Genomic DNA, 72089 nt, shown 5'->3' on the forward strand with positions numbered 1-72089 from the left:
TATTGATCCTGGGTCCATACTCCCAGAGGGATAAAGATTAGGAAAGCTTCCAATGGAGGGGATGGGATGTAGATCATTATTAAATCAATCTTTAAAATGATACAAAAATAATTATGTCTATTATAAAGACCTCTCCATATAGAAATGTCCAAGTTTACATGGCACCACTAATAAATTCTATTAAAGTTTCAAGGAATAAATAATATTAATTCTGTACAGGTTCTTTCAGATAATTGAAAAGAAGGAAATAGCAGATTTTTAAAAAAATACTTTTAAATCTTTTTTATTATTTATCTTCATTTATTGGATAGACACAGCCAGAAATTGAGAGAGAAGGGGGTGATAAAAAGGGAGAGAGACAGAGAGACACCTGCAACATTACTTCACCACTTGTGAAGCTTTCCCCCTGCAGGTGGGGGCCAGAGACTCAAACCTGGTTCCTTGCGCACTGTTAACATGTGCGCTCAACCAAGTGCGCCACCAACCAGCCTGGAAATAGTAGCTTTTTATCCTGTAAGTCCACTATTGCTGTAATACCAAAAACCAAATAAAGACATAGCAAACTAATAAAACTACACATCAATATTCATACAAACATAGATATAAAAATTTCAAACTGAATTTCAGAAAATCAAATCCAAGCTCATATGAAAGGTATCATACTTCATAACCAGGTGAGGTTTGTTTCAAGATTGCAAATTCAAAATAACCTGCAAAGGCAACCAGTGTAATTCATCATACTAACAAACTGGTGTGTGTGGGGGATCACCTATACATAGTTTGAACTAACATTTGACAAACTTCAGCATCCATTTTTTTACTAAAAAAAATAAATAAATAAAACGGGAGTCTCAAAAAAGCTAACCAGTGTTACTCACCAAGGTTATTGCTGGGGCTCAGTGCTGGCACTATGAATTCACTGCTCCTGGTGGCCTTTTTTTTTTTTTTTTTTTTTTTTTACCATTTTATTGGATAAAACTGAGAGATTTGAAAAGGGAGGGGAAGACAGGGAGAAAGACATATGCAGATCTGCTTTATGCCTTTGAAGGGACAGCCCATCCCCAACCCAGGTGCTCCAACCAGGATCCTTGAGCTTCGTACTATGTGTGCTTAACCTGATGCACCACCACCAGCCCCCTCTAGTAAGCTTTTGTATTCCATTAGTTTCCTTATATAATCATACATTCCACAAATAAAGACAGTTGATTCTCTTTAAAAATAGATGCTTCTTTAAAAAAAATAGATGCTTTTTACTCTTGCTTTGTTGTTCTGGCTAAGCCTTCTGTATAGTGGGAAGTTTTCTTCTTCCTAGTATTGTGGAGAAAACATTCACCATTAAATAAGTCAATTTCAGGTTTTTCCTTAGATCTCGTCAATACATCTCAATTTTATAGAGGGAAGAAAATACAAACTTTGTGTCTTATTCAAGAATTTATAGACATTTTGGAAAAGCTGGGGTGCAAACTACCATATTACGTAATCATAAAGGTCTGTGGTTTTCAGATTTCATTTTGCTGTAAGATCATTTTTTTTATTTATAAAAAGGAAACACTAACAAAACCATAGGATAAGAGGGGTACGACTCTACACGGTTCCCACCACCAGAACTCCGTATCCTGTCCCCTCCCCTGATAGCTTTCCTATTCTTATCCCTCTGGGAGTATGGACCCAAGGTCATTGTGGGATGCAGAAGGTGGAAGGTCTGGCTTCTGTAATTGCTTCCCCGCTGAACATGGGCATTGGCAGGCTGATCCATACTCCCCTGTCTCTCTCTTTCCCTAGTAGGGTGGGGCTCTGGGGAAGCAGAGCTCAAGGACACATTGGTGGGGTTGACTGTCCAGGGAAGTCTGGTTGGCATCCTGCTAGCATCTAGAACCTAGTGGCTGAAAAGAGAGTTAACATACAAGGCCAAACAAATTGTTGATCAGTCATGAACTTAAAGGCTGGAACAGTGCAGATGAAGAGTTGGGGTGGGGGGTCTCTGTTTGGTAGATAGCTAGTAGGCATATTTTAGTTATATTCCAAAGGGCCTATGGCTATACTAGTTTTTTTTTCTTTTCTTTTATTTCCCTGAGCCTGAAATCTGATGATGTCATGGCTGGAAAAGGAACAGAAAGCTGGATCAGGGAAGAGTAGGTCCCTAATATAGGAAAGGGGTATAAATATTGTTGACTGAACCCCATCTATTTGATTTGTCCTGGAGCCCATATTCAGCTTAGGAGCCTATGTTACCTCTGCATCCCTAATAGATCCAAGCTCACATTCTGTGGTCATGAGTATGAACATTCCATGCTTCCCCAATATCAGGACCAATCTTCCTCAGGTGTAGCATAGAGTATGTAGTCCATCCTCCCTTCAGAGGATGGAACATTCTCTACCGTTGTTGATCTAAGTTAAGGGCAAGGTCCTATAGGGAGCCCACAAAGGGGTCTGTTTTGTTGTTCCTAAGATCATCTTTTGCCTCCATGTCACCTAAGCTGTTTTCAGAAAAACAAAATTTTGTTTTTCTATTCTTTATGAATTAGAATCAAGCTCATCAATACTATTACAGTCAATGTTGAATATTTAAGTAAATTTCTAAGTGCATAAGATATGTAGTCGATATTTTATGATAGCTAATTTGGAGGTTTAGGAGCTTTTTAAATTTTACTTATACATTGTGCAAGTGTAATGCTGATGATACATACAGCCCTATGCTCTAATTTTCAATTGCTCCCTCTAAAAATCTCATACTATATATAACTATATATACTATAACAGCAATTGTTTTCTGAATGCTTATTATGTAGTAGGTAAACTGCCCAATATAACCCTGGCTGTTTCATTTACTCCTCATAACGACCTTAAGAAGTTATTTCTCCTGCCACCTACTCACCCAGGACATCCAAGAAGAATATGAATAATAAAATACATGCACTTCACTAAAAGGTGATCATTTTCAAACAAAAAGATGGCTTTCATCATGAAGGAGGCAGATCCTCCGTAGAATGGAAACTACTACAAAGATACAATCTTTCCTGACAAGGTATGGCATTTTCTTAAACAAGCAAACAAACAAAACACCTCACATTGTCTTCTCACTATAGTAGTAATTTCCATTTTACTGTTCTTCTGTTTCCTTTATGAGGCAGACATGCATGGAATTCTATTTAGCTCCCAAAATTATAAGCTTAGTATATTTGAATATGAGGTAGAGATGAAGATCAGAAAACAAGCCATTTGTGATAATAAGTTGTTTATTTTGTGATTCAGATTAATCCTTTCCCCTCACTTTTCATATTATAAGGAATATGTGCCACTGTGATAACTAAGAAGGGTGAGAGGATTAATTAAAACTATAATTATCTGATAAGACTAGCATGCTGTCTAACTTAATTTAGAGGGACTTCATCTACTTTTAACTAGAAACACTAGACAGAAAAAGACATGTGAATAATGAAATAAAAGTTAACCCTCCAAGCCCTGATTTTGCTAAATATTTACTAAGTGGCCTACAGTACCATTCAAATAAAGAGCCATAGTGTGCTTTTTAATTTTTATTTGTAAGAGTCCTGAGAACAAGGAACAAATTTAACTTTTACACTTAGAAAAAAAAATTACTGACTTTCTAAGGTTTGTTCATAAAGAAAAAATGGTTCTGTACACTTACTCTCCAATGTTAATGCTTACCACCATAATGCTTACAAGTCTATAAATTTAAGGTTAATTTTAATAATTCTGGCTTGTTGCATCTAGTTAGAGAGACCAGAAAGCATTAGGTAGGAAAAAGCAAGAGACTAACTGAAATTACCTAAATAAAAAACTCTATGAGGAGACTTTTTAAATTTTTTTAAAGCCTTTAAAATAAAACTTAAAAATTACAATAATTTTGGTAGAAAAATTAGCACCTATAAACAAAAGTTGGCGTTACATAATTATCAAGAAATGCATTACAATAGCATTGTTTTACATATATTAGAATGATTTACCACATACTAAATGTTTATTTTTATCAATCATAAAATCTCTTTATTAAAATAATTTAATGTAGTTTAGCACTTAGGCAACATCCTGTTCCCAATATATGACAGGAACACAATTTTGATGATAGGTGGTACATCTTTTAGAGACCTACTAAGTCTTTTGTTAAGTAGTTCTATAATTATATTTAATAATAAGCATTTATAAGAATTCAAGATAAAACAGTAACTCTAGCCCCTTACTCGATATGTATGCTTGGCATCAAAAATTTTATGAACAAAAACATTAAATTCCTGTGGAATAAAAACCAGCTCTTACTAAAGTAAATGTCCATCTACATTTTTTTTATTCTTCTTCCCCTGGCATGTTATTTCTACCCTTCATTTTAAGTGTTCTCTCTTTTGTTGGTGGTGTATTTCGATGACTTAAAAGTCCATTACACATAGCATAATTGTCTATTTCAATGCAGTTGGTAAGTAAGCTTCAAGTAGCAAAATACCAATGTATTTTAACACTTTGACCACTAAGGTAGAGGCTCCATCTTTAAAACAAGTTAAGCCAAAACTGCTTCAAAAGTAGTCCTATTACACACAATATTAAACTATTGTTGTCTCTTTGGTTAGAGGGTCAGTTTTTTTTTTTTAAAGGACACAGTAAAATTTCCAAAATACATTACTCTGGAAACATAATTGAGTTGAAAAATCTTTCTACTCCTTATAGCTGATATAAAAATCTCATACCCAATCACTGATCTTTAAAACAGTGTAGGAGAACGAGAATTATGGATTACATAGTACCCAAACTCCTGTGAGACATGACCGGGAAAATGGACATTCGAACACATGTCTTCTGAATTCAATCTATTAGTAGCATGGTACAAATGAGAGGACTAGGAAATTCTAATGTTGTCACAGGTTCTTCTGAAGAGTAATTCTGCTGTATTTATTGGAAATAGTAGCACTGGCTCTCTCAATCACCTGGAAGCAACATGTCCCAACATAAAGACCTTCACTCTAAACCCCATTCAACAATCAGTGGGAAGTCTGTATCTGGCTCAGTAAAGATCTAACAACAAATAAATAGGGATAGAAATGGAAAATGAATATGAACTCCAACAGAGTAAAACTCTGCATGAACTAGGTCTAAGAGGTAAAAATCCACTTGTAAATAAAAAGTCAAAATCAAGTTAAGATACATCTCAAAATTTTTGGTTTCTAGCCTCCCTTCTCCCCCCCAAAAAGAGACTCCTTCATTCTTGCAAACTAGCTCTGTGGTATGATATGACCTACTTTTAATTTGCAATACTTTTATTAAAAACCATCCCTCAATAAGGATGTTTACTATTAAAAGTCTTCAATGTTTACATTAAATACTGTATTAAAATATATCAATATTTACAATTGGAAAAATGTACACTCTAATCAGTCATCTCAGTACTACTTCTTCAATTTCATCTTCTATAGAATCAACTGCTTTTACAGCTGCTTTGTTGTTTGCTTGTTTTAATCGGTGTCTGTTCGGATTAATACTTCTTCCTTCGCGGAGGAAAAAGTCATTGTCTTCATCAAGTTCTCTACCCTGGCTGATGTTCTCCCCAGGGGAGATATTTAAAAGATCTGAGTCTCCTTTGCTGGAAGTCAGAGAATTTGGGTCACTGCTTTTAGAGGAAACCGTGTTGCTGCCACTAGCACCGAACAGCTGTTCCATCAGATTAGCTTTTTTCTCTTTTCTTGCAATTAAATCTACACTGTCTTTACTGAGTTTGTCTATACTGTTTCTTTGGAAATCCAAAAGAGCACTCTTTTGGCTAAATGCACTTGACTTCCTTGGTGTTTTAGCAAATGAAGGCACATAGCTGCCAAATGCGAGCTCATCTGGGGGGGCTGGGCTTCTCACATTTCTTAGATTCTGACCATCTCCTCCTTTTGTAGTTAAAAGGCTGATGTCTTGCAAATGGTGCCCATTAAATAATTTCTCTGGACATTCCGAGAATGTGTATGTTTTAGGGCTCCTTTCTGGGTAGTGTAATTTTGATTCCAAATCAGGTAATAGTGGCAGAGAAGGACACTTTAGACTGCGAGACTCTTGGAGTTCCCTGTCGATTTCATGCAGTTTTGCAAGTAGCATTTCTCTCTTCTGTCTCTCCTCTTCCTCTTCTTCAAGATTTTGAATCTGATACAGATCCATTTGGCATTTTCTAGTTCCCGGTGCTGACGTTTCTCCTTTCTCCAATAAAAATGCCTTTTCTTTTTGCTTTTTAGCTGGCTCTCTTTCCAATTCTGTATAAAATGAAATTTTAAAAGTAGAATTTTATAGCCATTAATGTTTTTGAACAGGAAAATTCAACTCTCATCTTTTATAAAGAAACAGCTTACCTAATAAGGGGATTACAGTGACAAGACACCATAAATTTTATTTGTATAATAGTTTAGGATTCAAGGAAGTTGAAGAAAAATACACTCAATGAGTACTGTATGTAAATATATAAATTAATATAATATAAATATTATAGATAATATTATATATGATATATATAATAAATATATAAATAAATATGCTAAGCAGGTGTGGGGAAGAATATTATCTGCTTTGTTTTTTTAGAATTTATTTATTGAGTAAGACAGAGAAATCAAGAGGGGAGGGAGAGACAGAGAGGAGGAGAGAGAGAGAGACACCTGCAAACCTGCTTCACCACTTGTGAAGCTTCCCCTTTTCAGGTGGGAACTGAGAGCTTAAACCCTGAGTCCTTGCACTTGGTAGCATGCGCACTGAACCATGTGTGTCACTGCCTGGCCTCTTCTGCCTTGTTTTGATTCCTAACGTTGTTCACAAATGAAAAGTAGATAAAACAACAATTTTAAAATAACTGAGAAAAATTTTCAGGGAGCTGGGCAGTAGCGCAGCGGGTTAACCGCACATGGCGCGAAGCGCAAGGACCGGCATTAAGGATCCCGGTTTCAGCCCCCCACCCCCACCCCACCCCCGCTCCCCACCTGCAAGGGAGTGGCTTCGCAGGCGGTGAAGCAGGTTTGCAGGTGTCTAGATTTCTCTTGCCCTCTCTGTCTTCCCCTTCTCTCTCCATTTCTCTCTGTTCTATCTAACAACGAGGACATCAATAACAACAACAATAAAAAACAATAAGGGCAACAAAAGGGGAAATAAATAAATATAAAAAAATTAGAATAAAGAAAGAAAAATTTTCAGTGAAACTCCAAATGAAATATACTCTATTTAATTAACATGCTGGCTAATAGGGGAACGGCTGTTTTGCCATGTCTGCAACTCGGGTTTCAGCCCAGCCCTCACTGAACTAAAGGAACGCTTTGGTCCTACTGTGTCTTTCTCTCCCCCCAACCCCGGCCCAGATAAAGATGGTAAGGAATAAGAAAAACCAGCAGTGGCCAAATAAATAAGACAAAAAAAGGGGGGTCAAAAGATTCATTAATTTTTCCTTTTCCCATAATGGCTGTGTTTTGCACCTGCATGCTTCTACCACCACCTGTGGAATCTCTTTTAATCTCAACCTCTAGAAAGAGATTGAGAGACAGAAAGAAAAGGAGAAACACCATAGTACTACCCCACACACACACCGCTCTTGAAGCTTCCCCTTTGCATGGTGCTCCCACGTGGTGTCCGAGGGACTGAGCCCAGACCCTCTGGCACATGGCGAAGCTGGAACTCTGATGGGCAATACGATTTAAAAGGATGAGGAACCATTTCAGATTAAAGGAGACTAAAGAAGATTAAAGATTAAAGGAGATTAAAGAAGAGATAGGAGAACTAAACACAATTTATGATCATATTGTGGAGGGAAATAAGTGGTATAAAGGATAATACTACATAAACTGAGAAAAAAAGTTATATAGAGATAATATGAAGTATTGTATCAAAGTTGAATTTCCTGATGTTGAAAGCTATACTAGGATGATGTTAAAGAGGAGCCTATCTACAAATAACACATATAAAAGGTACTTCAGGATATGGGCATGAGATAAGTAACTAATTCTTAAATGGTTCTTCAGCGAGTACTGCCATATTGTTATAAACGTGATTTAGATCCAAATAAAAAAAATTAATTGTGCTAGAATTCAAAAACTTAGAACACTAAAATTTGGAAACCTTACTAGATGGCATACTTTCTCACTGCCAACAAAGATGATTCCATATGAATTTCAGAGGGAAAAAAAAATTAATAAAATGATAAGTGGTGGTTTTCTGATACTTTATTTTTATCATTTCTAGAAAAGCCAACCGTAACATCTAATTTTCCATTCCAAAGTTTAACATGTAAGAGAACCTCCTCCTATGAATTACTCAACAGCTATGTAACATTGTTTCTATTGCAACTTTTCTATTGTTTTACAGATGCACAAATATACATCTATTTAGGCAAGAGTTAGGTCATGGGTTCATATCCCACTATCTTTACGAAACAAAAACATCTTTTCTCTATAAGCAGCTCCTATATAATTAATAAAATACATGGGGGGCACATGGTGGCCCACTTGGTGAAGCAAACATGTTACAATGCACAAGGACCTAGGTTCAAGCTCCTGGTCCCACCTGCAGGAAGAAAGCTTCATGAACAGTAAAACACTGTTGCAGGCCTCTCCTTCTCTCTCCATCTCTAGTCTTCCCCTCCCCTCTAAATTCTTCTGTCTCTGTCCAGTAAATAGATTAAAACATCTTTAAAAATTACATTCAAAAAATTAAAGTCTGTTTAGATGTCCTCTCACCTGTACTTTCAAATATTTTATCTAGATGGAGGTGAATTTCTGCCTAAGCTACATTCATTTCTGAATGTGAGACTATACTGAGTTGGTTCACTAAGGCTGAATACATTAATAGCTTACTTTACATACTGAAACTAAAGCAAAGTCATAGGAATACATTTAGAACCTCACATTACTGACTTTCTTATGCTTGAGCTACTTTATAGAACAGGGGGTTTCAAGGTCACACCTACAGAGGGTTGTCTTTCACTTAACTGTTCATCAAACTTGAGTTAATATAAAAAAGCTTGTTTCTGCTTTGCGGGAAATTTCCCTAGCTCCAAACAGCAACTGACTTAACACTCTTCATTTATTTCCTTCCCTTCACTGAAATGCTTGTGAGTCCAAGTAGGTCACTGCCTAAGCTATATCAACTTTTTCTTATTCGGTTTAATCAATGCACAGTTCAATTAGAAGATAAAAGGAAATGTTAATCCTTCCTTTCTGAAAGGCTTGTGACTTATTACTTGCTTAAACAAACTATCTTACCATCCTCCGGCTTTTCAACTTCCTGGTTTGTAACATGGAATCCTTGGTCTTTAATAAAATGCTCTTCTCTTTCCTCAATTGGGTTTAGCATCCCTGCTTCACCATGCTCATCTCTCTCTTGGGATACCAGGTCCTATCAAACAGTTGTTATTTTTTAAGTGCAAGGTCACACATAAAAAAAAAAATGAAAATTAACTATTTAAAACCATAAATATATTTCTGAATAAATACAATTTTAATTAATAAAGCCATAAATCACAGTTACTGCTCTTTGAAAAATGTTTCAAAACAATAAGATTTTTCAAGAATGTATTAAGATAAGTGAAATCAATATATGCAAGTAAAGCCAGTACTCTATGCAAAATTCTGAAAAGACCAAGTTTTAAAAGTATCCTTGCCATTTTTAATTTCTGAGTAGTATTCCATTGTGCATATATACCACAACTTTCTCAGCCACTCATCGTTGTTGGACACCTGGGTTGTTTTCAGATTCTGGCAATTACAAATGGTGCTGATATGAACATAGCTATACACAAAGCTTTTTGGAAGGTTGTATTTGGTTCCTTAGGATATATCCCCAGGAGAAGAACTGTAGGGTCACAGGGAAGGTCACTTTCTTCATCCTGTCTTGGGTGAGTGGAACTTAAAGGAATCATGTTGAGTGAGATAAGTCAGAAGGAGAAGGATGCATTATGGGATGATCTCACTCATAGACAGAAATTGAAAAGTACTACCATGATGCCAACCTGCCTTCCCTGGGCAGACAACCTCACCGATGTGTCCTGGAGCCCCACCTCACCAGAAGCCTGACCCACTAGGGAGACGTAGAGATAGGCCGTGGCTATGGATTGACCTGTCAATGCCTATGTCCAGCAGAGAAACAGTTACAGAAGCCAGACCTCCCACCTTCTGCACCCCTTATAGATAGATAGATCTTTGATGCATACTCCCAGAGGGATAAAGAACAGGGAACCTTCCAATAGATGGGATGGGATATGTCACACTGGTAATGGGAACTGTATGAATTGTACCCCTCTTACACAATCTTGCCGATCATTATTAAATCACCAATAATATTCTTTTTTAAGTTGGGGACAAAAAAAGAAAATGGTAGAATTTATACTGGGTTTGGTGTCTTGCACCAAAGTAAAGGACTCTGGGGTGGGGGTTGGGGGTGGGGTTCAGGCCCTGGAACATGATGTCAGAGGACCTAGAGGAAGCTGAATTGTTATGTGGAAAACTGAGAAATGTAATACACATACAAACTACTGTATTTTTTGTTATTATATTTTATTGTTCACTGTAATCCATTAATCCCCCCAATAAAAAAAAATCTTTGCTTTGTATATTTCACAGCAAAAAATGATTGACTCAATTAATCATATATAAGGCTGTTAACCAATATGGAAGTTAAGTAGGTCAACTGAGGTAGTCTCAAACTGTGTGGCATTCTACAGGTGGCGCCAAATGTACTGAATTATTCAGATTTTTTTCTTTATGAAAGGATTAATGGTTTACAGTCAACAGTAAAATGCAGTCCTTTGTACATGTGTAACATTTCTTAGTTTTCCACATAACAATTCAACCCCCTCTAAGTCCTCCTTTGTCATCATGTTCTAGGACCTGAATACCCGCACCCACCCCCACCCCAGAATCTTTTACTTTGATGCAATACACCAAAGCAGAAGTTCTGCTTTTTGTTTTCTTATTTTTAAACTTCTTTTTCATTATTAGTGATTATTATTTATATTGTTATTCCATGGCTGCCAGTTCTTAGCAACATCGCCCCGCCAGATATTCGTCGGGATGCGGCATCATCTAAGTTCATTTCCCACGTCTACGCTCGACCAGACCTGCCAATATACGCGGATATCTTCGCCCACCCTGTCCAACGCTTGACGTCTCGTCACCCAATCTGGTCCCCTACGCCTACACTGAACTTCTCTGTTCCAGTCTCTTGGAAACAGAGTTGGCAGTCAGCTGAGGTAAAGAACAAACACCTCATCACAGACCCCTGCAAGCGTCAACCCGGCTTTGACCTAGCACGTTATGATTGGGCCCTCCTCAATCGCTATCCAACAGGCCATGGCCGGTGCGCCGCTATGTTCCATTGCTGGGGAGCCAGAGACGACCCGAAATGCCCCTGCGGCTACAGACAGACTATGACCCACATAGTCAACAACTGCCACCTCTCCAGATTCAAAGGAGGTCTCGAAACTTTACATCAGGCTCAACCTGACGCTGTTGACTGGCTACGAAAGAAGTGCAAACACTAGAAGAAGAATTGTTATTAGAGATTGGCAAGACTGTGGGATAAGAGGGGTATAATTCCATAAAATTCCCACCACCAGAGTTCCATATCCCATCTCCTTCATTGGAAGATTCCCATTCTTTATCTCTCTGGAAATAAGAACCAAAGATCTCTAAGGGGCACAGAAGGTCAGAGGTCTGGCTTCTGTAATTGTTTCTCTGCTGGGCATGGGTGTTGACAGGTTGATCCATACTCCCAGTATGTCAGGATTCTGGTGAGGTGGGGGTTCCAGGACATATTGAGAAGGTCATCTGCCAAGGAAAGTCAGGATGACATCATGGTAGTATTTTTCAACTTCTGTCTATGAGTGAGATCATCCATTAAGTCTTTCTGACTTATCTTACTTAACATATGCCAAAAGTCTCCAATTAATAGATTTTATAGACTCTGGGTATCTATCCATACTCACTGCAGCAGTATTTACTAAAGTCAAGATATGAAAACAATCTATGTATCTACCAACAGATGAATGGATAAAGTAAATGTGATATATATATATATATATATATATATATATATATATATATATATATATATACAATGGAATATTATTCAGTCATAAAAAAGAAGCCATGCCAATTGAGATGACCTGGATAAACCTTGAGGACATTATGCTAAGTGAAGTAAGTCAAAGAAATACAAATGCCATATGATATCACTTAATTGTGGGTTTCAACAAAAATGAAAATTACAAGCCAAACATAAAAATCCAAAATGTATGGATACAGAAAAGATTAATAGTTGAAAGAGGTAAGAGGAAGAAGAGGTGAGTAAAAGAGGTTTTAGATAAACTGTCTGGCGTAAGGATTCCAGTTCAAGCCCCCTGGCTCCCTACGAGCAGGGGAGTCACTTCACAGATGGTCTGCAAGTGTCTATCTTTCTCTCCCCATCTTTCCTTCCTCTCTCGATTTCTCTCTGTACTATCCAATGACAGCAACAACAATAATAATAATAATAACCACAACAATTATTAAAAAAAAAAAAGGCAACAAAAGGGGAAAAATGGTCTCCAGGAGCAGTACATTCATGGTGTAGGCACCGAGCCCTGGAGGCAAAAAAAAAAAAGTATCAACTGTCAACTATAAAAGAAAAAAAGGTATGGTTGTATAGTTAACAATATCATGTATTTGAAAATTGCTAAAAGAGTAGATCTTAAAATGTCTCATCACAAAATAAAAATATTTACATGTGTGTATGGTGGCAGATGCTAACTAAACTGACTGTGGCAGTCCTTAATACTTGTATTAGTGAGATCACTGAGACAAGCAACAAGGTAGAGGACAACTACCACAGAACAAAGCTTTGTACTGACCCTAAAGTAACATCAATCTTCAGTCAACTGTAAAAGAAAGAAACTTATCTGCTTGGCAAAGAAGCATTTACAGAAGCCAGAACTCCTATCTTCTGTACCCCATAAAGAATTTGGTCCATACTCCCAGAGAGGAACAAACGCTAGGGGAGGATGACTAGAAGGCTCTGAAGCCCAATTCCATCAAGACCCAGAGAGACGAGGAAAAAAGGAAGGTCATTCAGAGGTAGTAGTAGGTGTAGCTGTGACTTAAAAAGGAAGAGAAGGCAGGAACATAGGGAAAAAATGTGCAAAAATATATGTAGTCAGACAGATAGTTACAGAGATAATAGTCACCCTGTATCTGTGACCTTGGGAGAAACACTGCAGTTTCCAATGAAAGGAATGGGGACACTGGTGAACTCTGGTGGTGAGAACAGTGTGGAACTGTACTCCTGTTATTTTGTAGTTTTTGTAAACCACTAATAATAATTTAAAAAAAAATCACAGTTACCAAGTCTTACACACACAAAAAAAAAAAAAAAAAAGAAAGAAAGAAAGAAAGAAAGAAAGGTATCTGCTTAAGTCACTGTATTCTGGCTCTCATTCCAATAGAAACTTAGTCTGTACTTTAAAAGGGCCTGAGCAAATGATAGCTATATTATATAAATTGAAGTGGCAGGATTAGTCAGAGTTTTATTAACTCCAAAATTAAATATTACCACAACTCTAAAGGTAATCCCATCACCAAGTTTTTATAAATTAGGAAACTGAGGCTCCAAAGCCAGCCTATTAAAAGGTTTAATCCAAAATTAAATTTAAAAGCAGTTATTAATTCTAATAATACATTTTTAATTCAATTAGTTTACTGCTCTCCTACTGAAACTTACAATGATAAAGATCAATGTCTTTATTCCTCTTAAAAGTTAGGAGCTATTTGTTACTCCACTTTTCATAAAGACAACATGATCTAGTCTTGATAGCAGTACGAATATAGGACATAACAGTAAACTTATCTAAATTGTAAAACTAAAGAAACAGAAAGCTACAATATACCTTGGAACCAATTTACTCTATTACTTTCTCTTTTTTTTTTTTAATACTACAAACAGAGAACTTGAAGTCACTGGGAAACTTGCATGGCAATATATCTCTTTATCTGCCTATCTATATATAAATATTCCTATATAACCACAAATTTATATAAAGATATTTATATCTCTATATCTATATGATCAGCCCTATGTGTATGTGTGTGTGTGTGCATGTGTGTGTGTGTGTATATATATATATGTGTGTGTGTAAACTTTAAACATTAAAGATAAAACTTTTAGCAATGAAGATCTTCCAGTCCTAGATATACAGTTCTGTTACACATAAGGCAGAATCTCTGAATTCCACTCTGATTTGAATAACATAAAGACAAATCTCACTGCAATTATGCTCAAAAATACATATTTCTGAGACAAAAATAAAAACAACTAAATATAAGCAAAATTTAACCAATCATTTGAAAATTTTTCCCACTAAGTATAAAAGATTTTGTAAAAGTATATGAATACACAAAAATGTAAGAAATTTACAAAGTAATTGTTCTATGTCCACCCGGAGAGCACCAACTTCACTGATGAAACTTTCCAATATCTGATAACTGGGGTTTTTTGGAGTAACTTCTTCAACTCTAAAGTTTTATATTTAATTAAGTTACTGAATCTTACCAAAGAAAGACATTCAGATTCTTCCCATTTATTTTCGTAACACATAACTGTTTGTGGCATTATTGAAAATTCTTCCAGGGTGAAGTCTTCACAGGTCTGTACTCCTTTTGTGCACTGGTCTGTGAAATCACTCTGACATGCAGCTATCGTGAAAATTATAAAAGACTTTTTAATCATATTAAACAGAATCAGAAATATAGGGCATTCAACTCTTACATGTTCAGAATCCAAATGAGGCAATTAATGCTTTGCTCAGCTTCACAGTCGTTCACAACTAATTTTGTTACTAGAGTTTACTAGCAATTACATAATTCGAGGACATTCTGATGAATAAATCCTACTATGCTACTTTTGCTTCCAAACTTTTATAATTTACTGAAAAGAGATTTGTATTTTTGTGGGGGAAAAAAAAAGAAACGCTTAACAATTCCAAAGGCATTTATGAATGAAATGCTGTAACATCTGGAATTTGCTAAAAAAAAAATATATATATATGTATATACATATATATATATATTCTTGAATCTTTTTATAAACAGAAAGATAAGATGAAATAACATTACTTAAATGTATAATTGTTGGGAGTTGGGCTGTAGTGCACCAGGTTAAGCGCACATGGCGCAAACTGCAAGAACCTGCATAAGGATCCGGGTTTGAGCCCAGCTCCCCACCTGCAGGGGAGTGGCTTCACAAGCAGTGAAGCAGGTCTGCAGGTGTCTATCTTTTTCTTCCCCTCTCTGTCTTCCCCTCCTCTATTTCTCTCTATCCTATCCAACAACAACGACAACAATAATAACTATAACAATAAAGCAACAAGGGCAATAAAAGGGAATAAATAAATAAAATAAATGTTTTAAAAAATGTATAAGTGTCAGAGTTAGGTGATGCTTAAAGGTTTAGCAACCTCTCGTTACAGCTGGCTGTTTACTTGCTTTGATGAAAGTTTAAAAAAATTACAAAAATAATTTTTAAATATAATTTTACTACCTCAGAGGAGAAAAACCTTCAAGGAGAAAGTTGAAAGGATTTCTGAAAATTAACTATAAAAAATTTTAAGTTTACATTAAAGTTTTCCCCCTTTATTTTCCTTCTACATCAGAAATGATTATTTCATTATTTAATAGTACACTGTCAGTTTTTCAACAATAACAGTTACTATACCGTGTTTTCTTGACGTAAGTTCTTTTTCTTTCTTTGGAGAGAACTTTGGCAGACGATTAGAATATATGTTTTTTATTTCCAGTTCTCTCTCCTTTTCCTGAAAATAAACCCAATATAATTAATTCAGGATAATGAGTCTCAGTGTAAAACCAAACAAAAAGCTCTCATCTTGTTAATTTCTTTAATAAATTAAAATATACCAGATTCTTTATCTCTTTGTAACTACAAATGAGTACCTCCTGGACACATAGGCTAGGGTAGAGCAATGATTCTCATCAAATAAAAAGTTCAATAGGTGTAGGCAGTCATGAATTTTAGAATATACAAAGCAAAAATCGTGTTTTATCTATTTCTATCTGATATAGTTGGTTTTGCTTTCAAGCTTAACCAGAGAAACAAAAGAAAACTTAACATCTTTCAAATATAGGTTCTAGATTATTGATCAGCTAAAAATTACACAATTCTGGGGCCAGGCAGTGGCACATCCAGTTAAGCATACAGATTAAAGTTCAAGTTCAAGTCCTTACTCCCCACCTGCAGGGGGCACACTTCATGAGTAGTGAAGCAGATCTGCCTAGAGCCTTTCTTTCTCCCTATTTCCCTCTCCTCTCTGAAATTCTCTGCCCTATCCAATAAAACAGAAAGAGGAAAAAAATTCTTTTTAATGGAAAAAAAGAATGGCTTCCAGGAGTGGTGGATTCATTGCGTCAGCACTGGGCCCCAGTGATAACCCTGGTGGAAATATATATATATATATAACAAAGATAATTCTAAGCATAATTCTTAATTATTTTAAGAATGAGGATTTCTCTGAGAATCTAAGTAACTAAAAATATATACAATAAACAATTTTGAGCAAAATGTCAATCCCATAGTAACTTCTACACAGAATCATGAATGCTTGCTTTAATAAAATTCAATCATTTGAATACATCCTGTAAACATTAGAAATAAAGGGTATCCTCTGGGGTAAATTTTTAAATGATCCTGGAAAGGGGGTGGGAGCAAATGGCTGAATTGGGAGAACCTGTGTTTGCTTCCCCCTGTGCATAAGGCAAAGCTACAGCAAAATATGTATCAATCTGCACACATGTCCTAAAACATTAATAAACAGAATTTATACAGCAATGGACAAAGGGACATTGTCCACACACAAAGAAAACAGAAACACCTTCCCAGGAAAGAAGCATCATAATGAAACAGCAAGATGCAATGAAAGAAATTTCTAAGATGCAAAAAGCACCAATCAAAAGGTAGAGAAAGTACTGAGGGCAATAAATCAAAATTCAAACTTGAGCTATCTACAGGGGACTGATATACTCAAGCACCAATGATTTATAGACTCAAAGGAAAGGTTGGAAAACAGTCATAAGGGCATAGGCAGCCTGAATATGTCAGGGTCAATCATAATTCTATCAGACAAGATAAAATTCAAGTGGTGATATACAGGATTTACACAGCAGAAAAGTCCTGGAAATTATTAAGCAATAAAGTAATGGAGAAAGCTAAAAAAAAATACATAAAAAGTGATGGCATTCCTTTATACAAACACTAAGCAAGAAGTAGAAAAAATTAGGAAATCAGCTCCTTTTCCTATAGCAGCAAGACCAATAAAGTATCTGGGAATAATCTTTACAAAGGAAGTGAAAGACTTCTACACAGGACATTATTGAGAAACTGAAAAAAGAAACAGAAAATGGGACCAAGAAATGGAAAGATATATCATGCTCATGGATTAAAAGAATTAACATTGTCAAAATGACCAGTCTACCCAGGCTGATAAACAAATTTAAAGCCATCACTATTAAGGGTGCACCAAATTTCTTCAAGAGAATTGAATAAAAGCTTCAAAAGTTGATCTAAAACCAGAAAATACTTAAGATCATTAATGCTATAATGAGAAAGAACAAGGCTGAAGGCAACACAATTTCTGATCACAAATTATACCACACAGCTATTATAATCAAACTGACCTAACCGGGGAATCAAAATAGACACACAGACCAGTGAAACAGAATTTGCAAGTTCAGAAGTAAGAGCTCACACTTACAGGCAACTAATTTTTGATGAGGTCCAAAACACTAAGTGAAGAAAGGAATCTCTTCAACAAACAGCGTTGGGAAAACTGGATTGACATGTGCAGACAAATAAAGCTCGACCACCATCTATCACCCTGCAGAAAAGTCAATTCTAAATGGATTAAAGACTGGACATCCAACCAGAAATGATTAAATATGTAGAAAGAAACATTGACAGACACTTCACAATGTGTTTCAAAAATGTCTTCAAAGAGGGGCCAGACAGTGGAGTACTTGGTTGAGCACACTGTGTGCAAGGATCCAGGTTCAAGCCCTGGGGGAAACCTCACAAATGGTGAAACAGTAATGCAGATGTCTGTCTCTTTCCTTCTCAATTTCTCTCTATCTTTATCCAAAATACATAAAACAAAATAAAAATGTCCTACTGACATAAGTCCAAGACAAACTAGAAAGGTTCTGCAGAGCAAAGGGGATCATCACTAAAACAGAAAGATATTTATAGAGTGGGAGAGAATCTTTTAACTCCAGGATTAGTAACCAAAATACTGAAATAATTCAGTAAACTCAACAACAAAACAAACAACCCCATCAGAAAAAAAATGGGAAAAGACATGGACAGAATCCCTACCAAAGAAGAGATCCAGAGGGATAAGAGACTTAATGAAAACATGCTCAAAGTCATGAAAAAAGACAATGAGATAGGACTCCACACTTTGAGAATGTCATATAATGGAAAGGAACAAAACTAAGTGTTGGAGAGGATACTGGAAGAAAGGAACCTTTCTACATTGCTGGTAGAAGTGTAAAAAGTTTCAACTACTGTGGGAAACAATCAGGAAGTTCCCTGGAATACTGTCATATGACTCAGCAATTTCTCTCCTGGAAATTTACTCAATGGTAATAGAAACACTTATCCAAAAGAGAACTATGTACACCTATGTTCAAAGAAGCACAACTTATAATATGATGATCTTGGAAGTAACCCAGATCTGCCTAACAACAGACAAATGACTAGAGATACTGTGGAACGTATATACATTGGAACATCACTCAGCTGTCACTGGACTACTACTCAGATGCTAAGAATGATGACGTCATCTCTGTGGCCTCATCTCATTTGAAGGAATCATGGTAAGCGGATAAACCAAAAATGGAAGGACAAACACCTGATTTGTCTGAAATTTAACAAACAAAGACAGAAATGGAAAACACACCATCTAACTCAAACTGGGTATGCTATACTGTACCAAAGCAAAGCACTCAGGAAGACAAGGGAGGGGTTAACCCAGTGAGGGTGCTGGGTCAAGGTGCATGATAGTGGAAGCGGGCCTAAATTGGAGATAAGTGTTTTACAGACACCCATCATAGTGAAATGAGATATTTTATCCATGTGTCAATAGCTGTATTGTAAACATTAAGACTCTGATAAAATATTTAAAATATAAGAAAAGAAGAAACTTATCTCAACATAGTTTCGATTATATATAACAAGTTCACACACTGAATGGGAAAACAGCTAAAAAAAATTTTATTTTAAGATCAGGTACAGGACTGGGGAGACAGCATAGTAGTTATACAAAAAGACTTTTATTCCTTTGGCACCAAAGGCCCCCAGGTCCAATATCCAGAACTACCACAAGCCAGAACTGAGCAGTGCTGTGGTAAAAAATGTGTGTGTGTGTGTGTGTGTGTGTGTGTGTGTGTGTGTGTACAAAATAATAATAATTAGATACAAGTTAATATATCTACTCTCCACCCCTATTACTCAATATATTAGAAAATCCTAGCCAGAGCAATTATCTTGTAAAAAGAAATAGGACCCCATGTTGGAACAGAAGTAAAAGTATCACTATTTGTAGATTACATCATATTATACATAGAAACTTCTAAAAGATTCCACTAAAAATAAAGCTATGGGAAACAAACAGTGTAGTTAAGGATCAGGTTATAAAATTAGTATACAATAATCTGTGACATTTCAATATGCAAGCAATGAACTAGGACATCAATAAATCAAGCCAACAATCCCACTTACAAATACATAAAAAAGAAGTATCTAGAAATAAGTATAATAAGAAAGCTTAAAGACTTATGCATTTAAAATTTAAATCACTGCTAAAACAAACAGATAGCAATGGAACTACAGACAGTTCATGCTCATGCATTGGGTGAATTATCACTGTCAAAGTGATCATCTTAGCCAAAGCACTAAACAAACCAACCAAAAAAAAATGCAATGCAATTCCTATCAAAATCTCTATTAACATTCTTTAAGGATAATACATATATATATACATATATATGTATATATACTAAAATCTGTTTAGAACCATGGGTCATCACAAATTGCTAAGGAATACAGAGAAAACAAGAAAAATAATGAGAACATCAGACCCTTCAGTTTCAAATGATCCTACAGTTGTTGCAAGACCTTGTGGTTCATTCCCTGGTGTGCGTGTACCCATGTGTCAATAACTGTACTGTAAACCATGAACTCCCCAACAAAGTGATTTTTAAAAAGGCTTGAGTCAGAAACAGAAATTAGTTGATTTAATGACAGTGCTTACCTTTAGTTTGTTATATAACCTTTCTAGCTCTTTTTGAAGAACTTTATTTTCATCATGCGCCTCATATGTTCTTTTCCTTTCAGCAATCAACTGTCGCTGGAAACTGTTAGTACTTAGCTCAAGATTTCGTGACAGTTCCTTTGAGTACAAACACATACAAAAAATATACTTTAAATAATTTAACAGTAAAGCATTGCACTGTGTCAAAAATGATATTTGTAATAGCTAGGAATCCGATTTATCACAATAATAAGGTACCTTAATAATAAGTCTAGTACTCCTTTCTTTATCTTACACAATGATTTGTAAATAAATTCTTAAGAGTTTTCCTTCACATTGGAAACAAAAACAATTGAAGAATGTGATTAGGAACACTGGCTGTTGGGAGTCCCTGGTTATGGAGCCAGATATTAAAATTAGACAGCACTATTTAAGACAGAGAATACTGTTGTATGTCTCGATATAAGCAGTATCCATTTCCATGGTCTTCAAATGTGTTTCATGAAACCTAAGAATTTAAATTAAAATATTTTCTTTCAAAATCATTTAGTCATTTAAGTTGTCAATATACCATCTCTAACTACCTCAAAATAAAAAGTCATATCTAAAATATATATTATAAGGGCCAGCAAAATAGTTCTCTTAAATGGAGTGTTCGCTCTGTCATGCACAAAGTCTAGGTTCATGCCTGGCCCCCACCACACTAAAGGAAGTTTCAGTGTTGCAGTGTTTCTATCTGTGTCTCTTTACCTCTCTGTCTCACTATATGAAAAAAAAACTATATATATATATATATATATATATATATATATATATATATATATATATACACACACACATATATATATACATACACATACATACATACACACACATTACAGACAGGATTACTTTAAAATATATATTACAAGACAAATAGAAAAAAATCAGAATCCTCTTTTCTGTAAAAGTAACTACCAACATTTCAGTTTATATAAATATGAGACTTTCAAAGATTATTTCTATAGTTCATTATAATTTGGTACCTTTGTTGTTGTTTTTTTCCTCACTAAATAATACCATAAATGCCTTCCTATGTCAATATATATGCTAATACAAATTCTTTAATAAATTAGTATTTTGTTTTATAGTTAGTTTACCATAATTTTTAAAGCAAATTCTACTGTTCACCCTTAGGGTGCTTCCATTTCATCCTGAAGTAAACATACTAGTATATAAAATGTCACACATTGTTGTTTCCTCAGGGTAAGTGCTAGGAAGTTTCTAGGTTAATAGACATTTGTATTATTTAAGACTTAGAAAGTGCTGTCAAAATGCTCTTTAGAAACACTACAATAATTTACACTCTCTTGAACTACAATCTAGTAATTACTGGATAATATAAATTTTAATCTATTGGGTAGGTGGAAAAATCAGTATTTTAGTTTGTATTTCTTTGATTAGTACTGAAGCTAATTTTGTGCTTATTAGTCATTCTTTGTCAAATGTTTTTACATAGTGTAATGGGAATTTAAAAGATAATGACAAAGTAGTAGAAACAATATGGAAAATCAAAACAAAAAGACTAAGAATTTTCAGTAATTTGAAAAGAAGAAAAGAGAGATAAAGCTGGGAAAACCATCATGATATAGACTGGTTCAGGAATCATCAATAGTATTCAACTGCAACAAGAAATTAAGATATTTACATAGACTTTACATAGCTCCCCGGACTGCTTACTGATTCACTGAAAAGGGAAAGAACCGTAGTTGTACATGAAGTGGACACTTAATCAAGTCATTAAAAATGGACAATTATGAAGGAAAAGTGATTATCATGTGCTTCCAGATGGGAAATGTTAAGAAGGAAATTATCACTCATTTGCTATTCTGACCGGAATACGAATACCGGAGAGAAAAGTAAATCAAACTATTATTCTATGAAGATGTGAGGTGCTACCAATGTGTCAACTGCATTACAAACCATTAACCCCTCAAAAGGTGGGGATGAAAAATTTAAAAGAATAATAAAACTTCTGATTAAAAACAATTACTTGTGCAGTAGATAGTGCACCTTAACATAAATGAGGCCCAGGGTCCAAGCCCCGGCACCACATGGGAGCACCACAGATGGAGTTGGGAAGCAGCACTGTAGTATTCCTCTCTGTCTCTGACCCTCTAAAGTATAATGAAAAAAAAAAAATGATCAGTTCAGAAGCAATGACGCTGTATGATGCAAGATTTAGGTGCTTTCAAAAAAAAAAGTTTTCTATTAAATAAAAAGAGATTGAAACTATAAAAATATGATGTGAATAAAAACTTCTTTTTAAATGTGGAAATGATTCTAGGTTAGATAGATAATTGAAATGAAGGTTAGATAACTGGACATCAATACTTAATTACAGATTGAATCCTGTACTCAAGAGGATACAATCTCTTACGTTCTATAAAAGTTAAATTAGCGAGTAGGGCAGCGAGTTAAGCGCACGTGGCACGAAGTGCAAGGACTGGCATAAGGATCCTGGTTCCAGACCCCGACTTCCCTGGGGAGTCGCTTCACAGGGGTGAAACAGGTCTACAGGTATCTATCTTTCTCTCCCCCTCTCTGTCTTCCCCTCCTCTCTATTTCTCTCTGTCCTATCCAACAATGACGACAACAATAATAACTACAACAGTAAAAAACAAGGGCAACAAAAGGGAATAAATAAATATTTTTTAAAAAGTTAACCTAAAATGCTGTAGAATAGATAGCATATTTATGTTTGAGCAGATTACTGCATAGATGGGGTTTTATACCACACCTGACTATGACAATACAAATGCATATCACTATTACTAGAAAATACAAAGCAAAACAATGCACTTAAGGTAAAGCGCATAATATAAGGAACTTACCTTCAAATAGTTAATTAAAATCTAATTATAATTTTTTAAAAATAGATCATATATATGTATGTGCATTATGTGTTTCTGGTTTGCATATAACAGATCGAGTATGCACAAGGCAAATAAAGTAAAACAACAAAAGGTGAATCAATTTAGGTTAAAAAAAAAAGAAGAATGCTCTTGGAAATCTGGTTATAAAACAGGAAGTCCCTGAAGTCAAAGAAAAAGTGTTAATACTACCTGTGATAAATCATATATAGTCTCAAGTTAAAAAAAAGTTAATGAAGAGCCCAAGATCCAGTGTAATTATCACTCAGAATAAAGGAAATATTTTCAAATGACAATAAGAAAGTTTTACAACTCGGAGCTATCCTAGGAATAAAAGTTTGGTACAGAGTATAGAAATGACAACTATTTCATAATGGAATGACCATGGAGAAAAAGCTACCTCACATCACTCCTCTGAAGCAACAAAAATAACACCTGAAAATTCAACAAAATACAACCAAGATTTCTTTAGAAACTCATCAAGCCAAACATAAAATCATTAATACTTGAAAAAAAAACCTAAAGCCAACAACTATAAAATCTAACATGATATACCATGATATAAATTAAATAGGATAATGTGCAGTAATAATACACACAACTTGCACATAAGAGATCCCTGGCACCAATTAGAGCTGAGTGGTGCTATGGTCAAATAATAATAATAAAATAAATTAGACATTTGTAGACAAACTAGACACTTAATATAAGCAGATTATAAATTAAATTATACATTACTAGGTGTAACTGAAAAGTAAATGTATAACTATTAAAATTAGAGTGAATAAGATAAACCAAAATAAGAATAATAACAAACTCACAAATAAGTACCGGCTTCAAGAAGCTACCAGTGAGAGCTTTCAAATTTAAAGAGACACAGGTATTTCTTATCTTCTACAATTTATAAAACTGAAGGGAAAAAAAAACCTACAAGCCATTCTTTTTTTTTTTAATTTTATTAGAGAATTGCTCTGTCATTTATGATATGCTACTTCCTATTTCCCTTTGACTTTGTTGTTCTTGTGCAGTGCTGAATAGTAAATCCTGAACCTCACAAACGTTAAGACATGAGCTCTACTACTAAACTACCTCCCTCCAGTCACCTTTCAAGTTATTGCTTATGGGAATTTTGATAGTCTTTAAGACAAACGTGGATAAGGGCAACTTAAAAGTATACATCACAGGTTGTTTTTTATATATTGTTTTAAAAACCCCAAACAAATACAAGTAAAAAAAAAAATCCAGCAGTGTACAAAAATCACATCCAAACTAAGCAGCATTTAATCCAAGATGCAAAGAACAACAGTGGTATAACAATAAAAAAAAAGTATAATGTAACTTTCTTATTTATTTTATTTTAATGAGAGTGAGCAAATCGGAGAAGACACAGAGAAGGACCAGAGCACTGCTCAGCTCCAATTTATGGTGGTGTTAAGGATTGAACCTGGAACCTCAGAGTCTCAGGCATGAAAGTCTTTGCATAATCATGCTGTCTCTTCAGCCCTCATAATGCAATTTTCTATGTTTATATAATGAGAAAAATGCTTGGTCATTTCAATCGAAACAAAGATAGGGGCATCTGTACATCCAACACAACTCATGAACACAACACATTTTGAATAAAGGGAAATTTCATTTGTAATATGTACATGAAAGCACACACAGAAAATATTCAGGAGGAAAAAATTTTCAGTTAGATGCTAAAAACGGTTATGTCAAGAGTATTGAAATTACATTCTTGTAATCAGGGAGATAGTTTGGTGGGTACTCATGCTTTGCATCTATGAGGCCCCAGGTTGGATTCCTAGGTACTCTGGATCTTGCTCCTTAGTGGAACCTAGGAAGCAAGAACAGTAAGGAAAAGCATAAGGTGAAACTTGGGACTGTGGTGTATTGCACTGAAGCAAAAGACTCCGGGGAAGAAGGATTAGGGGATGAGATGGAGGAGCTCGGGGGTCCCAGTGCATGGCAATAGAAAAGGACACAGATTGCTGGAAAGTGTCTTGTAGACATGTATTAGAGAGACAAGAGACATATCTATGTGTCAACAGCTGCACTGTAAACCACTAGCCCTCCAATAAAGTGGCACAAAAATTCAATATTTTTTTCAAAATTTTAAGCAATGTACACGTGATGCTTACATAAAAATAAGCAGGAACTTCCCACTTCCTCTATAGAGCCTGTATTTCCCCCAGTCTTGGAACCTCTAGGGTGGGGCTCACTTTCCTGCATGCCTCTCTCAATTCATAACAAATGATGTTGCATCTGCTGATTCCAACCTAATCAATGCAAGGAGTACCATCTTGGCAAGCTTCACTTCAGACTGTGTCCAGAGAAGTCAGGCGTGGAATGGCAACCCTCATCTCTCCGGTGAGACCTTTCCTTTCATAGGATTCTCTAATTCCATTTCAGGTGGTTCACTTCCAAAGAAAATCCCAAAACCTAGATATAGATAAGGTCCCATGAGAGATAGGGCATATATTCATATGTATCTATAAATTAGGGCAAAATATCTATCTGAAAGCAAAAGTGCACAATAGTTTGCAGTGAGTCAATAAATGAACCAAGCAAGTAGAAAGACCTAAAAAGTTCCTAGTGAAATAGTTTCTACTTAGACTTAGATACCCTCCTCATCTACTTCCTATTACACTTCCCTCAGTCACTCCAAAGCTAACCTTATCAAAGTAAGCACTGAAAAAGCTGAATAAGGGCAAGAGACTGGCTTACTTTAATGATGACTCTTCAGTCACTATCAGGCCACCCCATCAGCTGAGGCACTAGTCAGGGAGTCCTGAGATTCCCAAACAGACATGATGGGCTTAGACCTTGAATAAATCCCTCTCTCCATTGTTACTGGTCATCTCTATCAGGAACAACATACTGGACCCCTCTGTGGGCCCCCATAAGACCTTTGGGCCCCCATAGGACCTTGCCCTCAACATAGATCAACAACAGTAGAGAATGTTCCATCCACCAAAGGAAGGCTGGAAAACATACTCTATCTTCCACCTGAGGAAGATGGGTCCTGAAATTGGGGTAGCTTAGAACGTTCCTACTCATGACCACAGAATTTGAGCTCAGATCTACAGGGATGCAGAGGTCACATAGGCTCCTATATGGGCCCTAGATCACATCAAATTGATGGGGTTTACAGTCAACAATATTAATACACCTTTCCCATATTTGGGAGCTACTGTCTTCCCTGATCCAGCTTTCTGGTCCTTTTCCCAGCCATGACATCATCTCCCCAGACAATAACTTGGATCCACTAGTATACCAGATGTCAGGCTCAGAAAAAAAAAAAAAAAAAAAAAACTAGTATGGTCTTGTGTCCTTTGAAATATAACTAAAATAGGCCTACTATCTACTAAACGGAGACACACCCAACTTTCCAGCCTTTAGGTTCATGATTAGTCAAATTTGTTTGGCTTTATATATTAACTCTTTTTTTCAGCCACCAGGTTCCAGATGCTAACATGATACAAACTGGTCTTCCCTGGGCAGAGGACCCCCACCAATGTGTCCTGGAGCCCAGCTTCCCCAGAGCCCTGTCCCACTAGGGAAAGAGAAAGGCAGGCTGGGAGTATGGATTAACCTGCCAACACCGATGCTCAGCAGGAAAGTAATTACAAAAGCCAGACCTTCCACCTTCTGCACCCCATGCTGACCCTGGGTCCATATTCCCAGAGGGTTAAAGAATAGGAAAGCTATCGGGGGAAGGAATGGGGTAGGGAGTTATGGTGGTGGGAATTGTGTGGAGCTGTATCCCTCTTATCCTATAGTTTTGTCAGTGTTTCCTTTTTATAAATAAAAATTAAAAAAAAATAAGACACATTCTAAAATATGTTTGGACAGACATCAAGATGATGATAGATGACATTCTTGTTTCACTCTTAAGTGGAACAACAATTAATTAGGCAGGAATTCCTTAACCACTCATGTGTCACTAGACATTTGGGTTGTCTCCAGATGTTGGCTATTACAAACAGTGCTGGAATGAACACAGGTTTACTTTGGCTTCCCCCTTCCCACCCCCTTTAATTCAGGATCATCAATTTAGAGCTAAGCAGTGTTTTTACTTTTCTAGCAGTTAACACTATGTTACTTGTTGTTCTTTTTTTTTTTTTTCCAGCTGGCTTTTATAGACACTTAGGTAAGTATAAGCAGTTATGTAAGTGAGGTAAGGGGAGAGATGTGAAGCTACTTTGAGATCTCAAGGTAAACTATAACACAAGGAGAATCCAACTCTCCAAAAACCATATGTAAAACCAAAGAATATTCTATTTCCTTAGGAATAGAGTTTAAAATAACTGTCCCTGGACCGGCAAGACAGTTAGTTCACTTGGACAGTGTGCTTGCTTTGTCATGGGCACAACTCAGGTCTGAGCACACTCCCCCATTGCACCAATGAAAGCTTCGGCACTGCGTGTCTTCCTCGCTTTCTCCTTGTTTTTCTCTCGGAAAAGGGCAGTCTGTAGCTGTGATGTCTCAGAGACCACAGAAACTCTGAAAAGTAAATCAGTGAACTCGGGAATAAAATGAGCAAAAGACAGATACTAAAGTTTTAAAGAAAAGCCAGTTTTAAAGAAAACACTAAGGAGATATCTATAAAAGGTTAATACCAAATGCTTTCTCTCATACATGGAGTAAAGAATCAAGCAAAGGAAAGAACAAATTTAAATGAAAACAAGCATCAGTCTTGAACTGAAATTATCAAGGTGGGTTGTGGAGTGGGTGCAGGGGTGAAGATGGCACCAGCTGACTTTGGTGGAGTGACAGTGATATTGCTGCGGAGAGTGACATGTGATAGCATATTTCAAACGAGGTGAAAAATTATATTTCTAAAACTTTTATAATCTTGTAAACAAAGGCTACCTTAAAGTTAAACTATTATTAAAAATAAAAACAGACTACAAGTTTTGGGATGTAGAAACTGCATTGTGTAAGTATAGATTCTAAGAGAAGTAAAAGTATCACTGTTCACATATGAGCTGACAGTACACAGAGTGAATGAAAAAAAATGCATGGCTCCTAGTGAAAATGATTTCACAGCAAAAATAAGCTATGAAATTTGAAAATAAAAATCCAAAAGTAACTTTCTCATTTAGAAAGAACTGAGACCATTAACAATGTCCCAGAGGAAAATGAAATATGTAAGTATAATTCTAACAAAATGGTCTGCATCCTGAAAATTACAAAATGATACAAGAAAACAATGGCAATATATAATAAATAAATGGAGTAATACACTATATTCAAGAACAGGGAGGTACAACATAAAAAAGATATCATGTCTCTACAAACAGATCCACATTGAGTGCAATTCCTATCAAGGTCTTAGCAAGGCATCAGAAGAAACAAGTAAGTTTATTCTGAAGTTTATATGGAAAAACAGCAGATCTAGAGTAACTAAAATAACTACTTTTTTTTTTTTAACAAAGCATAACATGAAATGACCCAGGCAATGTAGCCTGTAATCAAGAGTGCAGTAACGGCAGAGGGACTGACTAAATACCCAGAAATAGACCTGCAAAAATATGGTCAAATAATTTTTGGGAAAGATGCCAAAGCAATTCAATGGAGGAAAAGATGACCTTTTAACAAATGGTGCTGGAGCAAGTAAGTGAACAAAAGCAAAACAAACTAAAAACACCTCGAACTAAACTTCACACCTTATAAAAATTTAAGACAAATTGAATTATGAACTTTAATGTACAATACTAAAATAGATAAAAACATAATAGGCAACCTTTGAAGCAATAGGTAAAAGCAGACATTGAAGACAGAGTTCATGATATAATCCATAGAAGACAATTCTGGTAAATTAGATAACAGACTTCAAATCTTTTCCTCTGAAAGATCCAGAGAAGAGAATAAAAGACAAGCTACTCACTGGGGGAAATTTTTTTTCTTCAAACTACACCATCTGACAAAAAGATGCATATTCTTTATATTTTATTTATTTATTTATTTATTTATTTATTTATTATGGACAGAAACAGAAATTGAGAAGGGGGAGGTAGAGAGGGAAAGAAACAGAGAGACACCTGCAGCCCCACTTTACCAGTTGTGAAGCTTTCCCCCTGCAGGTGGGGGCCAAGGGCTTGAACCAAGTACACATGAACCTCCAAGTACGCATGAACCTCCAGGTATGCATGAGGCTCTCAGAGTGATACTCAGCACATTAGAACAACAAAGAACTCCATAAATCGCAAAATTCTGCTTTGTTCATATTCAAGTATTCTCTCTCTGTAAGTGAACGTTTAAAAATTGGGCTGATGGGGGCAGGTGGTGGTGTACCAGGTTGAGTGTATATATTATTTATTACCATATGAAAGGACCCAGGTTCAAGCCCCCACCTGCAGTGAAGGGGAAGGTTCATGAGTGATGAAGCAGTGTCACATGTGTCTCTCTCTTTCCCTATCTCCCTCATCCCTCTTTGTTTTTCAGAATGGGCTGGGGATATGGCTCAGCAATAAATCTCATACATGAGAACATAGGTTTCACAGCTGTCACTGTATAGACTAGACAAAGAATTCTCAAACATCACCAGTAAGATCACAAACCAATGAGTAAAGGAACAAAATGAATGGGGGAAAAAAGTTCATGAAAAAATGTGTTCAACATCTTTAGTCATTAGGAATAAAACAAGCTAAAACCACAATATAACAGTAGAACATATCCCTTCCACTAAAATAACAAAGAGTAATAAATAACACCAAGTGCAAGCAAGGATGTGGGAAACCCGGCTTACTTATACATTGGTCTTAAGAATATAAAATAGCACAGCTGCTCTTAAAAAGAGAGAAATCAGATTGAATTTTAACGGTGGGCTCAAACTGTTAATACATTTCTAAAAATGACTCGTTCCTTGAAATATTAAATCTCCTATAAGTTTAGACGAGGAAGAACAGAAGCAACTGGTGGTACCACGTTCCTTTATAAGATACAGATATATGCAAATAGCATTAAAGGACATAAATTATGGTGAGGTCTTGTATGATACAGCAGAGCCTAACAAAGGGATTTTCAAAGTTAACCAAATTGCCATATAATTTGGTTATTGCAATAATTATCTATTGCCGTCTTAAACCCTCCCCTTTCTCTATAAAGCCCATATTTCTCCCAGTCCTGGAACTTCTACAGTGGGGCTCACTTTCCTTCATGCTTCTCTCAAGTCATACCAACTGACACTGCATCTGCAGATCTCAACCTAATCAACGCAACTAGTACCACCTTGGCATGTTTCACTTCAGATTGTGTCCAGAGATGTCAGGTGTGGAATGTCAACCCTTCAGCTTCATTACTCCGGGGAGACCTCTCCTACATCACAGGACTCCTTACTCCCATTTTGGATGGCACACTTCTTAAGAAACCTCAAAACCTAGATTTAGACCAGGGCCCATGAGATAGAGCATATGTACATGTATCCATAAGTTAGGGGAAAAGATATACCTTAAAGCAAAAGTGCACAAGAGTTTGCATTGAGTCAATAAATGAAGTAGAAAGACCTAAAAAAGACACCATAAAGTACCTAATGAAATAGTTTCTACTTAGACCTAGATACTCTCCTCACCTACCTCCTATAACACGTCCCCCAATCACTCCAAAGCTAACCTTGTCAGACAAAGTAAGGTCTACTAAAACTGAATAAAGGCAAGAGACTGGCATACTTTAATGATGACTCTTTAGTTACTCTCAGGCCACCCATCATCTGGGACACTAGTCAGGGAGTCCTGGGATTCCCACATAGACATGATGGGCCTAGACATCTAACAGATCCCTCTCGCCACTATCACTGTCATCTCCATCAGGAACATCATGGACCTCTTTGTGGGCCCCTATAGGACCTAGCCTTCAATGTGTACCAACAATGGTAGGGACTGTTACATTTTCCTAAGGGAGGTTGGACAACATACTCTACCTATCACCTGAGGAAGATGGGTCCTCAAATTAGTACAGCCTGGAATGTTCCTAGCTGTGACCACAGAATGCAAGCTCAGACCTACTACAGGGATGAAGAGGCTACATAGGCTCCTGTGTTGACTATGGGCCCCAGATCAAATCGATGGGGTTTACAATTAACAATATTTATATACTTTCCCCATATTTGAGAGCTACTCTCTTCCCTGATCCAGCTTTCTATTCCTTTTTCCAACTATGACACCATCTCCCCAGACAATGTCAACTCTTTTTAGCCACCAAGGTTCCAGATGCTACCATGATGTCAACTGGACTTCTCTTGGCAGATGACCCCACCAAGGTGTCCTGGAACCATGCCTCCCCAGAGCCCCACCCCACTAGGGAAAGAGAGAGACTGGCTAGGAGTATGGGTTGACCTGCCAACATCCATTTTCAGCCAGACCTTCCACCTTCTGCACCCCATAATGATCCTGGGTCCATACTCACAGAGAGATAAAGAATAGGAAAGCTATCAAGGGAGGGGATGGGATATGGAGTTATGGTGGTGGTAATTGTGTGGAATTGTACCCCACTTAACCTATAGTCTTGTCAGTGTTTCCATTTTATAAATAAAACTTTAAAAAAACAGAGAGAGAATGGTAGCCTCTGACTAAACCAAACACTGTGCTTGTCATAGAACCCAACAAAATGCAACTTCAGACACATAACCCATAGAAACAAAAATTTATATTCCCACAAAAACCTATATATGAGTGATCATCAAAACCTTATTATTTAATAACAGAGAAGTGAAAATAGTCCAGAGGCCCTTCAATGAAATGTGCCATAGTAACCTATGGCACTTACCATGAAATACCACTCAGGAATTAACAAGTAAAAACTACTTTATACATACAACATCTTGGACAGAGCTCAAGGTAAAAAAAAAAAAAAAATTGGGAGTTGGGCTGTAGCGCAGCGGGTTAAGCGCAGGTGGCGCAAAGCACAAGGACCGGCATAAGGATCCCGGTTCGAACCCCGGCTCCCCACCTGCAGGGGAGTCGCTTCACAAGTGGTGAAGCAGGTCTGCAGGTGTCTATCTTTCTCTCCCCTCTCTGTCTTCCCCTCCTCTCTCCATTTCTCTCTGTCCTATCCAACAACGACAACAACAATAATAACTACAACAATAAAACAACAAGGGCAACAAAAGGGAATAAATAAATATAAAAAAATTAAATCAGCTAATTTCAAAAGGCCTGAATACTGTATATTCACATCTGTGTAGCATTCTTGAAATGTAAAAATTGTAGAGACTGTACACAGATTAGTGGATGCCACAGACTAAAGAAATGGAAAGAGAGTCTGGCGGTAGCACGGCGGGTTAAGCACACGAGGTGTGAAGCGCAAGGACAGGTATAAGGATCCCAGTTCGAGCCCCCAGTTCCCTACCTGCAGGAGAGTCGCTTCACAGGCGGTGAATCGGGTCTGCAGGTGTCTATCTTTCTCTCCTCCTCTCTGTCTTCCCCTCTTCTCTCCATTCTCTCTGTCCTATCCAACAATGATGACATCAATAACAATAATAGTAACTACAAAAACAATGAAAAGCAACCAGGGCAACAAAAGGGAAAATAAAAAAAATATTTAAAAAAGAAAGAAAGAGAGAGAGAGAGAGAGAGAAATGGAAAGGCAGGAGGAAGCCATGCATCTGAAGGGCACCACAAGGCATTCTTGTGACAGAACTGTCCTGCATCTTCACTATGGTGATGGTCACATGAATCCACACATATGAAATTGCAAAGAATTAAATATACACCTTCAGAAATGATCACACGTGAAACTGGTGAAATCAGAATAAAGTTGTAGGTTGTATCAATCTATCACTGTCAACTTCCTGCTGTTATATGCTGGTTATACAGCATGTTACCACCGGGGAAATTGTATGAAGGGCATATAGGAGATCTAGATAGTTTTCTTACAGTTGCAATGCCAGCCTACAATTAATTCAAAATAAAAATAAATAAACCTTTATAGTAAAAAAGGAACTGAGAATTCTATACAGTTTATCATTATTTCAAAGATTGTTATTATAAATGACCACTTTTCATGCTCCCAAGAGGGTAGCCCCATAATCTACCTCCAGAGACAACTTATAATTTATGAATTTAATACATATTTCCTCTCTTCTTTCTTTTTTCTACCCCACCACCTCATAAATCCTTCATAACTGACTGTAAGAGAGAACTGCAGGATATATGTATACATATGTATATATGTCTGTATGTGTATGTATACATGTATATATGTTTAGGCTTCAAACAGTTTTTAATAGGCATTAGGATTCTGTATACTTTGTTCCTAGTTTTAAAATCCATTATCTGACATATTTTATACTGCCCTTTAAAAATTAAAAAAAAGAAATGTGGACAATTTGGTGGGTGTGGAACACAGACACCTAATATAAGGACATAAGACCACAGAATGGGAGCTCAGATCTGCAGGGATGCAGAGGTCACATAGGCTCCTAAGCTGAATATGGGCCCCAGATCACATCAAATCAATGGGGTTTACAGTCAATAATATCCATCCACCTCTCCCATATTTGGGAGCTACTGACTTCCCTGATCCAGCTTTCTGGTCCTTTTTTCCAGCCATGACATCATCTCCCCCAGACTTGGATCCACCTGCATTTCAGAATTCAGATTTCAGACTCGGGGGGGGGAAAAACTAGTATAGCCACAAGCCCTTTGGAACATAACAAAAATATGCCTACTAGCTATCCACAAAACAGAGGACCCCCCCCAACTCTTCATCAGCACTATTCCAGCCTTTAGGTTCATGATTGTTCAACAATTTGTTTGGCTTCATACGTTAACTCTATTTTCAGCCACCAGGTTCCAGATGCTACCATGATGTCAACCAGACTTCTCTGGACAGATAACCCCACCAATGTGTCCTTGGGCTCAGCTTCCCCAGAGCCCCACCCCATTAGGGAAAAAGAGAGGCAGGCTGAGAATATGGATCGACTTGTCAATGCCCATGTTCAGTGGCGAAGCAATTACAGAAGCCAGATCTCCCACCTTCTGCATCCCATAAAGACCCTGGGTCCATACTCCCAGAGGATTAAAGAATAGGAAAGTTATCAGGGATGGGGAGGGGATACGGAGTTCTGGTGGTGGGAATTGTGTGGAGTTATATCTCTCTTATCCTATGGTTTTGTCAATGTTTCCTTTTTATAAATAAAATTAAAAAGAAAATAAGAAATTATACTCATTTAAAAAAATGGGCAGAGGATAAAGAGCATAATGGTTATGCAAAGAGATTCTCATGCCTGAGGCTCTAAAGTCCCAGGTTCAATCCCCCTCACCAACTCCACCAGAGCTGAGCTGGTTAAAAAAAAGGAAAAACTACACTCATGTCACAATGACTACCTTACACTATTAAATCCCCCATTAAAATGATATGAAGAGAACTGTTGTATGATGGGAATAGTGATAACATTTTTTTCCTCTATGAGGGTACCTGCTGGGGCTTCATACCTACAGAGGACTCCACTATTCCTTTTTTAATAAAGGGTGAGACAGAGAGAGAGGAGAGACACCTATAGCACTATTCCACTGCTCTTAAAGCTTCCCACATGTGGGGGGACCAGGAACTTGAAAACGGGCCCTCAAGCATAGTAATTTAAGCCATCATCAAGTCCTTCTCACGAGATTTGCTTTTTAATTACCATAGAAGAGGATACTCACAAATGTGTAAATAAATAAAAAAAATAAAACATCATTCATGTCATATTTTCTGAGTTAGTTTTTTTATCCCACTGAGGCTCAATAATTGGTTGTTTCTTTTTTTTTTATTTTTCCTTCTTTCTCCTTTTTCTTCTTTATATTTCACTGGAGAGAATAGTGACTTACAGGAATGTATATTACAGGCACATGGATATACCCTCTCATCTCCCCAGGACATCTAAGCACCACTCACTACCGCCCATCAAATCTTTCTCCATCATGCACCGGGATCCACACCTTTACTTCACTGCAATACATCAGATAGCATTTCTTATACAAAGGTCCCAAACTATCAGTTCTGTAAACTACAGTTATATAACATCAGTTAATTTAAATAAAGGATCAAATAATTAAATACATGTCCCCAAAAGATGAAAATGGATGGAATGAAGAATGTGTTACTATGTGGGCCATTAATGTATAGTTTACAGTTTTAAGAGAATAAGAGAAGAGGATGAGAAGACCAGAGCAGTACTGAGTTCTGGTGCTGAGATGGTGCTCAGGATGATGACCCTGTGACCTGAAGGGTTTCTGGCATGCAAACTGGTGATCCAAAAGGCTGAGTTATCATCCCCATCCCAATGTATATAGTTTTTGTGTCTTGTCCATAAATATGTAAAATCTTTTCAATTTTTCATGGTATTCTCACTCACAAAGGCAATATTTTTTTTTAATTTCTAAGCAAATGCTGAAATGCAATCAAAAAAATCATAACAGAATTATTTTATGTGGTCCCCCAAAACTGAAAAATATGAAACAGCAGAAGGAAAAGCTATAAAACGTTTTACCTTAATTTTTTTCTCAGTGTCATCCAATTTTAACTCTGCTGAAACTAGTTTCTTTGCCAAATCATCTCGTTCAGGTAGGTGTCTAGCATCAGAGATCTTTTTCAGTTTCTGTAAGGAAAACTTTGTCCTAACTAGTTCACCTTCTGTGTCTTTCACCTTTCTCTCAGTTACCCGTTCTTTCTCTTGAGATTTTCGTAAGCGTTCTTTGAGTGCTGTAATCTCATTGTTATGACGAGCAATAAGTTGTGAAATTTCATTTTCTGTATCTTCAAACTTATTCAGAGCTTTCTCTTGTCTGTATTGAAGCCTTTTCAAAGCCTTATTTTCTTTTAGCAGCTCAGCTAACTTGACCTGGAGTTCAGTGACTTCATTCTGCAATTCATTGATTTTCAGCAGTCTTGCCGAGAGAACCCGTTTAGTAACAAGATCTGTATCTTTCCGAAGTGGCTCCCTATTGAGGCTCTGGGAACGAAATCCTACTCGAACTCCCTTTTTATTTCGTGGAGCCTTAGGGCTTGGTTTCCTAGGGCCTACAAAAAGAAGCAGTAATAATGTTAAATGTAAGGTCTACCAATGGATTATTTATTCATCTTAATAAATAGGTGCACAGCATTCTCTAGCTATTTTTTCCCTTAAAAATTAGGCATTCTCCATTAGTTTGTAGCTCTTACAATATTTCTACCAAAAAAATGTATCTTTTTTCTATCTTTTATAGGTCAAGAATATCTTGATCACTCAAAAAATGATATGCTAATAGTTTATAGGGAACTTTTAAAAAGGTGATACACGTGGTGCGAAGAGCAAGTACTGGCTTAAGATCTTGGTTCAAGCTCCCGGCTCCCCACCTGCAGGGGAGTCGCTTCACAGGCGGTGAAACAGGTCTGCAGGTTAAAAAGAAGGTGGTAAAATTAGGATTGTTCAGTTTTACAGGTAAGATGGCAAGACTGAATTCAAACATGGCTTCATCAGCATTAGTATATACTAAACAAAACACTGTAACATTACAGCCATGCGAATCTGTGGTCATTATTTGAAGTAGGGAAATAAGTACTTTCTGTAAATTAATTATTCTGAAGAAATAGGTCACAACCTACTATAACACCACACAGTGAGATCATCTAGGCAAATTCAAATTCAGCATTTCATATATAACCATCACCACCCCCACCCCTGCACCCACCCCACCCCCCGAAATCAGCTAAATCTTTGTAGATCTATTTTTCCCACCTACATTAACTAGGTTGCTGTGAGGTTTAATTAGAGTGTGTGTAAAGCAAAATGTTCTGCACGAATATTTCTTGTTAGTAGAAGGATTTAATCTTGTTTACCAGTTACCGAAAATGAAAAGCACTTCAGCAGTGTAGGTAGATGTGATGCTAAATGGCGTCTTTAGTGTAAGAACCAAGCAAAAACACCTGACAACTGTATGAAAACAAAAAGTGCATCCTAAGAAACATAAGCATATGGAATCTTAAAGTGTACATATTAAAACACATCATTTCACAAAATTCAGAATATTATTTATTTTTACTTTTTCTTTTCTTTTTTTTTTTTTTTACCTCCAGGCTTATTGCTGGGGCTCAGTGCTTACACTAGGAGTCCACTGTTCCTGGCAGCCTTTTTTTTTTTTCTTCCAATTTGTTGTTATTGGATAGGACAGAGAGAGAAGTGAAAGAGGCAGGGAAGACAGAGAGAGGGAGAGGAAGACACCTGCTTCACAGCTTGTGCAGTGACCCTGTTCCCCGCAGGGCTTGAAGCAAGTTCCTTACAGTTCTTGGGCTTCACACATATAACCTGCTACACTATCGCCCAGCCTCCCAGAATATTATTTTGACCAAAAGTTCATAAAACTTAAGCCTCAATACAGAGAGTCTGCCGTTTACAAGAAACTTCTGGAAGTCTGCCACAGTTGAAAATAATGAACCTTAATCTCCAAGGTGACTGCATTTTTTCCAAGAAGGAAATGCATTCCAGAGTTTAAAAAAAAAAACAACAAAGAAAAACTAGAAAACCAATTTATGCAACTCACAAGCCATACTCTGATTCCATTATGAGAACAAGTGAAAAAAAAATAATACTTACAATATAATATTACAGTTTCATTAATAAGATGAAACATTTTAAAGAAGCTGTTTTAATTGTGTACTAATTTGGGATCCGGGTCTATAAATGTTCGAATACAGGAAAAGGGTGAAAATATAACCAGGGGATACTTAACTTGCAATGTTTAAAACTATCCTATATATTAGCCACTGGCTGCACGTTATTGTTGAGAAGTTTGTAATACTGGTAGTTCAAGTCAAGATACATCTGTTTTTTGGTTTGTTTTTTTTTTAATTCCCTTCAGAATTATCACTGGGGCTCCATGCCTGCAAGATGAATCCACTGTTCCTGGTGGCCTTTTTTTTTTTTTCTTTTTCCTTTTTTCCCCTTTCTTGATAAGACAGAGAGAAATTGAGAGAGGTAGGGAAAATAGAGGAGAGTAGCAGAGAGACAACTATAGTACCTGCTTCACTGCTCATGAAGCTTCTCTTTTGCAGGTAGAGAGCAAGGGCTTGAACCCAGGTCCCTAAACATGGGAATGTGTATATTTAGCCTGGCGTACCGCCACCTGGCACTCTCAACATATGTCTTAAACTATAAAATACACACTGCATTTAACACTTCAAAATAATAATACAGAATGATTCATACAATGTGTTAAGTTTACTATTTCTATAAATGATAATGTTTGGGATATATAGGCTAAATTAAATATATCATTAGAATTAATTTCACTTTAAAACAAAAAGATGTATTTTTTTTTTTTTTTTGAGAAAAACCAGAGCATCACTCTGACACATATAGTGCCAGGATCAAACTTGGGACATCATCCTTTTAAGTTCAAGGCTCTAGCCACTGCCCCACGCCACTGTTTTAATTCTCTAATGTGGGTGCTAAACAATACAAAATTGCATGTGTTTCCTGGTCTAAGACAGACAAATCACCACAGGTTTTAATTTAGACGGCAATGTAAAAAAGGTAACTGTGAAAACCATATTGAAAAACAGTAACTGAAAAAATTCTGGGTGAAGCCAGATCTGTTTTTACAAAACCTTTTTCTCAATTGTCTTTTCAAATGAGATAAAGCTTAAGAAGTTTGATTACTTAACTGGATCATCTCAAAACCTGTTTCTGGGGAAAGAAATGAAAAATAAAAAGTATTCCTGCCAATTCTTCTTCTAGCGTTTGCCCTTCTTCCGTAGCCAGTCAACAGCGTCAGGTTGAGCCTGTATTCCTGCCAATAATTCCCTAAGCTTACAAGTTATTTCTTGGAAATAAATATGCATTTTCTTTTTTTTATTATTTATTTATAAAAAGGAAACATTGACAAAACCATAGGATAAGAGGGGTATATTATGCATTTTCTAAGGTTCAACCCTGGGTCTCTTTGTTGCACAGTGAAATTAAACATCAGGATCATACTTCAGCCACAAAATCAAAATAAGAAATTTCCACTTAAAAAGACTGGGAGAAAGAGGCCAAGAAAACTGAAGCAGTGTGCTTGTTAAAAGATTAAAAAGAGGGGGAAAAAAACCTGGATTGTTATAATTATAGATACCCCTAGGAAGCTCGATGAGAAGTCCATGGAAAGCCTTTTTCAAAAAAGGAATTCAAAAAAGAAAGCTTTTGAAGGGAATTTATATGCTTGTAGGTTTTTAAAGAAGAAGTAATTCTAAAGTAAAAAATGTACAGATGTAAATTTAATTATATTCTTGCTTTAATCTTCTCAATGAATAATTATTCCTCCATGGAAACAGACAAAATGTTAGCACAGGATTTGATGTGTTTCATGTACAGGTTCATTTGCCTTTTCAGCTCTCAATTATATCGCTCCTTGCCTTACAATCTAAGCTCTCTCTAAACTAAGCTACTGACATAGCCATATTAATGCTGTGTTGATTAACTCATATAGTAATTACCTCAGTCACCTTAAATTATATTTTCCAAGGGGTCCTTGCATTCTTTACGTGTCACTAAATACACTGAACTTTCTTGACCAGAAATTTCAGATGAAGATGTTTATAAAACATTAACTTGTCAAATATGTATTATTACCTAGTTCCAAGCTAGTGCCATTTTAATAAGAAAAATCATTTCTGATGATTAATCGTGTTTCCACTATAGCAGTTAAACAGAAGACAGATTGGTGTCCCCAAGTCTCAAATTCAATATCTAGGTTTAATTTTAACTTTTTAAGTAAGAATTTCTAGAGGAAGTAATAAAATGTTATTTAACCACTCCATATCCATGCTTTTCACTGCTTTTTAAGAAAGCACATCTGTTTTGTTTTGCCCTTAAAAAAACATAAGTAAACAAAATAAAAGCTCTGGTAGTCCTTCTGTATATGATTTTAATATAATAAAGAATAACTTGCCATCCACAGACATAAACATAGGTAATATGTATACAAATGCATAAAAATATAGCCTAGACAAAGTATAAAACAGCACATTTCCATGTATATAAAACAACATACACACACTACTCAAAGAACTTCATTTACACAAACCTTCCTTAAACATTCAAGATAAATCCTGTAAATCTAAAAGACTCTTAAATAACACTCACCTAGGTGATGTGCATGGCTATCTGAAATCTGTCTCTTAATATTTGGTGGTGGAGAGATAACGGCAGGTGATGACGGGCCTGAAGACAGCGGTGTAGGTTTAAACTCAGATGAGCAGTGAGAGTAACGGTGTTTGCTTGACTTACTTTCTTGATCAGTATCTGGACTTCTTGCTCTGTCCCCCATGATTTTGAAAAACAGCCACTATTCATATAATTTCATAGATTCTTTTCTCCAGGAAAATCCGTAAGTCTGAAGAACATTTTTTAAACTTTCCAGACTCTGCGTTAAGTACTCATGTGTGTACAATTTGTTTTCTCTATATTACCTGTAGTCCACAATTCATATCAGAAACCAGAAGAAATACTTTTCCACCCTACAATTAAAAAAGGACAAAAACTCATCACATAGTTGTAGATTTCGACTATTAATTACAGTCAAAGATATTATAACCCAAATAAATTTTGCTTACAGTTGTTTTTACATATATGTAGTTGTTTACTATATCTGGAGAAAAAAAACAGCTAACCCAGTTTAAGCAGAAGACATAAAATATATATAACTGCTTCTGAATTAATTTGACTCTATTGAATCTATTATGTAAGACAAATGGTGTTTTTAGTAAGTAAATTATTAAATCATCTACATTGTGGAAGAAAGGTGGTGGTAGTAAAGAAGAAACCAGCAGTTCACAAGAACAAAGAAAAAATATCTAAAATTGACTATATAAAAAATGCAAATTTAAAGTATGTAAAAAGTCTACCCAATTAAAAGAAAAACATCTGACAAAAATATTTGTAAACAGAAAAAAAATGGTTAGTATTATTTTTTTAATTTTTTTTAATTTATTTAAAAAAGGAGACATTAACAAAACCATAGGATAAGAGGGATACAACTCTGTGGCTCCAAAGTCGCCATCTTTGCTCCACCTCCGGTTAGTATTCTTAACACATATGGACAGTCATGTCACTCCATAGGAAAATGGAGGTCAAAACTTAAGCTTAAAAATACATGGTGCTAGCTGGACACCATAGTTGATCTAGATAATATACCAGCTGTGCACCCAGGTTCAAATCCAGCCTCACCACACTGACAAGCACCTCAGTGCTGTGGCATCTTTCCTTTTGTCTCTCTAAATGAACAACCTGGTCCAGAACAGTGAAGCCCCAGTGACAACAAAAAACATATGGACATGGCACCAGAAGACAGCTCATCTGGTAGATCACAGGCTCAAAGACCCAAGTTTGAGCCCCAACACCGTGAAGATTCATGCATGGTGGAACAGTGCTCTGATGCTTCTTCCCGCTTAAAATACAAACAAAAGTTTACATAAGGCCCAGAGCTAACAATACAAATTGGCACAAAACCTCAGAAACTATTTTAACCCTTATAAAATTATCAGAGCTTTTTCAATACAATGCTCAATAGTAATTTCCTAAAAATTGTTAAGAATGAAGTGTAGTAATTCAATAACTACCACACAGTAAGCACTCAGTAAATATGAACAATTATATTTATGAATCAAACATACAGTTGCTTAGTAAATTAAGATTAATGTTTCTTGTCAATGGCTTTCAGTTTTAATTCCAGTAAGGCAATTAATCTTTAATAACATAAAATAGTAAGGTTTTTGAAATCTCTTCATACAATTGATCACATCTTAAGTCTGAGATGTCATTCAGCTTTTCACGACGAAGAGTCAGAAAAACAAGAGGCCAGGCAGTGGTGCACACAGTTGAGCACACATGTTGCCATGCACAAGGGCACAGGTTCAAGCCCTAGCTCCCCACCTGCAGGGGGAAAGCTTCACAAGTGGTGAAATAGTCCTGCAGGTCTTTCTTTCTCCCTCCCTATCTTCCCCTTCCCTCTCAATTTCTTTGTTCTGTAATAATAATACTGTAATAAAATAATAATCCACTTCATCTCCTATGCACCAGCACTTAGTGCTAACTCTATAACCCCAAGTACACACAACAGATTTAAAGGAGCAGGCATCCAATGCCCTACTATCCAAAGCAGCTCCCTGGACAACTATTTTAATGTCTTTTTTTGTTAATGCTTGCACTGGCTCTTGAATTAGCAATTTTAGATTGTGAAAGATGAGAATTTAACTCAAAGTTTATTTTAAATGTCTGTAACATAAAACACATGCAGATTATTCAGAAAGTCCTTTGAATTCCAAAATGTTTTCATTTTGAATTTTTTTATTAGTGATTTAAAACATTGTATAAGTTTCAGGTGTACAGAATTACAATCCAGCAGGGCTCTGGCACAATGGATAGCGCACTGGACTTCTAGAGTAAATGTCAGAGAATTACAATCCAATATATGCATCTAGGCATTATATTCACTACCTAAATCTAATCTCCATTATCATCAATCAATCCTCCTTATCCAATTTACAGACCCCCTCATCCCTCTTTCCCTTGATAATCATCTCAAGAGTTTATCTCTGAACTGAACTCCCACCTCACCACCTCAGAGTCCAATATGCCAAATTCAATCTGACTTATGCTTCTATTTTCTCTTCCGTTATTTCTCAACTTCTGTCTATGAATGAGATCATCCCATAATCATCTTTTTCCTTCTGGCTTATCTCACTTAACATGATTCCTTCAAGCTTCATCCAAGATGGTATGAAGAAGGTGAATTCATCATTCTAATAGCTGAGAAGTATTTCATTATATATAAATACCACAACTTTCTCAACCACTCATCTGTTGCTGGATACCTGGTTTGCTTCCAGGTTTTGGCTATTACAAACTGTGCTGCTATGAACATAGGTATACACAGATCTTGTTGATGGGTGTGTTTGGTTCCTTAGGATATATCTCCAGGAAAGGAATTGCAGGGTCATAGGGTAGTTGCATTACTAGCCTTCTGAGAGTTCTCCAGACTGCTCTCCACAGGGGTTGGGCCAATTTACATTCCCATCAACAGTGTAGGAGGGTTCCTTTGCACCACAACCTCGTATTTGTTGTTACTATCCTTTCTAAAGTATGACATTGTCACAGGAGTGAAGTGGTATCTCATTGTTGTCTTTATTTGCATTTCTCTGACAATCAATGACCTGGAGAATTTTTTCTTGTCTCTTGACCTTTTGGATCTCTTTGGTGAATATTTTGTTCATATCCTCTCCCCATTTTTGGATGGGGTCATTTGGTGTTTTGTTGCTGAGTTTGGTGAGCTCTTCATATATTTTGGTTATTAGCCTTTCATTTGATGTATGGAGGACCTAGGTGGGGGTTAGAGTGTTTTACAGAAAACTGAGAAATTTTATACGTGTGCCAACAACCATATTTACTATTGACTGTAAACCATTAATCCCTCCAGTGAAAAAAAAAAAAAATTGGTTTGTTTCTGGTTTGACTATTTATTCATCTCCACAAGAGTGAAATCATCTGGTGTTTGTCTTCTTCTGATATTTCATTTTGCATAACACTCTCTAGAAAGAAAGAAAAATGCCCAATAGAACACACATTACCATGGCTCTAGCCCCTGCTCCCCACCTGCAGGGATAAATCTTTACCAGATGTATATCAGTGCTGTATGTGTCTCTCCTCTCTAGCTCTCTCTCACATTCCATTAACAAAAATGGGGCGGGGGTTGCAGCCAGGAGAAATGCAGTCTCAGTGTAAGCATATGTCTCCAGCAGTAACCCTGGTAGCAGAAAAAGAAAAAGGGCAACAGGTTCATTGATACCTGCCTTAGCCAGGTCTTTGGACATTCCACTCAAAAAGCAAGCAAAGCCACTCCTTCTTTCTCCCTCTCTCTCTCTCTCTTTCTTTCTCTCTCTCTCTCTACCAGAGGAAGGTCTACACCTAACTAAAAAGCTTCTGAACATTGAAAGAAAGCACTTTTTTAAAAAACTAAAAAAAGAAGATATTCACAACTTACACATCTGACATAGGATTAATATCTAATATGAAGAATTTATAAACAAAATCACAAACTAATAAAAAAATAGGCAGATGATTTAAACAGACACTTCTCCAAAAAGGGGGGGGGGGCATACAGGTGGCCATTTAAATAATAGGAATATACAAGTCAAAACTACAGTGAAATATAACTATGAGAATGATTTAGAACAAAAAGATAAGAAACAAGTGTTGGGGAAGAGGAATCTTTATGTACTTTTGGTGGGGATGCAAACTATTCTAATTGCTTTAATTTTTACTCTAAGGAAAAAGTATCTTTCTTAGCATATCAAAACATAAACCAGTTTTTTTTCTTTATGTCTCTTTTTGTTGTTTTGTTTTGTTTTTAATTTGACAGGACAGAGAGAAATAAAAGGGAAGAGGGAGAAAGACATCTACAGCAGTACTTCACAGCTAATGAACTGACCCTCCCACCCACCCAAACATAGGTAGAGACCTGGGGCTTGAGCCTGGATCCTATTGCATGGTAACATGTGCGCTCAGCTTGAGTGTGCCATCAACCAGCCCCCCAGCAGTTTGAATGAAATAAAGCAGCGATTGGATTACTAACATTCCTTAAAACATTAACAAATAAAAATAAAGTTCTCTAACAAGACTGTAAAACAAGCCTGCATTTAAAGCTCCTCTAAGGAATCATCTTTCTTTGCCTAGATTAAGGAAAATAAAGACCAGATGAGCATGGCTATTTATGAAGGTCACAATTTATCTAGATCACAGAGCTCAGTATAAGTTGAAATGGTCTATAAGGTTCCTGATTCCTGGTTCAGTAACCTAGTCAATATTTCAATAACAGTAATCAGATAAGAACACCTTCAACTCAAGAAGCCACAGTCCATTTATCCACAGTTTACTATACCCCTATAGCTCCAAAGCTGAAGGAGTCTTCTGCTACTTTTTAAAGTTAAACCTTTGGGCTGGAGAGATATCTCACAAAGGACACATGCCTTGCTTGAGTCTAGGTGTAGTAGTGGCACCAGAGGAAGGTCCAGTGCTAACATTGTGTTTCAGTCTTTTTTTTTTAATCTTTATTTATTGAATAGATATAGCCAGAAATCGAGGGGGAAGGGGGAGGTAGGCAGAGAAAGTGACATACAAACACCTGCAATACCGCTTCATCACTCAAAAAGCTTTCCCCCTGCAGGTGGGGACCTGGGTCTTTGTGCATTGTAACATGTGTGCTCAACCAGGTGCGCCACCACCCGGCCCCATGTTTGTCTTAGTTGTAATGAAAAAGTAGCCAACACCCCATCACCAGGGGATCCTAGACACAGAATCTTTGGATTCCCCCATAGATATGATGGGCCTAGACCTCTAATAGACCCCTCTCTCTACCACCACTTGCCACATCCATTGGGAATGTCATCATAAGCCCTTCTGTGGGATTCTTCAGGATCGTTATGAACTAGCAATGATAAGGACAACCCCACTCTCCAAAAGGAGGCGTGGTCATCCTACTCCAGGAAGACTGCCACTCCAGGAAGACTGGTTCTGAAATAACTGCAGCCTAGAATGTTCCTCGCTATAACTATGGGCTGTAAGCTCGATCTGATAGGGAGTCAGAGGTTATACAGGCTCCAGTGATAAATATGAATAGATATGGGCCCCAGTTTAGATGGTATGGTAAATATTTATTTGCATTTCTATATTTCCTTCAAGTTTGTGAACAACTCTCTGCTCCAGTCCTGCTTCTAGTTCTATTCTCCATTCTGACACCAGCTTCCCAGACAATATCTCTGTCTACCCCATCAATGTGTCCTAGAGCTCCGATTCCCCAGAACCCCACCCCAATAGGGAAAGAGAGAGGCAGTATGGGAGTATGGATCTGGATCGACCTGTCAACAGCCATGTTCATCAGGGAAGCAATTACAGAAGCCAGACCTTCAACCTTCTGCATCCCACAATGACCTTAGGGCCATACTCCCAGAGGGTTAAAGAATGGGAAAGCTATCAAGGGAGGGGATGGGATATGGAATTCTAGTTGTGGGAATTGTGTGGAGTTGTACCCCTCTTATCCTATGGTTTTGTCAGTGTTACCTTTTTATAAATTAAAAAAAAAAAAAACTCTGTCTACCCCCATGTTAGCTATCAAGCTCAAGCAGATTATTAAAACATAGGCTCGTAAGAACATTCCTAAAATAGAATTCCTAGCCTCCTTCCACCCTAAAGTTCCTACTTTCATCTGTTCTAAACCTTCCTTATAGTTCCAGTTTATTAAACAAATTGTTCAGCTTTCCATCTTACCCCATTTCAGGAACCAAGTTGTTTTTTTTTTTTTTTTTTACTTCCCTGGGCAGATGGCCTCACCAATGCTTCCTGAAACCTTGCCTCTCCAGAGTCCTACCCCACTAGGAAAAGACAGAAACAGTCTGGGTGTATGGGTCAACGTGCCAATTCCCATATCCAACAGAGAAGCAGTTACAGAAGCCAGAACTCGCACCTTCAATACCTCAAAATGAATTTTGGTCCATACTCCCAGAGGGGTAAATGACAGGGCGAGTAAGCCAGAGAGCTCTGTATTCCCATTCCACTAGGACCTGAAAACTGGTCACCAAGAATCTTGTTTTTATACCATCAATGAAAGAGAAGTAAATTGGAAAAACACCAGAGGAAGCCAGGCACAAAGTTTTGCTTACCTGAGAGAGAAGAGGAAAAAGGGAAAGACACTTGAAAGTAGTAATAGGTGTGGGGGTGAATTAGAAAGGAAGTGCTAACAGGACCACTGGGGGAAATTTTATATATATTACCATAGTTATAGAATCAGCCCATATTGGTGACCTTTGTCAACCACTGCCACCTCTCCAGATTCAAAGGAGGTCTCGAAACTTTACATCAGGCTCAACCTGACGCTGTTGTCTGGCTACGGAAGAAGGGCAAACGCTAGAAGAAGAAGAGGTGACCTTTGGACAACTACAGCAGTTACACAGAATTTCGGTGGTGGGAACTGTAGGGAATTATACCCCTATTACTTTGATATTTTGTAAATTGATATTAAATCTCTAATAAAATAAATTTTAAAAAAGGTATTAGAAACAAAAAAAGTGTCCAAAAGTGATGCAATCATGCATAGAATCATAAATTTACTGATTAAAACATTTGCCTCTTGGGATGAGGAGGTGGCATAATGGTTATGCAAATAACTCTCAGGTTCAACTCCCAGTACCCCCTTAAGCCAGAGTTGAGCAGTGCTCTGGTCTCTCTTTCTGTGTCTCTCTCATTAAAAATACATAAAGTACATTTTTTTTTAAAAAAATTACCTGTCTTCTTTCCTATCCTTATCTCTCCACATCAAGGACTGCGCTTCCAAAATTGTGCCCTCCACAGGATCATTCTTACCAAAAAAAAAAAAATTCTAATAAGGCTACTATGGCTTGACCCTATCTTCAACCCAATTTCTCTACTTCAATAGAATTTCCTGAAGAGCAGCCTATAATCAAATTTGCTATCTTCATTTATTTTCCAACCATTTCCTTTTGCACTCACACTTGTCAGATTGTTATCCTGCCATTCTACAAAAATACCTTTTGTTAAGATCAGTAATAATGTCCATAACCTTACATTTCTCCTACTACATGTAAGAAAATAAGACAACTTTTTAAAAAATTTTTAATTAATGTTATTTTTGACAGAGATGCAGAGAGACATACACACACAGAGAAACACCAGAGCACTGGTCAGCTCTGGCTTATGGTGGTGCGGGGGACTGAACCTGGGACTTAGGAGCCTCAGGCATGAGAGTCTGTTTGTATAACCATTATGCTGTCTCCCCCACCCCAGACAACTTCTATGTAGCAATAGTTCACTACAGTAACTGCAACACCATATCCTCATTATTTAAAGAGTAATCATCCTATACCATTAGTCAAAATAGGATACCAATAGTCTCGTTCTATAAAATTCACCCTGGGATTTTTAAAGGAAATGTTGAATCTTCCCTCTTCAAATAACTGCATGAATACTTAAATTTCTAAAATTCTTAACAAAGAGAATATAGCAAATCAAAAAGCATTGCCTTCATAAAGTTGGACTACTCTACTGAGTTAATTTTAAATAACTAAGACAACCAAATAAGGCTTCAGACAAAATCTTACAAGTAGTTATAATACTATTTAATTAATGTAAAATAGTCATTAATAAATGAATGAGTATTTTTGAGTTATCTAGAAAAGACAGAACACAGATGTATAATCCCTGTACAGTTCTCAAGCTAATTTAAGCTAATCATTTGTGACTAAATTAATCCCTTAACAGTTTTTTTATCTGATTTCCCTGTGTATGTGGGTAACCATTAATAGATAAGAGAAAAAGAAACTAGAAGTCTAGTCCACTTTCAATTCCTAAGAATCATTTTCTAAAAATAGACAATATTATGATGATAGCAATACTGATAAACTATCAAACCTGAGACTCATCATTTTCATCCAAAGATAAGCTTTCTGACTATAAGAAGCTTCAAATAGTATCAGTCATACCTAACAGATTGGGAGGAGAGGAAGGGAGAGCCCTAAGAGCTGTTAGTACCAGAACACTTCAGAATCAGAAAGCAAATGGTCATCTACAAAGTCCATTCGTTATACAGAATATCATGATCTGATTCCTGTGGCTTTGAAAAAGGTTCTGTCTTAAGAAAACAACTGCACAAAATCAAGCAACTTGATCTCCAGCTATTTCACTGTGTTCACCTTCTCTGCATAAAATGCTACTTACTGCCTGGCTACCTGTGTTGCCAGCACAAGACCTCATCAAACAGGCAACTTGGTGAGTAAGATAAAAATAAACTAATCAAGAAAGATTAGTTTGTGGTGGGGAAATGGCTCCTGGAGATTTTCAAACCTTCAGCTCTCAGGTCAAAACCTGATGCTGTTGTAGTGGAGTGAACAGTACTCTGACTCCTCTCTTTCTCTCTCCTGCGGAACTCTCTCCTTCGTAGGAAATAAAACAGATATTTATTTATCTACATAAGTAAATATTAGATATTTAATATAAGTATAGATATTTCATATAAACATAAATAATAGATATTTAAATAAAAATCTCCCCAAAAAGGGGAATAAAAATGACCAAAGAAGAGCTTGAGGTGAAAAAAATCTGGTATTAATAATACAACTGTGTTTCACCTAAAAAGGCAAAAATAACTACTTAAGAAACAAATATGGACAGGGGAGACAGCAGCATGGTTATGCTAAAGATTTTCTTGCCTGAGGTCCTAAACTCCCAGGTTCAATCCCCAGCACCACCAGATGCCAGAGCTGATCAGTTTTCTATGTACCTTTCTCTCTATATCTCTCTTTCATTAAAAATAAATAAGTATTCTTATGGTGGGAACTGTGGGAAATTATACCCCTGTTATTTTATAATTTTGTAAATCAACATGAAGTCACTAATAACATTTTTTAAAAATAAGTAAAATATTTTTAAAAGGAACAAGTATAATCAAATTGTCTTGCTCCTCTGCTTACATGATCCAGGATATTCCTAAGCATTTCCTCATCCTACTGCATGTATTTCTGTAACACCAATTCTTGCTTTAAAAATAAAATTACATTTGGCTTTTGAGTATGGTTTCCGAGATTCCAGGTGAGATCCACCTTCTATGTTAGACTTCAAATTAAATGCATAATCAGCTGTTTTTTTTTTTGTAAGAGTTGAAACAAGGGGTCAAATTAAAAATATCTTAACCACAGTAGGTATTTCCAAAGTTTAATCAATCAAACAGAAACATCACAGAATTGTGATACATTTATGAGGCAGTACCCCAAAATCTATTGTCAGGCATGTAACTGTGGATATAGCTGGAGGTGCAAATGACCCCCTAAAATTAAGGAACTACCAGTCAAGAAAAGAAAGACACTGCAGCCAAACACAAGTACTAATGACAAAAGGAAGAAAAGGAGATTTAACAGATGTAAAACTAAGGACAAAGACAGAAGTTCAGGAAGATTTCCAGAGATCATGTTTAAATGGAGGTTTAAAGTCCTAGCAAAGGTTAAAATGTAAGTATGGCTTGTGTCCTGTATGTTCCTATGGGACCGTTAAGTGTCACTTCACCAGAAGAGCATGAAGTTTCATGAGCAATGGAGCAGTGTGGCAGGTGTCTCTCCTCGTCTCTGCCTCTTTATCTGTCTCTCACTCTGTATCAAAAAGAAAGAAAATGAGAAAATGGCACTGGGAACGGTAGAGCCGTCAGTACAGGCACTGAGCCCCAGCAATAATTCTGGTGGCAAAAAAAAAAAGTTAAATTACATGCATGGCTCACATTAGATGTATTTCCTTTCTCTTTTTCCATTTTATTGGGGCAAGAGGGAGGATGAATGATTTCCAGTACAGTTGTTGGCACAGCTTTTTATCTCCCTATGGTAGGAGTCTATAGAATATTCTCACCTCCAATTTAGGATCTTTTCAGTAGTCAAACATGAAAGATCCCAGGGCCCTCCCCACCTCTTCTTTCTAATAGTCTTCTGATTTGGTTCAGTCCAAGTTTCACCTTCTGTTTTCTCTTTCTGTCCATTTTTCAAGTTCCACCTATAATTAAGATCATCTGGTATTTGACCTTTTAGCTTATCTCAGTTAACATAATGCCTTCCAACTTTAACCAAGATGACAAAAGGGAGATAACTTCACTTGAAGCAGCTGAATAGTATTCGCGAGAGAGTGTGTGTGTGTGTGTGTGTGTGTGTGTGTGTGTGTGTCACAACTTTCTGCTACTGGGTATCTGGGTTGTTCCAAGTTTGGGACATTCCAAATTGTGCTGCTATGTACATAGGTAAACACAGATCACTGTGTGTTTGGATTTTCCTTCGGATAAATCCCCAGGAGAGGAATTGTAGGGTCACACGGTAGGCTCATTCCTATTGTTCTGAGAAATATCCAGACTGTTGTATATTGCTACTGGGCAATGGTAAGTTAGAATGACTACAATGGGGGGGGGAGGCAGTGGGTAGTTCACCAGGTCATGTGTGTATACCAGTTCTTATATACAAAGATTACAGTCCATGCCCCTGGACGCTACACTGGCAATACTGCAGGGGGGTAAGCTTCACAGAGCACTGGAGTATATACTGCAGTATCCCTCCTCTCTCTATTGCTGTCACTCAGCTTCTGTCAAAAACGAAAATTGCTGGGAGTGGTGGAGTAGTGCAGATTAGGAGCTACAGCCATAGTATGGTGGTAAAAAAAAAAAAAAAAAAAAAAAAAAGGCAACAGAGTAGCTGGTGATTGCATTGTTTGGGATGAAATGGCAAACAAATGAGGCCAGATTAAAGAAAGTGAAGTATTTCCAAACAAATTGTCTTTTCCCCCCACCATTTCCAATATGCCTATAACCAAGCACTTTACTATACCCCCCCCAAAAAAAAAATCATTTCAGTGACGATTTTTAGTCCAAACAGATATTTAACCTCAACCAATGCAGGTATCTAATCCAACTCAATCACCAGTCAGTACAGACTAACGAATAGTAGTAGCCATCAGCAAAACTAACCTCCTTCTTTCTCCATCTACTTAAGTAAAGACAAGTCAAGAAAACTAACCGTTACAATAAATTTACAGTTCCTACCCCAAACCCAAGGATAACGACAACTAGTCGATTGTTGCTAACTGACCCTAGTCACTCTATCCAAGGCCAAAAAGTGAAGTGCAGGTGAACTGGACCAGTGCTCATCACTACTATCACTCTCTCCCAAAGCAAAACGCCCAATTAGCCACTTCAACTCAACTGTTCCAAAGCAATACAATTCTTGTCCACCCTCTTTCCTCCTCTCATCCGTTCACGCAAAACTCCACGTCCTGAACAAATGAGCCTTCACACTTGCATCAGCCTTAATCTTGCCTGCTACCTATTATTCGAATCAAAGCCACCAGAGCCCCCACAGCCTCCTGCACTGTCATGGTCCTGACCTTCCTTCCTTTGCTGGCTTCTCCCTAGGCTTGTCTACTTGCACACAAGTCTTTCTGCTTTTCAGTTTTTTTAAATGATCACGCAACTTTTTCCAATCCCACGGGTGGTCTGGTACTAATCCCTGACCCTGTCTTCTAGGTCCTCCTTGCAAAGTACGCCCACCCTTTTCTTCCAGACCCCGCCAAATAATCAGACCAATCTCACAATTATGGATCAGCCTTCCATCCCTCTCGGCCCTTTCCAAGCGGGGACTGGGATTGAAACGATTTTTCTCGAGGGCTTTTCTAACTCCCGACACCCCTAACTCTCATCCACCCGGCTTGAACCATTCCGCCCATAGGCATCCATCCACAACTGCCCCATCACCAGCTTCCCTAATCCTACCCCAACCTCCATCTGCACCCCAACTCCTCGCCGCCCACCTCCCTGCCACCCCCAAACCCGCCCCGGGCTCCTCCTCAAAGTCCATGCAGCACCCGCCTCCTCGCCTTCTCCAGTATACAGACCTCCCCTCCGGGGCCTCGGCGGCTGGCCGCCCAAAAGCAGGTTGTTGGCTCCTGCAGAGGCTGACAAGGCTGCCGGGGTAGGCGCGGAGATTGCCGCGGTGCGGGAAGTTTGAAAACAGGGATGAGTTAGGGGCGGGGACCGCAGCTCCCCGGTGGAGGCAGCGCGGCGACCTCGGCTCCAGGGTAACGGAGGCGGAGACCCAGACTGCACTGCGAGATGATGGCAGCCAATGAGGCCTGTGTCTGGTCTCCCATTGGTCTGTGTCGACAGATACCTCCTTTCTATTGGCTGTCGTGGAGCGGGAAGGCGGGACGATGAGTACGGGCGGAAACGGCTATTGGCCGACAGCTCCAGCGGCTGAGGCTATGGAGAGGAGGGCTCTCCTATCCGAAGCGTGGAGAAGCTCATTCCGCTCAATTAAAAGTCTGCGGCGACGCGATGGAGCGTCCAGGGCTTTGCTTGGCTAGTGTGGGAGGCTGTGGCGGTGGGCAACGAGATGTTCGTGAAATGAATTCTAAATACGGGCGACTGAATGATGGAAAAAAAAAATGGCTTCGCCTCCTTTTGAAAATGCTTGTTGGCAATTAAACTGGTGATTTTCAGGAGAGTGTGCGATTAGCGTATTAACTCTGGCCCTGAGATTTATTTGGCTTGAATAAATCACAAACGCACCGTGAGTTTGGCTTGGTTTTTCAGGTTTGGGAATGGATTTTAGACGTGAGACGTTTGAAACATTTACATCCAAATCTTGGAAATATCCGTGATACGTGCTGATAACCTGGTGTGAGCCGCTGTGTCGTATATTCGCTGTAAAATAAATAAGATACATGAAACAACGTTTCCACAGGAGAAGAAAAGGTAAACAGAAAATCGTCTTCCTTAAGGTTATTTGAAGCCTCTCTGAGCCTCCTGATTATCAAGATTTTAGGTTTTCACACTGCACAGCCTTTCTCACTGTTGTTAATTTCTCAAGAACGGGTTTTTACAAACATATTTCTGAGAATCTAATTCTTGAAGGCAAATGCGTTCAATCATTTTTTTTTAACACAATATATGGCTAATTCCGTTTCTTTCTTGACTTCATTTTCCCAACATTGCTCTATTTTGAAGCTTTCATTTCATCCTATTATATTTTACTTCCTAATTATAGACTAACCGAACAATACCATAATTAAATGTGATTTTCTGAGCATGTGAAAGAAAATAGCAATTTCTTGTTAGCAAATTAAAGTGAGGACTCCTTACAATTGCACCGAAATTATTTTTCATCAATTTATCTCTACAGACACTCTTCATTAAAATGTTCACTAGCTATTATTTACTCCTTTTAGTAGTGCTACTGAAGATAGCTGCTACTAAAAGTCAAGAAATGTGTCATATTTTTTGGAGAAAAAAACTATTTTTCCAGTTTCAAATTGGGGTTGCTAGTACTCAAGGACATCTGAGAATAAAACATTTATTCAGCCTATAAACCCAAATTCAGTGTACTAGACATCTCATTCCATGTTCCTTGTTCTAGACGTGTATTATTATATAACCCAATACCTAAGGAAACATTCAGAGAGGTTAAAACATCTACCTGGAGATATGAAAGCCAAGATTAAAACTTATGTTGATTAAATCCCAAATGTTGAAGTTTCAAATGTGAGAACTTTAATGTGTCACTTACAGGTTAATAGAGTTATGGGAGAACAAGAAAGAATTTAAAAGTTGGGAGTCTCAAAAAAAATTAAAAGTCTAGTTGTATGTAATGAATTTTCAACATCTTCACCATGTGCAATTTTATTTACTCTATCAACTTGGAATAGCTATCAAGATATTTGACCTTGAAAAAATAGATAAAGATTTATCAATCTATAGAAGTAAATCCTGGTTTTTTGCACCAATTTTTAAAGAGTATCCCAAAATAAAAGCTAGCAATTTCAAGACTTTACATATGATTTCCTTTTGATATAATGATTTTGATAGAATTAGAATTTTCAGAGATTATACTATTTGCCATTTCATCTCATTATTTAAGGCATAGTATTATCCTTTTTCAGGTAAAAACCAACAGAATTACATTTTTATATTTCTGTCAGTTGAAATTATACTTAATAGGAGCCAGAATACTGAGAATTCTAAACATGTAACTGTGAAATGAATCACTGATGGATTATTAGGTGCTTTGGAATTTAATTTTTAATATTCCTAGCCTTACATTAGTTTCCATTTGTCGGGATCCTTCGTGGACCCTCTCCTTGGTCAGACCTGGGCGGCTAACCCAGAGGTCACTCGGGGTACCACTGTGGGAATAGTACATTTACTGTGCAGCAGAGCAGAGGTTTTAAAGGGTGGTAGGGGCGAGGAGAGGTCTGTTAAGGGATACCTTATATGGTCAAGACAGCAGGGGGGTAGAGAAATGGTGAGGGTCTTTCCAGTAACCTTTGGGTAAGTGGTTAAGCTAGTTTGGGGAATGAGGAAATGAAACCTACATCTAGCACAGGGGGGGTGTGGGTTCTTGCACGAGGGAGACTCACAGGGGGACTAGACCTGTTAGCTTCCTTCTTGCTCAATCCATAGAGGCAAAAAGCCCCTGGAGAGACTGATGGAAGACCTGTGCCTCCCAGGCATCCAGGGGGGCCCCTCCCCCATGGCCCGGGCCAAGCTCAACCTCGGCTTATGCAAGGTCCCACATTCCATATCCATTATCTCTGTATTTGCTATATTGCTAAGTGAATGTGCATTTTTCTGTAGGAATCTTTTTGCCTTAATTAATTTTTATAGAGATAATATGTATAATATTATTAATTAAAATATATCTAGGTGTGCCTACCACAAACATCCCCATTTTCTTTATGACAAAAGTAAAGAGTATCAACAATTTATAGAAGTGCCATAAAATTTGTAAGCAGAATTAGTAGACTTTACAACTGCAAACCAAAAATTACATTGACCAAAGGCAGATTCTATAAATAATCATATCTTGGGGAGCACACTAGTATAAACATTCTTAGCTCACGTTCAGTTGTCCATTAATAGCATTTTTTTAATTTCAGTAACAATTTTATAATAAATAATAAAAATTCGATTTTAAGTATTTATTTAAATTTTATTTGAAACCAATTTCTTGGTTTTCATATTTCTAGAAAAAACCTGCATATATTAAATTATAGCTAAATAGTAGATGGTCAGCACGTAGTATTAACATTGAAGATGTTTTATCACTAATTTAAATAACTCAATGGTGGTGGGTGATGTACAGCCTAACCCTGTCATCTTGTAACCCACATTAGTCACGAATTAAAAAGAAAAATAAAAGAGCATAAGGAAGAAAAAAAAATGGACATAGAAGTAAGAACGGAAACACAAAATGTTCATTTTCATAAAAACAAATTCAGTATAATTTTTATATTTGCGGTACAAAAGCAAGATGCCATTTGATTACAGAATGTTTAGTGTTGATCACCTGATGAATTTTTTCTTTTTTTTTTATTATCTATATTTATTTATTGGCTAGCGACAGCCAGAAGTTGAGAAGGAAGGAAGTGATAGAGAGGGAGAGAGAAAGAAAGAGATCTGCAGCCCTGCTTCACTACTTGCAAAGCCTTCCCCTTGTAGGAGGGGACCTGGAGCTCACACCCACATGTGCGCTCAACCAGGTATGCCACCACCCAGCCCCTGTAAGTTATTATTACAGAGAAAGAAAATGGTTTGTTAATATTCTTCATGTTTCATAGTTTGTATGTGAGTCGTTAATTGTTTCTAAATTTCATGAAGATTATTTAAATTTGAGGAGCTTTTCCTTTTGTTTTGCATAAAAAGATCAAATATAGTGAGTGTGGTATGGATCTATGCCATGTAATTCTACAATCTTGTAACCTATTATAATCATACACAAAAATTTTTTAATGAAAATCAAAATAATAACAAAAAGAGTAAATCCAAAAGTTGGCTTTAACTAGACTTAGACATATTTTTCAGACTTTGTTATTCATCAATTAAATCTTTAAGTAAATTTATCTATAGGTCAAGTGCTATCTCTGAAACAGTGGGGACATAATTAAAGGAAATCATAAATTTATTTGTATTTACAGTGCTATATCAAAGAGAAAATGTCTATTCGGTTCTTTTCTTTTTTTAAGATTTTATTTATTTATGAGATAGGAGGAGAGAGAAAGAACCAGACATCACTCTGGTACATGGGCTGCCAGGGATTGAACTCAGGACCTCATGCTTGAGAGTCTAATGCTTTATCTACTGTGCCACCAACCGGAACATTCTATTCAGTTCTTAAGGTAGTCAGCTGCCCATTTGTAGCTGAAAATATTGAATAATTCTCAGAAGACTCAGTTAAACTCACTTAAAGACTATGGCTGTGTTTTTTAACAGGAGCTCCGATTCCCCAGAACCCTGCCCCTAGGGAAAGAGAGAGACAGGCTGGGAGTATGGATCGACCTGCCAATGTCCATGTTCAGCAGGGAAACAATTACAGAAGCCAGACCTTCCACCTTCTGCACCCTGTAATGACCCTGGGTCCATACTCCCTGAGAATTAAAGAACAGGAAAGCTATCAAGGGAGGGGATGGGATACAGATACCTGGTGGTGGGAATTGTGTGGAGTTGTATCCCTCTTATCCTATGGTTTTTTTCAGTGCTTCATTTTTATAAATAATTTTTTTAAATACTAGCTAAAGGAAAATGTTTTTACTACAATTCTTTAGCATAAAAAATAGCCATATATTTCTCCAGTGAAAGCAGAAAAGTGGCATAGTAGAATTGCAACGGAAAATGTCTTAAATTAGAAACTCATATATGTAAATGCTGAATACTTGTTAAGGATGCAGTCATGAGAAAAATCAAGTTCTTTTCTTCCACATGTTCACTGTGTAAAAGACCAAAAAACATAAGTTTCTGTTATAAAACTGATTTTTATTAGTGATTTAATATTGATTTATAAAATGATGACACAACAGGGGTACAACTTCAAACTGTTCCCACCACCAAAGTTCTGAATTCCCAATTCTTTCAATGTAAGCTACAGCAGTTCTCCTAACATTGAAGATAATGGTTTGACTATTATTTCTATAACTATCTGTTTATATTTGTATGATTTGCCCATTTTTTAAAGGTCCCATCTTCTCTGCCTTTCCAAGTCACATATACACTTATTACTACATTCAAATGTCCTGTCCCTTTTTCCTCTTCTTGCTCTGGGTCCTAATGAAATTGGAGTTCAGAGCCCTCTAGTCAATTTCCCATATTATTTACCCCCCTGGGGTTATGGATCAAAATTATTTTGGGGGTGTAGAAGTTGGGAGTTCTGGCATTTGTAATTGCTTTTTCACTGGACATGGGCATTGGGAGGTCCATCTATACTCCCAGCCTGTTTCCATCTTTTCCTTGTGGGATAGGGCTCTGGAGAGGAGAGGTGAGGTTCTAGGACACATTGGTGAGGTTGTATGCCCAAGAAAGTCAGGATGGAATCATCGTAGCATTTGCAACTTGGTGGCTAAAAGGCGGCAAGACATAAAGAATGACAAAATGATTAATGAACCGGAACCAAAAAGTAGGAAAAGAGCAGGTGGGAATAAGGATCTTAGAGTGGAAGGGAGCTAGGAAGTCCATTTTAGGCATATTCCTGGGGCGCACAACTAGTTTTTTCTTAAATTTGATAGGCGGCATGGAGTTGGATATAAATATTGTCTAAGAAGATGGTGTCAGAGTAGAGAAAAGGGCTCGAAAGTTGGGTCAGGGCCGAGAATAACTCTCATTCTTGAAAAAAATCTATGAATAAAATTAACTATTGGGGAGTCGGGTGGTAGCACAGCAGGTTAAGCACATGTGGTGCAAAGCGCAAGGACCGGCTTAAGATCCTGGTTCAAGCTCCCGGCTCCCCACCTGCAGAAGAGTCACTTCACAGGTGGTGAAGCAGGTCTGCAGATATCTTTCTCTCCCCCTCTATGTCTTCCCCTCCTCTCTCCATTTCTCTCTGTCCTATCAAACAAAGATTACTTTAACTACAAGAACAAAACAGCAAGGGCAACAAAAGGGAAAATAAATAAATAAATAAATATAAAATTTAAAAAAAACTTACTATTTACCACATCCACCTGGCCCAGGGCCCATATATATATATTGAGCATAGGAGCCTATGTAACCTCTGAGTCCTTGTTGGTCTGAGCTTACAGTTCATGGTCACAGCTGGGAACATTGCAGGCTGCACTCATTTCAGGACTAGTATTCCTGGAGTGGCAGGGCAGGATGATCCAGCCTCCCTTTGGAGACTGGGGAAGTCCTTATCATTGCTGCTTTATGGTGATGGCAAGGTCCTGGGAGGCCCACAAAAGATGATGATGTTCCTGATGGAAGTGACCAGGGGTGGTGGAGAGAGGGATCCACTAAAGGTCTAGGCCCATCATATGTGTGTGAGAATCCAAAGATTCCCTGGCTAGGGGCCCAGATGATGATGAGGTGTGTTGGGATATTGTGCAGATGTGGTAGAACATTGGCAGGGCCCACAAAACATTATATTTCCATGCAAGTTTTATTTATAGATATCCCCCAAGTTGCCCCCTCAGGGTATCGCCCATTCCCATGAGAGCTGAATCCTGAGCAACAATTGCTATGGAAGCTTTCTGCCTTCCCAGAGTGACTTGTTCTCTCCACCCTGTTTCCTAGCCAATCCCGTCCCAACTTGCCACTTCCAGAATTTCTTCCATAAAAGCCCTCCTGCTTCCGCCTTTCTCTTTCTTGCTCTCCTTTTCTCCTCTGTGACCTGACCCAGAGAAGGGCTGCTACGCATAGTGGGAGGTGGCCATTTTGCTAGCTCCATGTGGCCCTAACCGCTATGCTCTCACCCAACTCTGAGGCTTCCGCATGAATAAAGATTTGCGTTCCCAAACCACCACAAATTCCTGGTCTCTTCTCTCTCCCCCTCGACACAACCAGCATCTGGCCCCAACAGGAAATGGGAGCAGGGATTTAAGCTCTTCCCTGAGTCTAGGATCTGAGCTTTTAATCACCTGTTGGGTAGGATGAGTTTTAAACAAATACACAGGTGTGAAATAATACTTCTACATTTTTAATAATGAAAACTTATGACAAATCATTAAAAAATAGGAAAGTGAAAATAAAACTAGTTGTAACTTGTTAATGAATCATCCAGTAGATATATGGTTTGTAACCTAATTTTAAAAAATATGAGTAAAGCAGAAAATATTGAGAGTATATTTTGTGCAGAGATTGTAAGTATCATTTTATGAAATTTCAATTAACTTACATATATGTAATAGGTGTTCTGTATTCTGATTCGGTAGTCAAAATTTGAAAATGTGTGCTATCCAGTTGCACTGGGGAGAGAAGAAAAATGAATATGCTTTAGCTGTGTTACAAGGCAAGGTAACTGACTGTCTATGTGAGGGGGTCAGGGTTAAGAAGAAACTTATGTTGACCCTAATTTTCTGGTTATGATATTTTGCATCATTCACCAAGACAGTGAATATGAATGTGTGAGGTAAAGAACAATAATACACAGTTTGGGAACTATGAAATATCTATTGAAACATGCAGATGGTGCTTCTTATGGAGTGGAAGTTTCCAGTAAGTAATTTGATGCCAACATATTTATGTAGAGAAATGAAGGCATTAAGAAAAAAAGATTCAGCAGTGTATATAGCAGCTTTATTCATTGTAAGCAAATAGGGAATGATAACAATGAACACAGAATAAGTTTTTAAAACATAGCATATACGGGAGTCGGCCGGTGCAGTAGCGCAGCGGGTTAAGCACATGTGGCGCAAAGCACAAGGACCGGCTTAAGGATCCTGGTTCAAGCTCCCAGCTCCCCACCTGCAGGGGCGCCGCTTCACAGGCAGTGAATCAGGTCTGCAGGTGTCTTTCTCTTCCCCTCTCTGTCTTCCCCTCCTGTCTCCATTTCTCTCTGTCCTATCCAACAATAATGACGTCAATAACAACAACAACAATAACCACAACAATGTTAAACAACAAGGGCAACAAAAGGGGAAATAAATAAATATTAAAAAGAAAAATTAAAAAAAACATAACACAGACATTCACTATAATGCTAGTCATAATACTAGAAGGCACTACTGATCAACATGTCCAAATCTCTTGTTTTTAATATTTATTTATTCCCTTTTGTTGCCCTTGTTTTATTGTTGTAGTTATTATTGATGTCGTTGTTGTTGGACAGTACAGAGAGAAATGGAGAGAGGCAGGGAAGACAGCGGTGGGAGAGAAAGACAGACACCTGCAGACCTGTTTCACTGCTTGTGAAGCGACTCCCCTGCAGGTGGGAAGCCAGGGGCTGAAACCAGGATCCTTACGCTGGTCCTTGCTTTGAGCCACCTGCGCTTAACCTGCTGCGCTACCAACTCCCAACATGTCCAAATTTCAAAGGCATAATAGTAAGCTAAACAAATCTGTGTATTTCATGTAGTTCCATTAGTAATGAGCAAAATTACAATGATGCCTTAAAATTCATCAAAATCTGCACTAAAAAATAGGTGTCTTTTGTTGTAGGTGACTTTTACCTCAGTTTAATTGAAAAAAAAAAAGTATTGACTTAGTAGAAAAACCCAGAAGTGCCGGGAGCCAAGGCCTTAGCTAAGTCTCTCATATAGAAAGTTACAAAACATCCTGAAAGCAGCCGGTAAAAACACTTATAGGTAGAGCGGACATTCCGACCATTGGAACTAAGATTACCATCTAGCTGTTTGGAAAGTTGCTCACCTACCTCCCTCCCCTACTACCTTAGCAGAACTTCCTCCTTGTTTGTGTTTATATTGAGGCTGTAAAATAAAATTTTCGGAGCTTGATCAGACCTCCTGTCTTGCTCTCTTGTCCTTTCCATTCTCTCGCCCCCTACCCTAGGTTTCCGTCGATAACCCCACAGGCTGGGGCACAGAAGGACATCTGACTCCAGATGTGGTTGGTTCTAAATGCTCAGTCTTATTTCTGATGTGTTACATATATATATCGGCAGGTTTGCACTGTCTGGCAGGACCATCAAAGCTCCAAATTTATATTCTACTTACTTAGCAAGCTCATTGGGAAAAGAAACTCTCTTTTCTGATTGGTGCTGCGGCATCTGAACTTGAGCTAATTACTGTAGCTAACAGGTTGGTTTGTTGAGAATGAAGAAATGAAAACTCTGATACAGTCACCAGAGTTCTCATGTTCTCTCAGACAAATTGAGAGAGGTGGTCTCCCAAAGGAAAAGCAGAGTGCAGTTAGGAAAAGGAATTATCATTAAAGAAAAAGTTTAATTAATAGATGTACTTAATTGTGATGATAATTTTATTCAAATAGGTTCATAGACTAGTATGATGCTCTTGTTTTTTTATTATGATTCACAAAAGGAAAATCTGTAACGTTCCCTTGGCTGTGTATATGGCTAAGAGCCTATGTGTGTGTGTGTGTGTGTGTGTGTGTGTGTCTTTAATTTTGTTAGTGATTTAATACTGATTTGCACAATTATGAGATAACAGGGGCATAATATCACACCTTTCCCACCACCAGAATTCTATGTCCCCGTTCCCTCCACCGGAAACTGCAGTAGTTCTCCCAAGGTCACAGATATGAGTTGACTATTATTTCTATAACTATCTCTATTTAAAAATATTTTCCTATTTATTCTAAGGCCCTGCCTCCTCTTCCATTCTAAGTCATGCCTACACCTACTAATACTTCCAAATGTCCTTTCTTTTTTCCTCTTCTCTCTCCAGGTCCAGATAGAATTAGAGTTCAGAGTCCTCTGGTTATCTTCACCTAACATTTCTCCCCCTCTGGCAGTATGGACCAAAATTTCTTATGGGGTGCAGAAAGTGAGAGAACTACCAAATATCGCTGTCTGTTGATCCCTTCTACTTTATAGTGCCTTCCCATGAAAAGACTCCCTCGCCATTCATTTTTGGGACTGCTCAGAGAGTTTGATCATTTCAAAACACTTCTATCTTCATTAGTAACCTCTACTGGGGAAAATAAGCTACTGTTTCTTAGATACTAGTTCATCTTTCTGTATTCTATCATGTGAGGCTACGGCTAGGGCCCAGAAAACTGCACTTGCCAAACTCCTTGACTAGTCGGTCCATTGTTACATTCTACCCAAAGGCAGTGTTATGGAAAGTTTGGAAGATGAGATTTGAGGAAGAAAAAAGTTCCTTTTTGATGTCCTTGTTCTTACCATACTACTCCAATAGGTCGAGTTTAACATACCTTTTGCCACTCTTAGGTACCTAAAACAATGCCTACAGGGTTATCCCTGTCTGCGCTAGGAATCCACTGCTTCTGGAAGTTATTTTTCCCGTTTTTGTTGCCCTTGTTGTTTTTAATTGTCGTTGCTGTTGTTGTTGGATAGGGAGAGATAGAGGAGGGAAGACAGAAGACAGAGAGGGTGAGACAAAGATAGAAACCTGCAGGCCTGCTTCACTGCTTGTGAAGCAACTCAATACCTGGCCGGTCCCTGCCCCCCTTCCCCCCCCCCCGCCCCCCCCCCACGGGGACTCAACTGGGATCCTTGGGCCAGTCCTTGTGCTTTGAACCCTGTGTACTTAACCCGCTGCGCTACCGCCTGCCCCACCCCCTCTTGTGCTACCTTAGTTATGCAGGATCATTGTTTTCACCACTTAGAAAACTCTGGATTATCTCAATGTGCCCTGTGTGATCGTTCACCCTTCAATACCCATGTACCAAGTTCCTATATTATGCCTTCTGTTTAAACCTACTGTGGTCTCTGTTTTTCCATCACCATTCTGACTGTTCTAGTTTTCTAGTCAAGTTTTGGAGAACAGGCTAAAATTTTCTTCTCTATTTAATATTCTCTGTTGAATGCTTGTGCCTTACCCATAGACCTTCCATTAATATGTTGAAATCAGCTCACCAAAGTAAAGATGTTGTCAGATAGAGCCTTGGGAGAGGGGTGTAGATAGGTTACAAGAGTAGAGACCTTCTGAATAGGATTAGAGTGCCCTTGTAAGGCAAAGTCAGAGCTGGCCTGCCATATGAGAAGACAATCATTTGTAAACCAGTAAGTGGGGCTTTACCAGACACCTTATCTGACAGTATCTTATTCTTGTGTTTTCCAACCTTTAAAATTGTGGGGAAAAAAAATTTTGTTAACTCACCTGATCTATGGTATTTTTGTTACAGCAGACTGAACTAAAATAAGACACTAGTTATCCCGAGCTTATTTATTTATTTACTTGTTTACTGCCACCAGTATTATCACTGGAGCTTTAATGCCTGTATGACTGCACTATCCCCAGAAGCTATTTTTGATACAGTGTGACAGAGAAATAGAGGAAAGGAAAGGCAGAGAGAAGAGAGACAAAACATCTGCTCCACTGCTCCTGAAGTTTCCCTTCTGCAGGTACGGGTACTGAAGACTTGAACTTGGGTCCTTATGAATGGTAACTCGTGAAGCACCACTCAGTCTCCCGTCTGTTTTTTGTTTTGTTTTGTTTTTATTTTTAATAGAAGATAAAGGAGTGCTGGAGCTCATGTGGGTTAGCTCTCAGCCAGGAAGGTAGACGACTGGTTCTCCTTCGCTTGTTCAAGAGACGACGCCATATAGGCAAGAGACACCGGGGAGAATTGGAACACTCTAGTTTATCAGCAGACGTACATGGTTTTAAATAGAGAACCAGACAAAGAACATTTTTCAAATATGTCAGAAATTACGGGTTTCTTAAAGGTCAGCTTGCCCTATGGTAGGGGGCTTGTATGACAGGAATTGATGAGATATATAAAGGTCAAGACAATTATTCTCCATGATGCAAGCAACTTAATTATCCAAAGGTATTTGAGAGAACCATAGGGGTTAAACCAGCAGGCTGAGATAGAGAGAAGATAAACAGAGCATGATAGTTATCAAAGTTATAAGTAAATAAAGTTTGGAGTTTCACTGACTGATGTCAGGGAGGTGTTTGATGGAGTATGTTTTCTCTAGTGATCAAAAGTGAGGTGATTGTGGGAACTCTGGGTGACTGTGAACTTTGAATGAACCTTAAGGCAGGCAGCCATGCGGCCTGCAGTTAGTGGGGAGAGGCAGTGAGATCTCTGTGGGCTTGAGAGTCTGAAAAGGGAGAACTGAGTCTGAGAGACTGTTTTTCCCCTTTGCTCATCTCAGTGAGAGAGGCTAACAAGGGGGAGTCTTTCCCAGACCTCCATCCAAGGATGGGGGGAGTTTTCCCTAAGCTCTATCAAGCTTACACATAGGCCCACAAAGGAGGACTCTGAAAGAGAGAGAGAGAAAGAGAGAGACAGAGAGAGAGAGAGAGAAAAGACACCACAGTATTACTTCATTACTCCTTAAGTCTCCCCATGCAGGTACTCCCAAATAATTTGGAGACACTTGAACCAGTATGATAAAAGTATGTGCTCTACTGGGTGAGTTATCTTCCAGACCTCCTGCCCAGATGTTTTACATAATTTCATGAATTGGTGATTCATTTCTTTTTGTCTTCTGACACAAGCACAGTAGGGAGTTGCCCTGGAATGAATAAAGTGACAGTCATTATGCTGTATTCCATGCTACCATCTCTAAAAGCTCATCATCAAGATAGCAGTACTTGACTTTTTCTCTTGAAAAAGGGTTTTCCCAGGAGGATTCAGAGCTCTGTGTCTCAAGCTGAGATCCCCCACTAAACTTAAGTATCAATAGATTTTGCATGGCATGGTTCTGAACCTAATGAGTTGATAAACTCAGAGCATACAGAGACTATAAATAAAAAAGATGGAATAGATACGCTCATTATCGTGTTTGTAGTCTACACTGTTACTTTACTTTCCCCCCATGCCCCACCTTGAAAACATAACAGCAAGAAACAAAACGACCACGTTTCATAGAGTAACCAATTCCAGTGGTAACCAGTTAAGTGCCCAAATGCCATGGAATTTAATCTTTTATTTGTGTAGCATTTCTCAGAGCCTGTTCACAAAAGTTGTCTCACTTAATTTTAAAACAACGTTGATTAAAGGTAGACATTTTCCACTTTTAATACATAAGGAAACTGACTCTAAGGTTAAATAAGTTTTGTCGAATAGAAATGCACCTATTTAATTATAAATTGCCTAGCAGTAACATTAAAAAGTCTTCAAAGGTAAATTTAGCTTTAAGATTTTTAACATAGCAAGATATTATTTTAGCATGCAATCAATTTTATTATCAATTAATAATTTCACATTGTTTGCACTAAGACTTTGCCTCTTAGTGTATATTTTATAGCAACAACATATCCAATTCAGACCACCTACATTTTAACTGCTCATATAGTCAGTCACACATGGACTGTGGTTACTCTGTTGGACAATGTAATATTATTTATTCAGAGGTATAGTATAGGAAGTGGTTACTTGCCTACAGATCTAGAAATCTGGATTCCAGACATGGTCTGCCTCATAATGGTTGTTGGATAATAGCCAGAGAATGTATATGTATATATATATATATTGCCTCCAGGGTTATCACTGGGGCTCAGTGCCTCTGGTACAAATCTACCGCTCCTATCACCCCATCACTGATAGGCTAGAACCTGCTGGTACTGAAGTTCCAGACTTGTCACATTTTCAGAAAATCCACAAGCCACTTATCATCACTTTGGTAGCTGGAAATCAGTCCTGGTGACAAATATTTCTATCACAGAACCAGCAAAGGCTACAAATCAGTTCCGTTCCGAAGAGAGCAGAGCAGGTCATTCAAATGTTATCAGCTCATCTCTGAACCCGGAGTCTGTATAGTGGACTAACAGATGTGCCTTGATAGGACTTAAAAGACTTATTTTTAAAAATAATATATATGCCAGCAACTAGGGAGCTAGCATGGAAGCAGAGCTTAAGACTTGCAAGCTTAAAGCCCTGAGTCAGTCTTCAGTAGCACTTAGGCCAGAGCAGTACTACCTCTCTCCCCATTCTATTGTACTGACTCCATTGATTCTTCTGAGCTGTTATTTGGAATCTTCAGCTTCTTTGAGGATTGATGTATAACAGTAGGTGAGTCAGGTAGGGCAAAACTTTGGACTATTAGTTAAATTTTAAAGCCTAACCAAGAAATACAAAGAACAGAACACTAGCGCAACTGTGGCCTAGGTAACAATCTGATATACTTCTTCCTCTCAGCATCCCTCTAGGTCTATTTCTGGCTAAGAAGGTATTAAAAGGTCGGTGTAAACAGCTGCAGGTCTCCAAGCTTCCGTAGCTGGCCTCGTGCCTCCCCGCATTTAATCCTCCCAACTGAACTTCTGATTCATCATCTTAACAATGACCCTTTTCCTCAGCCTCTCCCTCCCCTCCCTTTCCCTTCCCTCCCCTCCCCTCCTTGCTTTTCTTCTCTTCCTTTGTGGCTAGCTAGGGCTCGCCTCCAGGCTTGTTTGGGCATGCTTGTGACGTCAGATGCCTGCACTTCAGCTGTCCTTTTGTATCCATGGTGATGGATGAAAAATAAGCCGCTTTGCAGTGATTTGAACTTTAATCCATTCAAATGATGCATGCTTTATGATTTAGGGGATTTTTTTTAAACTCCACAATTTTCAGACAATAAAAATCTTAAACTACTAAAGAAGAATCAGCAAGCTTTTTCTTTCCTGGTTTTCCTTTTTTTTCAAAACATCATACCTTGGTAAATTCAAATAATCTTCTTTGCTCTCAGCACCTGAGATGTTTTGTTTTAAGACTGATTTATTTAATAAGGAGTGGGAGTGACAGAGCATCACCCTGGCATATGTGGTGCTCAGGATCGCACACATGCTTGCAAGTCTGACTCTACCTTCTGTACCACCTCCCAGGTTACAGAGATTTTATACCTGGTCACTAAATCAACAGAAAAAAAAAAAAGCGTGGAAACATGATCCCAGAAGAAAGGGTATACTAGAATATATCACTTAAAAGTTTCTTTTCACTAACTGTATTAAGACAACATGTTTAGGCTAAATATGAAGGGCCTAAGACTTGCAAGTCTATGGTCCAGAGTTCAGTCCTCAACACTACATATTCCAAAGCAATATTCTGCCCCCTTCTTGTTAGTTAAAAAAAAATATATATATTAAGTGTGATCCAGGAGGTGGAGCAGTGAGTAAAGCATTGGACTTCCAAGAATGAGGCCCTGAATTCAATCCCAGGCAGCACATATACCAGAATGATGTCTGGTTCCCTCTCTCTCTCTCCTCCTATCTTCCTAATAGTAATAATAATAATAATAACAACTTAAAGTAGAAAATGTGTTCACAAAGGAAAATACTTAAATCTGTAAAACATGGATTAAAGTGGTATTGCCCAAGTTGTTAGCCACTTAACGTTAGTGTTACTTCAAATGAATTTAGTGATCTGTAAACAATTAACTTTAAACCTTTCTGAGTTCAGGAAAGGAAGTTTTAGCCAAGTGATAGTCTTTAGCATCTTGATAATGCATACTTATTATTTAAAAAAAAAAAGCCAAGAGCAAGCTTTTACACACAGATTTCTTATAATAAAAAGCAATAACCAAAAAAAAAAAAAACCCAGTAACAACAACAGGGGGTCAAGTCCCCTCAAGGTCCCCTCCCAACAGGACTCCCCATCAAGGAGGGTAATTCTTCACAAGTGGTGAGGCAGGTCTGCAGGTGTCTGTCTCTCTTCTTTACAATTCTCCCATCTCAATTTCATTCTGTCCTATCAAATAAAATAGAAATAGAGGAAAGGAAGGAAAGAAGGAGGGAAGGAAGGAAGGAAGGAAGGAAAAAAAATGGCACCAGGAGTAGTGCCAGCACTGAGCCCCAGTGATAATCCTTGTAACAATTTTAAAAAACACAAAACGGCGCTAGGCAATGGTACACTTGGTTAAGCGCACACACTAAAAACAAAAAAGAAGACAATGATAATATAAGTAACCAAATACTACAAATAATATAAAAAATAGCAAAAATCATGAAGATGGTAGTTATGGAAAATTCCATTTGTTCCATTTGTGTTACAGTCAACAACCAGGATTCTACCTCTCTTCCTCAAAGTGATGGGATGGAGCCTGGGATGTTGGCTGTAAGACATAGATTTACACTTTTCTTATTTTCACTATTGCTTCTTTTATGTTCCTGTTCATTTTTATTTTTAATACTGTATTCATTTATTTATTTTAATGAAGGGGAGGGGAGAGAGAGAGAAAGACTAAGCAAAGCACTTCTTAGCTCCAGCTTATAGTGGTACTGGGGATTGAGTCTGGGATTTCAGAGCCTCAAAGTATGAAATCCTTTTCATAACTATTATGCTATCTCCATAGCCCTTGCTTCTAAACTTTCAATGGTCAGTGTATTAAGAGATTAATCGACTTTTAGAAAGACATCAATATTGTATAAGATATCTAGAATAAGCAAATGCATTGAGACAGAATGTAGAATAACAGTAAGAGACATAAAGAGAGTGGTGAATGGAAAATTATTCTCTAATGGGTAAAGAGTTTTTGTTTTAAATGATGAAAACACTCTGGAAATGAACAGTGGTGATGTTTATACAAAATTTTGAATATACTTATGTTTCTGTACTGTATATTTAAGAATAATTCAGTCACTTTTATATATTTTGTGCTTACTTTACCATAACTAAAATATATTTAAGTTTATAGTTGTTACCCTCAGGGATAGAAGTTTTAGAGACTTGGCATTAATTAGAAGCTAATAATGGATCACAGTCTTGCATAAAAGTTAACGAACACAGGATGTTCATTTTGTCATCTTAAAGGCAAAGCAGGACCTGCATTTGAGTATCATGCACTTTACTGAATTGAGTCCTGAGTCGAGAGTGGGGGACCCAACTGTATAGGATCAGATAAGAAATTAGGCATCAGGGGAGCCAGATAGTGGCACAACTGGCTGAATTCACATGTTATAATGTGCAAGGTTGAAGCCCCGGGTCCCCACGTGCAAGGGAAACCTTCCCAAGTGGTGAAGCAATGTTGCAGATGTCTCTCTGCCTCTTTCTTTTACTCTCTTTTACTCTCTCTCTCTCTCTCTCTCTCTCCCTCCCTCTCTCCCTCCCTCCTCCCTTTCTTCTTGATTTATGGCTCTCTCTCCCAATAAATAAATAAATAAATAAATATAGTGAAAAAAGACAAAAATTTTTTTAAAAAGAATCAGATATCAGGAAGCAAGATTCCACTTGTCCTGTTTGATGTCACTGAGATGTAACTTCACCCCAAGGGAGAATGGGATATCCTACTCTGCCACTCCAGGAAGACTCGTTCTGAAATGAGTGCAACCTAGAGTGTTCCCAGCTATGACTGTGGTCTGTGAGCTCACTCTGACAAGGACTCAGAGATTGTACAGACTCCAGTGCTAAAGATGAATATACATGGGCTCCAGGTTAGGTTAGATCATGTGGTAAACAGTTAATTGCACTTATATATTTTCTTCAAATTTGTGAGCAACTCTTTGCCCTCATCCTGCTTCTTAGTTCTACTCACCACTCTGATACCATCTTCCTAGATAATATCTCTAGTCCACCCACCCCTATGTTAGCTATCAAGCTCAAGCAAAAATAGGAACATTACTAAAATAGACTTGCTAGCTTCCTTCCACTCTAATTTCATCTGTTCTATTTCTACTTTATGGTTTCTGCTTGTTAAGCATTTTATCCTGCTTTCCATCTTACTGTATTTCAGCCACCAAGTTGCAGGTACTATTATGATTCTACCTTACTTCTCCAGGCAGATGACTTCATCAGTGCTTCCTGGAACCTCTCCACAGTTCTACCCCACTCGGGAAAGACAGAAACAGCCTTAGAATATGAATAAACCTGCTAATGTTCATGTTCAGCAGAGAAGCAATTACATAAGTCAGAACTCTCACCTTCTGCACCCCAAAAAGAATTCTGGTCCATATTCCCAGAGGGTTAAATAATAGGGAAGTTCCCAATGGAGGGGATGAGAGACAAACTCTGGTGGTGGGAACTGTATAAAATTATATCCTTATTATTTTACAATCTTGTAAATCAATATTAAATCACTAACTAAAAAAAAACACAAATATAGTATCAAAATTAGTAACTAGGAATAGAAGCCAGGTAGACTCTGTCATTACCTAAGACACATAGGAAAATCATAGTAGTTGGATTAATCAGTAAGATTATTTTTTAGATAATATTGATCAAATAATACATATAGTGAGAAAAATAACTATAATTAAAAGTCTTTCTACAAGTTTACTCAATCTCCTCACTCTATATTGTTGGAAGTCCTAACAAAAATAATTAGTAAAGAGGATATAAAAGGTATTTTTATTGAAAAGGAAGAAGTAAGTCTATCAGTATTCACAGATACTATGATCACATGCATTGAAAGTCCCAGACTACAGTAAAAAAAAAAAAAAAATCTATTAGACATAATAGATGAAAAAGGCAAGCTGAAATAGACATACTCACCAGTGGAATAGAGTTGAGAACCTGGAAGTAAGTCCCCATACCTAAAGACATTTAGTTTTTGACAAAGGAGGCCCAAACTATTAAATGGCGAAAGGAGAATTACTTCAACTAATGGTGTTGAGAAAAGTGGGTTGAAACATACAAAAGAATGAAGTTGAACCGCTACATTTCACCACATACAAAAGTAAACTCCAAAAGGATCAAGGACTTGGATGCTAGACCAGAAACTATGAAATACTAAGAGGAAAATACTGGCAGAACATTTTCTTTTCTTTTTTTGCTCGCAGTGTTATTGCTGGTGCTCGGTGCCAGCACTACAAATCCGTTGCTCCTGGCAGCCATTTTTCATTTTTATTGGCTAGGACAGAGAGAAATTGAGAGGGGTGGGGAAATTGAGAGGGAGAGAAAATCATAGACACCAGCAGAGCTGCTTCACCATTTGTGAAATGACTCCCACACCCTGCAGGTGGGGAAGGTGGAGAATCCTGGGGGCCTTGAATTGGAATCCTTGCCCAGGTCCTTTTGCTTTATACAACGTGCACTTAACCCAGTGCGCCACTGCCTGACCCCAGCAGAACGCTTTTCTATCTCAGTATTTTCCTTTTTCAATTCACTAGCTTTCTATTTTCAACTTAGCCTATAAAATACTATTTTCAAACTTTTGTAGAAGCTAATGAAGTGATAACAGGATCATTTCTAATTCAGTAGAGTTTTCTAAACAAGATAAACAATTTCTCTGCTGTTTGTACTGAGCTTTCTTGCTGTTCTTTCACTAGAAACAAAGTCACCAGGCAAAGTTTTGCCTTTCCTTGTGCTTAAATTTGAAATGTAAATCTACTGTGCATATATAAAAGTTGATATTATGAGCCACCAAGAAGACAGCAATTAAAAAGAAATAGCCTACTGTTTACAAATTCAAACTACAGGAGTCTTCAATGATATAAATTCAATTCAAAGAATACTAAAACAAAAATAAACCAATGTGGGAGTCAGTGGGTTAAGCTCAGTGGGTTAAGCGCAAGTGACGCAAAGTGCAAGGACTGACATAAGAATCCGGGTTGGAAC

General features: G+C 37.6%; 1 protein-coding gene across 1 annotated transcript; it reads right to left on the reverse strand.

Annotated features, from left to right (window-relative positions):
- Positions 1 to 3523: 3523 nt before the first annotated feature.
- On the reverse strand, positions 3524 to 52771 carry LCA5 (lebercilin LCA5). The gene is made up of 8 exons (XM_007521941.3): positions 52640 to 52771; positions 40304 to 40677; positions 35693 to 36222; positions 20306 to 20443; positions 15700 to 15796; positions 14539 to 14681; positions 9222 to 9354; positions 3524 to 6239 (listed from the first exon to the last, which is right to left on the reverse strand). The coding sequence occupies exons 2-8, from the start codon at positions 40485 to 40487 to the stop codon at positions 5386 to 5388; spliced, it is 2079 nt and encodes a 692-aa protein (XP_007522003.1). The 5' UTR covers positions 40488 to 40677; positions 52640 to 52771; the 3' UTR covers positions 3524 to 5385.
- Positions 52772 to 72089: the final 19318 nt, after the last annotated feature.

This window comes from Erinaceus europaeus, chromosome 13 (genome assembly GCF_950295315.1).
Source record: "Erinaceus europaeus chromosome 13, mEriEur2.1, whole genome shotgun sequence".
NCBI classification, from domain to species: domain Eukaryota; kingdom Metazoa; phylum Chordata; class Mammalia; order Eulipotyphla; family Erinaceidae; genus Erinaceus; species Erinaceus europaeus.

Bases quoted from the DNA above. Each gene is read 5' to 3' on its own strand.
- LCA5 (XM_007521941.3), bottom strand. From the start codon at position 40,487: ATGGGGGACAGAGCAAGAAGTCCAGATACTGATCAAGAAAGTAAGTCA. The intron at 36,223-40,303 runs GTGAGTGTTATT...TTCTTTTTGTAG, and splicing joins TAGCCATGCACATCACCTAG to GCCCTAGGAAACCAAGCCCT. The intron at 14,682-15,699 runs GTATAGTAACTG...TTTTCACGATAG, and splicing joins ACTTACGTCAAGAAAACACG to CTGCATGTCAGAGTGATTTC.